The 72,089-nt window shown below is 34.1% G+C and overlaps 5 protein-coding genes and 1 non-coding gene across 6 annotated transcripts; 4 read left to right on the top strand and 2 right to left on the bottom strand.

Annotated features, from left to right (window-relative positions):
* Positions 1 to 7,161: 7,161 nt before the first annotated feature.
* Positions 7,162 to 7,294, bottom strand: LOC126019390 (small nucleolar RNA SNORA51). Its single transcript, XR_007499112.1, has one exon. It is a non-coding gene; the product is annotated as a small nucleolar RNA SNORA51 (small nucleolar RNA).
* A 17,847-nt stretch (positions 7,295 to 25,141) lies between these two features.
* LOC126018672 (olfactory receptor 10AG1-like) lies at positions 25,142 to 26,116 on the top strand. Its single transcript, XM_049780770.1, has one exon. The coding sequence runs from the start codon at positions 25,142 to 25,144 to the stop codon at positions 26,114 to 26,116; it is 975 nt and encodes a 324-aa protein (XP_049636727.1).
* Positions 26,117 to 31,671: 5,555 nt separating this feature from the next.
* Positions 31,672 to 32,625, top strand: LOC126017876 (olfactory receptor 10AG1-like). The gene has a single exon (XM_049779939.1). It carries the CDS (start codon positions 31,687 to 31,689, stop codon positions 32,623 to 32,625), a length of 939 nt encoding a protein of 312 aa, XP_049635896.1. The 5' UTR covers positions 31,672 to 31,686.
* Positions 32,626 to 37,147: 4,522 nt separating this feature from the next.
* On the top strand, positions 37,148 to 45,185 carry LOC126018671 (olfactory receptor 10AG1-like). Its single transcript, XM_049780769.1, is given in 3 exon segments — positions 37,148 to 37,175; positions 44,235 to 44,248; positions 44,250 to 45,185. Coding segments are annotated over 3 exon segments (978 nt in total).
* Positions 45,186 to 51,706: 6,521 nt separating this feature from the next.
* On the top strand, positions 51,707 to 52,657 carry LOC126017877 (olfactory receptor 10AG1-like). Its single transcript, XM_049779941.1, has one exon. It carries the CDS (start codon positions 51,716 to 51,718, stop codon positions 52,655 to 52,657), a length of 942 nt encoding a protein of 313 aa, XP_049635898.1. The 5' UTR covers positions 51,707 to 51,715.
* A 6,770-nt stretch (positions 52,658 to 59,427) lies between these two features.
* LOC126018669 (olfactory receptor 10AG1-like) lies at positions 59,428 to 63,537 on the bottom strand. The gene is given in 3 exon segments (XM_049780768.1): positions 59,428 to 59,492; positions 61,015 to 61,999; positions 63,487 to 63,537. Coding segments are annotated over 3 exon segments (1,101 nt in total).
* Between the last annotated feature and the right edge of the window lie 8,552 nt (positions 63,538 to 72,089).

The raw sequence follows: 72,089 nt of genomic DNA, 5'->3' as shown, positions 1-72,089 counted from the left end.
CCAAAGTTTGATCTTTGACATACGTTTTTTGTTTGTTTGTTTTTGTTTTTGTTTTTGGGCCACACCTGGCGGTGCTCAGGGGTTACTCCTGGCTGTCTGCTCAGAAATAGCTCCTGGCAGGCATGGGGGACCATATGGGACACCGGGATTCGAACCAATCACCTTTGGTCCTGGATCGGCTGCTTGCAAGGCAAACACCGCTGCGCTATCTCTTCAGGCCCTGATCTTTGACATACTTTTAAGTATTTGTGAGCCTTTGAGAGCAAGTAGCATGAAATAAGCACAAAACACTGATTGTGGTAGAAAAAATAAAAGTAAAATGTTAACATTACATCTGTTTCTTTGGTCATTGTTCAGCTTACTTTCCAAATATAATTTTGCATATAGGAAAGCTAATATGTTATAGTGACAGAAATAAGGCTTATCTATGTTACTATCTATTTCCTCCTTTTTAGTGCATTCATAAAACTGGATTGCAATTTTGATTAATTTGTGTTAAGAATATTAAAAAAGTTGGGGCCGGGAGGTGGCGCTGGAGGTAAGGTGCCTGCCTTGCCTGCGCTAGCCTAGGACGGACAGCGGTTCGATCCCCCGGCGTCCCATATGGTCCCCCAAGAAGCCAGGAGCAACTTCTGAGCGCATAGCCAGGAGTAACCCCTGAGCGTCACAGGGTGTGGCCCAAAAACCAAAAAAAAAAAAAAAAGAATATTAAAAAAGAATATAAATATAAAAGATCCAGGTGATTATGTAATGTTTAAAAGTGTTATACAAAGTATGAAAATATTGAAGAAATCAGAACGATGGGACAGGAAAATTAAAGATGAGACTTAAGTACATAATTAGGATCTCAAAAATGAGAAATGCTAGAGATACTATCTAGATAGGGTTATAAATACCTAAGTAGATGATAGATAGTGTTGAAGTACTGATATAGATGTTGATATAGATGTTTGAAGTATTAATGTAGATACTTAAAAGCATAGACATACTCAAAGCTACTGACCACCTTAGAGAAATTTCTTCACTGTAGAAAAAATTAACAAAAACAAAGCAAATTTTTACTATTTAGTTTTAGACTTTATGAGATTCTTTATTTTCATGTTTATTACTTTTACTTGTCTTTTGTTTTAATTCCCTCTGATTCCCTTCCAAGAGTAAAATCAATAGCATACATTTCTTCTTAATAAAAATTTATATAATCTTAATGACAGAATAAAAGCTAGGCCTTAAGACTGAAGAAGTAAATTTGAATGTTAACGTGGCAATTTGTGTCATCACCATTTCTACACCTGTCTTTCCTCCATAAGATCTGTATTTTGTAAAATCCTTGCCATCAACATTCCCTGGATTGTGCTTTTCTCACTGGGCTTCCATGGTTTTTGTTTTCCAATACAAAACTTTATTTCTTACATCATCTTCTTTATCACTTCCTCATCCCCCTCCTGATTATTTTTGGTAAGAGTTTATAGAAGAAAAATGAATAAGTGATTACAGCTCAACTTCTTAACAAATTATTTCTAATGTAAATTAAAAATAATATCTGAAAAAGATGGGTGCTTCTTTTTAGTGTAACTATTATATTTTGCATAAGCATAGTTTGTATATAATAATTTGAATATTGATATTTTGCATATGACTCCTTAACTCAATATGTCCTTGCATTTCACAAGTCTATGTCAATTTTGGAAAATGCAATAATGTTATATTCCTATAAGATTAGAACCCATTGAATGATGGTTGATAAATACAAACTTATATGAATAATGCCAATATAAGTCACTGTGAAATATTTTTAAAATGTCAATCATTGTCAAGGAATATAGAATATTTGATTAGTAAGTGAAATACATTTACTCACACATAATTTTTAAATTTATTGTTATGAAATATTGCCAGCTGGCACTTGGCTCTATGCAACCCTGATGGTTCAAGTTCAGGCTAGCTGGTACTTAGATGTCAACAAGGTTAAATATTTCCTGAATATTTGTCTAGTAAGTGAATATAAAATAAATGATCTGAGAGTGAGGTAAACAATTTAGGGTTTGTTTCATTATTAAAATAACAAATCCTTTGGGAAGAGAATGAGAAAATGGAAAACAAGGCAATCTAAAACATGAATGCAAATTAAATGCCAAGCTGAATTGGAGGATGAAAATGGTTTCTTTATGTTTTAGCCACCAAATTCAAAACCAAATTGGGAAGTGTGTAGTCTGTGTATGTGTCTGTGTTCACATATGTCAAAAAGTACAGGAGGTGGAGTTTAATAGGATAAAGTAGATTGAAAATTAACCAATGACTTGATATTAAAAACTAAGAATGTTTTGATGTTTTTTGTATTTCCACATAGAATTGGTAATGCTTATGAGAAACCATCACTATTTTATTATGATAAAGACTATTTGTATGTACCTACATGTTAACCTTTTTCATTTTCTGACAAGGAATATGACTAAACTGATAAGATTCAGAAATATATATTATATGTAAAAGCAGCCATCTGTACACTGGGAATCAGGTATAAGCTGTTTTGGAAAAAATTATTTTCGGAACCAGATGTTCTAAAAGTCCTATCCATAGGTATGTATATTTTAACTGAATTCAATTTTTTTATGATTTAATTTTTTTGCATTTGTTCTTTATTTAAACATCTTGATTACAAATATGATTTTGATTAGGTTTCAGTCATGTAAAGAACACCAATGCAATATTCCCACCACCAATGTCCCAAATCTTCCTCCATCCCACCCCACCCCCACCTGTACTCTAGACAGGCTTTCCAGTTCCCTCATTCATTCACATGATTATGGTAGTTCTCAGTGTAGTTATTTCTCTAACTGCACTCACCACTCTTTGTGGTGGGCTTCATGAAGTGAGCTGGAAGTTCCAGCCCTCCTCTCGTTGTTTCTGAGGATTGTTGCAAAGATGACTTTTATTTTTCTTAAAACACATAGATGAGTAAGTCTATTCTGCATCTCTCTCTGTCCCTCTGACTTATTTCACTCAGCATGATAGACTCCATGTACATCCATGTATAGGAAAATTTCATGACTTCATCTCTTCTGATGGCTGCATAATATTCCATTGTGTATGTGTACCACTGTTTCTTTAGACATTTGTCTGTTGAAGGGCATCTTGGTTGTTTCCAGAGCCAGGCTATTGTGAATAGTGCTGCAATAAATATAGGTGTGGGGAAGGGGTTTTTGTACTGTATTCTTGTGTTCCTAGGGTTTATCCTTAGGAGTAGAATAGCTGGATCGAATGGGAGCTCAATTTCCAGTTTTTGGAGGAATCTCCATATCGCTTTTCCATAGAGGTTGGACTAGACAACATTCCCACCAGCAGTGGATAAGAGTTCCTTTCTCTCCACATCCCTGCAGACACGGATTGTTCTCTTTCTTTGTGATGTGTGCCACTCTCTGTGGTGTGAGATGGTATCTCATAGTTATTTCGATTTGCATCTCCCTGATGATCAGTGATGAGGAGCATTTTTTCATGTACCTTTTGTATTTTGTATTTTTTATCAAAGTGTCTGTTCATTTCTTCTCCCCTTTTTTGATGTGATTAGATGATTTTTTCTTGTAAAGTTCTGTCAATGCCCTCTATATTTTGGATATTAGCCCTTTATCTGATGGGAATTGGGTGAATAGTTTCTCCCACATGGTGGGTGGCTCTTGTATCCTGGGCACTATTTCTTTTAAGGTGCAGAAGCTTCTCAGATTAATGTATTCCCATCTTTATCTCTGCTTCCACTTGTTTGGAAAGTTCAGTTTCCCCCTTGAAGATGCCTTTAGTCTCAATGTCATGGAGTGTTTTACCTACATGTTGTTCTATCTACCTTATGGTATCAGGTCTGATATCGAGGTCTTTAATTCATTTGGATTTTACCTTCATACATGATGTTAACTGAGGGTCTATGTTCGCTTTTTTGCAAGTGGCTAACCAGTTCTGCCAGCACCGCTTGTTGAAGAGGTTTTCCCTGCTCCACTAAGGATTTCTTGCTTCCATTGGGCCTGGGCTTTTCTTTTTGGGCAGATGTTTGATTACAGTTTCAATTTCCTTCATAGTGATGGGGGTTTTTAGGTATGCTATATCCTTCTTACTTAACTGTGGAAGGTTATAAGTGTTCAACAATTTACTATCGCTGCTGGACCATATCTCCAGCCCTTTTTAATTGAATTCAACTGAGGAAAAATAGCGGAATTTTAAAAAGGCAGAGATCAAGAATCCAAGGAAACATATTAATGAATAGATGTAGGTAATTTTGAGAACAGAATATAAAAAATAAGTTACTTAGTAGATTTTTATTGAATACAACATTTAGTGAATAAGAGCACCAACTTCTGAAGTGATAGGAAACAACCTGATTCCAAATAGTTTATGCTCTATGGGAGTTCTGTTTAGTTATTAGGTATTAGAAAATACTTAGTAGTAATGGGACTAGAGAGTTATGGAGCCTTCACTTTGGTTAGGACCATTAATATAGGTAAGGCAGTAATAACATAGAATTTGCACTGAGCAGCTTGTCTTATATTGTATGTCTATTGAAAAACAGTGTATACAAACTCTGTGAATTAGGCTTGAGGCTTCACCTTTTTGGCATTAGCCTTTTCAGATCCACAGCAGAAATAAAATAGCTGTTTCTTCTTACATTTGGAGTACCGTGGCATCTTTTCCATTGTTAAGAATTCGGAACAGGGGCCGAAGAGGTAGCATGGAGGTAAGAGGTTTGCCTTTCATGCAGAAGGATGGTGGTTCAAATCCCAGCATCCCATATGGTACCCTGTGCCACCTGAGCATGGAGCTAGTTGTAATCTCTGAGTGCAAATCAGTGTTCCATTGCAGTCAGAGGCCCCTGCGAATAGAGTGCCCTTCAAATGACTGCAAAGAGATACCCACCCTGGAGATAGATATCATAGCTCATTTATGCTGGGATGTTACCTTGGGGATAGGGGTGCCAGCACTAAAAAGGTGGAAGGCATTCAGATTGTGGTGTGTCAGCCTTTGGGATTCTCTGTGACTGTTGACAAGGGCAATAGGACAACTGGCTGGGTGAGAATCATAACATGCAGGGTTGCAATGATTTTGTGTGCAACTAATAGTCCTAGGATTATTGAAGCTGGGTCTAAGTCTAGAGGTTACATTTGGAGAACCTAGGGGACCTTCCTCATTCCATTTCCCTCTTACTGAGAACTCAGCAGGAAGATTCACCTGGGCTCTGAACCCAGTCAGCAACTGCTGACATATGTCGATTTTCTTCTCATGGTTTAGCACCTGGATGACTGGAAGCAGGTATGTTCCTTTTCCAGCAGATCATCATATCTTTGGCTCCTTCAATAATCATAGTCCATTCAAGAAAACATGATGTCACCCCTAAACATACCCTGCGCTGGAATCTCTGTCTTCATGATTTCCATTCTCCTACCATTGGGTTCAGAGCAGAAGAAAGTCTGGGAGAGCTGTGTGTACAGTTTCTAGCACTGGTTTTAGGAAACTCTCCTGCCCCCTGACCCTAGAAGATCTCAGCCTTTGGTCTCCTTTTTTTGAGGGGTACCAGGAAAAACAGATCTAGAAACCTGGAGCATCCATGCTAGGAGTTTGTAATGTAATTTGACATCTTAAGGTGCCTGGAAGAGCACACATAATACCCTAAGTATGGCAGAACCCAGTCTCTGAATCTGTGGAAACTGTTCTTAAAGAAATATTATAAAATGAGAGCACGAATGGAATAGCCACCTTAAGAAATACTTCTCCGCAACTTTTTTCTTAGTACTGGATTATTTATCACTACAAAGTTTCTGACTACAATATAAGCCACCTCCAGGGCCCCACTCATGACAATAATGATGCATACCATATTCACAATATGCAGGATGTTTCTGCTCAGACAAGTTTCCTCAAGCAAGAGTAGGAAGTAAAGGGCAGATTTCAGTTCTGAAATTTGGGTTTCAGTTATAATAAAAGAGTAAACCTCTTCACCAATGCAACATTCCCACCACCAGTTCCCCATCTCTCTCCTCTTCAACCCCCTGCCTATATTTGAGACAGAGAAGAGAGGAAGTTAACTGAGAAAGATGATATAAGAAGGAAACTAACATGTAGAATAGTATATAGTGAAGAAAATTTAAAGAGCAGTATGAAGTGGAGAAGTAGTATATTTCCTCTACTAAGTTCCCTCTGGTCTAACCAGAGCTCTCTAAAATAATTCTCCATTTTTCTTAATCAACATATCCATATAAGGTTCCTTTTGATCCAAATTTATCATTTCAGGTATCCTCCTTCCTCTGTCTCATCTTGCTCCTCGTTGTCCATCCTCCCACTCTCCATCTGTTTCCCCTCACTGTCTTCAAACCAACACTTGTCATCTAATTCTCCATGCTCCTTTATTTCAATTCTTTTCCACCATTATTTCTGTTGGGGGCTGCTTGAACCCTGAGCATAACCGGAACCACTGAAATTTTAGACTCTACATACAACCAGTGGCACCCATGCCCTGAGGACAAAGGAAATAGCTAAACTCTAAAGTAAATTCAAAGCAGCCATCCACCCAGCCAGAGAGAAGGTTACACAAATAGAACAACTTGCCTTTGTGTTAGCAAAAGATTAATGTGTTTACAGCTGATGTTTTATTTATGCTTGCTGAGTAAAGTTTGTAGATCCTGTTTGGTTTTACATGTTTGTTTTACATGACTCGTGCCTTCAGTACAAACAAGATGTTTTACATGTGCTCAGGTCTACCTCTTTACCCTTCCTTATTTCCTGCCCCCAGCTTATGCTAATAAGTGCTTGCAAACTGTAATTGGTGGAAAGTTGTAACACCCCCCCCATGATGTATTTTGCCTTTAAATACCAGTCTCCCCAAGCAATAAATCCTTTTGAACAGCATGAGTTGTCTTAAGCTCTCTCTTTACTAACCTCTCAAGTTTACTTCACAGATCGGCTCTGCTCTGGAGAACCCACAAATTACTAGCGACCTTCATTCCCACACCCCCGCGGGTTGGGGGTCACCCATAGGGGGTCGCATATTTCCTATCTTTTTTTTCTATTTCATTTTTCTCTATATTTTAATACCACTTTCTATTCTCCTCCACTAAAATATTATCTTTTAAAATTAACATCCTCTATAATTTATTTTATGCTAAGAAAATTCAATTTAACTTTTTTTTTTGTGCCTCCATTCACAGTACAGACCAGTCAAAGCGCCTGGGTTGAGGTGTATATGGGGAGCATTTACTGTACCTCCTCTTTCTATACAGTCAGTGTAAAGAACACAGCCTGTGATAAGCTTTGGGAGGCCTTTATCTTTTCTTTTCTTTTCTTTTCTTTCTTCTTGATTTTATATACATAAAATATACATATGTATGTACATATACATTTGATATACATAAAAAGTGTTATATATACATAAAAAAATCTCTTCACCAGTGCAACATAACCATCACCAATATCCCAAGTGTCCTTCCTCCCCACCCCATACCAGCCTGTACTGTAGAATGCCTGTCTAGAGGAATTTAATTTATAAAATCAAATTTTGATCTGATTTATTCATTTTTCTTATAATCACTCTTCAAAGATTATAAGAAAGGCTATCCCCTTTCCATATATTAAAAATTATCACAGCAAATTACACAATTACAAAGCTATTTATTATTAAGATTCAGACATACATTGTTCCAATACCAACTCATTCACCAGTGCTCACTTACTTTTAGCAACATTTTCCTCCTATGCCCCAGCTTCCCTTGAGAGCAGGCACTTTTACCCTGGAACATTGTCCTAGTGTTTTTTCCTCTCATAAATCCCCTGCCCCTGAATTGTAAATTTTTCTACAGGAAAGGCTATATTTTATAAATTTAATTTTGAAATTGTTTTCTCTCACATCTTATTCTCCAGTAAAATGTTATCTAGAATTAATAGCACATTCTATTTGACTTTAAAGTAAATGTTATTAGAATTCTGTTTATTGTATTTTATATAAGAAGTCAATTCAACCTTAAATAATAACGGAAATTCTCAGAATTCCTGAGTGCAATTGATCTTGCTTGCACAGATATAAAAGACTCAATATAGCAAAGAAGGAAATGCAAATGATATCTGTAGTAATCACCTGTAAGAAAAGGTTGGACAATTTCACTATTAAATTAAACAAACCATATGATATTACCAAGTTTTCACTATTTTTTGTTTTGAAAGTGTCTATTTTTATATTTAAAATATTTTAAATGTTTTAATATTTAAAAAAGTAAAGTATTGTTAGGGCCCACGTGTGAGAGCCCAAACCCTGAGGTGCTGCACGACAAAGAGGCTGAGGCAGTGGTCCAAGACAGCAAGGCTTTAACCCAGACTACCTGGGTTTGAGCAAAAAAAGAGCCATCTCGAACCCAGAGTTCAGGGCAGAGCCGGCCTTTATACTTTCCAGATCATTCCATTACATCTTACCAGTTACACAAAACTTGATAAATTTTAATTTACTTTATACAGTCCCTTTTCCTGGCATCCAGTGAAGTTTTGCCAGAGATTGATAGATAGCCCAGTTGTTAGGGCCTCAAGACGGGTAGAGGTTGAGGACCCTGCAAACTGCAAGGGTCCTCAGGCCTAGAGGTGCCTGGGGTGGAAAATACTAGAAAGCAGATAGGGATGGAAAATTTCTCTTAACCCTTTCAGTATCATTTCATTTTATTTTTGGTAACTCAATGCATTTTTTAATTTTCCATTTTTAATATCTTCATTTAAACATCATGGTTACAAATATGCTTGTATTGGGTTTTAGTCATAAAAATGTACAGGCCCCTTCACCAGCACTGTCTTCCTGAACCATGCCCCCTATCTTCTTCCTCCCACACCTCCTCCTATCTTCAGATAGGCATTTGTTTACTTATCAACAAATCTGTCCTGATAATGCTGCCACATCTTGAGACAAACTAAGCATATGAATTGAGTGACCAAGATCCCATTTTAATAAACTTTAATGCAAATTTTGCTTCATTTCCTAGATCATTTAAATCAGTTTTACTAATGTGATATATACCTTAAGTAATAATGATGATAAGCTAAAATTAGGGAATACTTAGGAAATAAAAGAGAACTCCTTGATACTATTTTTATTTAGTGTAATGAATCTCAAAGAAAATTATGAGTTAGTACCTTTTGCTTTGAGGGAAATTTTTAACTTTATTACTCTGTATTAGAATATACCCTAATTATTTCTTATTTGTATCTCTGGAGAAATAAACAGTGATTGCTACTACTAAATAAACCATTGTATTTTTCATTGTCTATATAAAAATGCACTCATACATTTCAGAAAATTAAAAAAATACAATTGTTTTTTTCAAACAAAGGTTTGATGTATCATGATTTACCATAGTACTTATATTGATGTTTTAATCTTTTTTTTTTTTAATGCATAATTTTTTTTTTATTTAAACACCTTGATTACATACATGATTGTGTTTGGGTTTCAGTCATAAAAGGAACACCACCCATCACCAGTGCAACATTCCCATCACCCAAGTCACAAATCTCCCTCCTCCCCACCCAACCCCCGCCTGTACCCTAAACAGGCTCTACATTTCCCTCATACATTCTCAATATTAGGACAGTTCAAAATGTAGTTATTTCTCTAACTAAACTCATCACTCTTTGTGGTGAGCTTCCTGAGGTGAGCTGGAACTTCCAGCTCTTTTCTCTTTTGTGTCTGAAAATTATTATTACCAGGGTGTCTTTCATTTTTCTTAAAACCCATAGATGAGTGAGACCATTCTGCGTTTTTCTCTCTCTCTCTGACTTATTTCACTCAGCATAATAGATTCCATGTACATCCATGTATAGGAAAATTTCATGACTTCATCTCTCCTGACAGCTGCATAATATTCCATTGTGTATATGTACCACAGTTTCTTTAGCCATTCGTCTGTTGAAGGGCATCTTGGTTGTTTCCAGAGTCTTGCTATGGTAAATAGAGCTGCAATGAATATAGGTGTAAGGAAGGGGTTTTTGTATTGCATTTTTGTGTTCCTAGGGTATATTCCTAGGAGTGGTATAGCTGGATCGTATGGGAGCTCGATTTCCAGTTTTTGGAGGAATCTCCATATCGCTTTCCATAAAGGTTGAACTAGACAGCATTCCCACCAGCAGTGGATAAGAGTTCCTTTCTCTCCACATCCCCGCCAACACTGTTTATTCTCATTCTTTGTGATGTGTGCCATTCTCTGGGGTGTGAGGTGGTATCTCATCGTTGTTTTGATTTGCATCTCCCTGATGATTAGTGATGTGGAACATTTTTTCATGTGTCTTTTGGCCATGCGTATTTCTTCTTTGTCAAAGTGTCTGTTCATTTCTTCTCCCCATTTTTTGATGGGGTTAGATGTTTTTTTCTTGTAAAGTTCTGTCAGTGCCTTGTATATTTTGGAGATTAGCCCCTTATCTGATGGGTATTGGGTGAATAGTTTCTCCCACTCAGTGGGTGGCTCTTGTATCCTGGGCACTATTTCCTTTGAGGTGCAGAAGCTTCTCAGCTTAATATATTCCCATCTGTTAATCTCTGCTTTCACTTGCTTGGAGAGTGCAGTTTCCTCCTTGAAGATGCCTGTAATGTCCTGTAGTGTTTTGCCTATGTGCTGTTCTATATATCTTATGGTTTTGGGGCTGATATCGAGGTCTTTAATCCATTTGGATTTTACCTTTGTACATGATGTTAGCTGGGGGTCTAAGTTTAATTTTTTGCAAGTGGCTATCCAATTGTGCCAACACCACTTGTTGAAGAGGCTTTCCCTGCTCCATTTAGGATTTCCTGCTCCTTTATCAAAAATTAGATGGTTGTATCTCTGGGGAACATTTTCTGAGTATTCAAGCCTATTCCACTGATCTGAGGACCTATCTTTATTCCAATACCATGCTGTTTTGATAACTGTTGCTTTGTAGTACAATTTAAAGTTGGGAAAAGTAATTCCTCCCATATTCTTTTTCCCAATGATTGCTTTAGCTATTCGAGGGTGTTTATTGTTCCAAATGAATTTCAAAAGTGTCTGATCCACTTCTTTGAAGAATGTCATGGGTATCTTTAGAGGGATGGCATTAAATCTGTATAATGCCTTGGGGAGTATTGACATTTTGATGATGTTAATCCTGCCAATCCATGAGCAGGGTATGTGTTTCCATTTCCGTGTGTCCTCTCTTATTTCTTGGAGCAGAGTTTTATAGTTTTCTTTGTATAGGTCCTTCACATATTTAGTCAAGTTGATTCCAAGATATTTGAGTTTGTGTGGTACTATTGTGAATGGGGTTGTTTTCTTAATGTCCATTTCATCCTTATTACTATTGGTATATAGAAAGGCCATTGATTTTTGTGTGTTAATTTTGTAGCCTGCCACCTTGCTATATGATTCTATTGTTTCTAGAAGCTTTTTGATAGAGTCTTTAGGGTTTTCTAAGTAGAGTATCATGTCATCTGCAAACAGTGAGAGCTTGACTTCTTCCTTTCCTATCTGGATTCCCTTGATATCCTTTTCTTGCCTAATCGCTATAGCAAGTACTTCCAGTGCTATGTTGAATAGGAGTGGTGAGAGAGGACAGCCTTGTCTTGTGCCAGAATTTAGAGGGAAGGCTTTCAGTTTTTCTCCATTGAGGATAATATTTGCCACTGGCTTGTGGTAGATGGCCTTCACTATATTGAGAAAGGTTCCCTCCATTCCCATCTTGCTGAGAGTTTTGATCAAGAATGGGTGTTGGACCTTATCAAATGCTTTCTCTGCATCTATTGATATGATCATGTGGTTTTTATTTTTCTTGTTATTGATGTTGTGTATTATGTTGATAGATTTACGGATGTTAAACCAGCCTTGCATTCCTGGGATGAAACCTACTTGATCGTAGTGGATGATCTTCTTAACGAGGCATTGAATCCTATTTGCCAGGATTTTGTTGAGGATCTTTGCATCTGCATTCATCAGTGATATTGGTCTGTAATTTTCTTTTTTGGTAGCGTCTCTGTCTGGTTTAGGTATCAAGGTGATGTTGGCTTCATAAAAGCTATTTGGAAGTGTTTCTGTTTGTTCAATTTCATGAAAGAGTCTTGCCAAGATTGGCAGTAGTTCCTCTTGGAAAGTTTGATAGAATTCATTAGTGAATCCATCTGGACCTGGGCTTTTGTTTTTCGGCAGACATTTGATTACTGTTTTAATTTCATCAATGGTGATGGGGGTGTTTAGATATGCTACATCCTCTTCCTTCAACCGTGGAAGATTATAAGAGTCCAAGAATTTATCCATTTCTTCCAGGTTCTCATTTTTAGTGGCGTAGAGTTTTTCAAAGTAGTTTCTGATTACCCTTTGAATCTCTGTCATATCAGTAGTGATCTCTCCTTTTTCATTCCTGATACGAGTTATCAAGTTTCTCTCTCTCTCTTTCTTTGTTAGGTTTGCCAGTGGTCTATCAATCTTGTTTATTTTTTCAAAGAACCAACTTCTGCTTTCGTTGATCTTTCGAATTGTTTTTTGAGTTTCCACTTCGTTGATTTCTGCTCTCAACTTTGTTATTTCCTTCTGTCTTCCTATTCTTGGGTCCTTTTGTTGAGCATTTTCTAGTTCTATTAGCTGTGTCATTAAGCTACTCAGGTAAGCTCCTTCTTCCTTCCTGATGTGTGCTTGCAAAGCTATAAATTTTCCTCTCAGTACTGCTTTTGCTGTGTCCCATAAGTTCTGAGAGTTTGTGTCTTTATTGTCATTTGTTTCCAGGAACCTTTTTATTTCCTCCTTGATTTCATCTCGGACCCACTGGTTATTGAGCATGAGGCTGTTTAACTTCCAGGTGTTAAAGTGTTTCTTCTGAGTCCCTTTGGAGTTCACAAATAATTTCAGAGCCTTGTGGTCAGCGAAGGTAGTCTGCAAAATTTCTATCCTCTTGATCTTATGGAGGTATGTTTTATGTGCCAGCATGTAGTCTATCCTGGAGAATGTCCCATGTACATTGGAGAAGAATGTGTATCCAGGTTTCTGGGGATGGAGTGTCCTATATATATCCACTAGGCCTCTTTCTTCCATTTCTCTCCTCAGGTCTAGTATATTCTTGTTGGGTTTCAGTCTGGTTGACCTGTCCAGTGTTGACAAAGCCGTGTTAAGGTCCCCCACAATTATTGTGTTGTTGTTGATATTTTTTTTCAGATTTGTCAACAGTTGTATTAAATATTTTGCTGGCCCCTCATTCGGTGCATATATGTTTAGGAGAGTGAATTCTTCCTGCTCTACGTACCCCTTGATTAATATAAAATGTCCGTCTTTGTCCCTTACAACCTTCCTGAGTATAAAGTTTGCATTATCTGATATTAGTATGGCCACTCCAGCTTTTTTATGGGTGTTGTTTGCTTGGATAACTTTTCTCCAGCCTTTTATTTTGAGTCTATGTTTGTTCTGACTATTCAGGTGCGTTTCTTGTAGGCAGCAGAAGGTTGGATTGAGTTTTTTGATCCATTTAGCCACTCTGTGTCTCTTAACTGGTGCATTTAGTCCATTGACGTTGAGAGAAAGAATTGTCCTGGGATTTAACGCCATCTTTATTTCAAAATTTGGTGTGTCTTTTGGGTAGTCTTGTCTTAGATTAGGTCTTTCAGTTTTTCTCTTAAGACTGGTTTTGTGTCTGTGAAGTTTCTGAGCTGTTTTTTGTCTGTGAAACCATGTATTCTTCCATCAAACCGGAAAGTGAGTTTTGCTGGGTATAGTATTCTGGGTGAAGCATTCATTTCATTCAGTCTTGTCACAATATCCCACCACTGCTTTCTGGCATTGAGTGTTTCTGGTGACAGGTCTGCTGTAAATCTCAGGGAAGCTTGCTTGTACGTGATTTCCCCTTTTGATCTTGCTGTTTTCAGAATTCTGTCTCTATCTGTGGGATTTGTCATTGTGACTAGGATGTGTCTTGGGGTAGTTTTTCTGGGGTCTCTTTTGGTTGGTACTCTTCGGGCATGCAGGATTTGATCACATATATTCTTTAGCTCTGGAAGTTTCTCTTTAATGATGTTCTTGACCATTGATTCTTCCTGGAAATTTTCTTCCTGGGTCTCTGGGACTCCAATGATTCTTAAGTTGTTTCTGTTGATCTTATCATAGACTTCTATTTTCGTCTGTTCCCATTCTTTGACTAATTTTTCCATTGTCTGCTCATTTGCTTTAAGTTTTTTGTCCAATCTCTCCTGCTGTATGGAATTGTTATGTATCTCATCTTCCACAGCACCAAGTCTATTCTCAGCTTCTGATACCCTGTCCCAGAGCTTATCCATTTTGTCATTCACTTCGTTTACTGACTTTTTCAGTCCTGTTAGTTGACATGTTATTTCAGTTTGGAGTTTTGTCATTTCTGCCTTCATATTTTCTTGGTTCTTATTAGTGTTCTGTTCAACTCGATCCATGGTTTCTTGGAGTCTGTTGAGCACCTTCCATATTGCTAGTCTAAAGTCCTTATCGGAGAGGTTGATTAGTTGTTCAGTCATTATCTGGTCCTCAGAATTGTCATCTTCATTCTCTATGTCTGATGCTGGCCTGCGTTGTTTCCCCATTGTCACACTTGTATTGTGGGTTTTTCTACGTGTTGTGGTGGTATTCATTGTCTATATGATGTAGGCAGCACACTCCTCTGGCTCCTCCCTTTCTGGATGGGCTGACTTGCCTCTAAGGGAGGGGAGTCCTCCGTGGATGAAGCCTCACACTGGGTCAAATCTTAGGCCCGAGCATGCAGCAGAGAAGACAGTCCAGAGAGAAATGTTTGCTTCTGTGATATAGCGCCGTTCTTAGTGTGATTTTTCCTTCTTGTTGCAATGGAGTTCTTTCCTTAGAAAGAGTGCACGGCCGCGTAGCGAAGCGAAGCGGAGCGGCCGTGCTCCTCTGAGCCTCTTTTTGCCCCACTCGCAAGAGTTTCACGCAAGAGGACAGTAGACAGACATAGACAGGTCACACTCACAGTCTTTCACAGCTGAGCCCCACTGGGCCGGTGTACTTTCGCGGATTTTCCCCGCCTGGTGTCACACACAGGGAGCCAGCTTTTGCAAAGGATAGCCGGTTTTTATGCTCTGAAGTCCCTCCCTGAAAATGGCGTCTGGGCGAGCGAGGTTTCTGGAGGCTCTTTTTGCCCCACTCGCAAGAGTTTCACGCAAGAGGACAGTAGACAGACATAGACAGGTCACACTCACAGTCTTTCACAGCTGAGCCCCACTGGGCCGGTGTACTTTCGCGGATTTTCCCCGCCTGGTGTCACACACAGGGAGCCAGCTTTTGCAAAGGATAGCCGGTTTTTATGCTCTGAAGTCCCTCCCTGAAAATGGCGTCTGGGCGAGCGAGGTTTCTGGAGGCTCTTTTTGCCCCACTCGCAAGAGTTTCACGCAAGAGGACAGTAGACAGACATAGACAGGTCACACTCACAGTCTTTCACAGCTGAGCCCCACTGGGCCGGTGTACTTTCGCAGATTTTCCCCGCCTGGTGTCACACACAGGGAGCCAGCTTTTGCCGATGTTTTAATCTTTTTAGGCAATCAGTGTTATTGCATCACATCTACCTCATAAGTGGCATTATCCCTCCCTCCATCACTGTCCCTCGCTGCTTTCTCACCACACCATTGGTCTTCAGATGTGAAATTAAATATTCCCTGAACTTCTAAATACACAGTAAAGTCTTGGGGAAAATGGTGATATGCGGTGATTATGCATTCCAGAAGAGAGTCCTCTCTCATTGCATACACATTAAAGGTCCCATATGTTTGTATTGTACATGGTGAACTCAGGATGAGAGAAGTTGCCACATCCCACTCAGGAGAGGCACACACCACAAGGTAGAGTGCCCTCCTGAAAGGGAATTATTTGCCAAAAAGGCCCGCTTAGAGCAGTCAAAATCACTTGACCTTTTTCGTGGATTGTTTGGACATAATTCCAATAGTGGCTGTAACTATTTCTCTCTTTATTTTTAACCAATTAGAAATCAGGCCTTAGTAAACTCTTTCCTATAAAGGACAGTACAATCCAGCCAAAAGTCTCCCACTTAACAGCTCCCTGTAATTTTTGCTACCTTGGCGCCAAGATCAGGTTTTTCCATATACTTAGCTCAAAACAAAGTAATTTTCAGTTTCCCCTCCCCCCCCGAAACTCTGAAACCTTCCTCACTCTTCCCACTTCCCTGATAATTACCTGGTTTCTTCTGTTTTACCCAAAAAAAGCGAACCCAAAACAAACTGCCTTTTCACCTTCAGTATCAGCTCTTTAATATGCTAATCTAAGCCAGAGTCCTTCTTTCTTTCCCAGTTTCTTTGATGTCTAGAATTTGCACCCTGCTTTTCCCTGCCTCAGCCTTTTAAAAGCAGCCAGCTCAAAAAATAAAATTGTCTTCGTTCTTTGAAACATAAGTCCCCATGCAATCTGCGTGGTTTCATTCATTTCTACAATATATTTCCGTCATTTGCCATTCCGTGTGCCCACCTTCTCCCTGTGGAATTTTTCCCGAACTCCAAGAAGGACCTGTTTGCAGGTGCTGAAGACTGCAAACAAAATTTGGCTCACAGCAAGAAGTTACTGGTAGTTTAGTTGTCACTTTTGGCAGTGCAGAAGGAACCACATGTGGTGCTGAAAAATCACAGTTTTGTTCAAAATGGAAAGAGTTAAACAGACACTTAATCAAAAGAAAATTAGAAAGGAAACAAGGAAATAAAATGGAAGTTCATTGCCACTTATTAACAGGGAAATCAATAATTGACAACAGAGTCACCAAATATACAGTACAATGATTACAGTGCATGCTTCCAACCCTAATTCTAGCTTATAAGTCACCCCTACCCCCACTGAATACATTATTATCAGCACCTCTGGGGTAATCTCTGTACCTTCTGGTAACACAGGGCCAGTCTCGGACTTTATATTGATTATCATCACATATTAGAGAAGAATAGTTGGATGAGCCCATTGTGCATCAGAGCATTCCTTGGAAGTTCAGTCCCCTTCCTTCGATGAGCATGAAATAGTCATAATCTTTTCTGAATATGAATAAAGACTAGGAACAACAACAAGCAATGTTAGTGAGCACACAGAGAAAGAGAACTTTCATATATTGTGAAAATATAAAGTGTTTCAGCTTCTATGAAAAACAAAATAGATATTTATCAAAATATTATAAATATGCTTAGCAGATTTTGGGGTTGTCACATCAGTGGTACTGAGCTCTGTGCACAAGAGAAAACTCCTGCCTCAATTGGAGGAGCATATAGGCTGCTAAGGTTTGAAACTAGATCAGCTATGATCAATGCAAACATTGTCTTCTGGTCCAAATACGATCCAACAGTTTTTCTTAGTTTTCTGCTATAAGCAGCTTCTGTATTGCAGTGCCAGTGGGATTGCAATAAATCCACTTCAGGGTGAGTGGCTTGCCCGGGCTGGCATATAGAAAAATATTGAAAAAATGAAGAGCATACACAGAGTATAGGGACCCACGTGTTTAATAGACATAAGACAGTTTAATCTCCCTGCTGGGAGTATATAAAGGGTAAAAGGAGAGTCATATCATGAAAGGGATGCCCACATTTGTTTCTTTTCAAAGTACAGAAACTATCAATGTACATTGTTTGATTTTACAACAAATACTCATGGCTTTAGGTGATTTGTAATTTTGGAATAGAATAGAGTTCAGTTAAGAACCATAGGATAGGGGCCAGTAAAGTGGCACTAGAGGTGAGGTGTCTGCCTTGCAAGCCTAGCCAAGGGTGTCCCATATGGTCCCCCCAACCCAGGGGCAATTTCTGAGCTCTTAGCCAGGAGTAACCCCTGAGCATCAAATGGGTGTGGCCCCCACCCCCAAAAAAAACAGAGGATAAAAGTAAGGCTAATTTCTTACATATCAAAGTAATTTCTGGCCCTAAGTGCCATTACTGATGTAAATTAAGGACTGCAAGAATTTTGGTTTCCATCTTAATAACAAATATTCTTAACCTAAGGAAATAGTTTTCTAGCTATGGGCTAATACCAACTTCCTATGTTTTGGTTATAGAAAGAGATAAAACAAATGAAAAGGGTATTCTAGTTTAGAAAGGAGAATCTTAGGACAAAAGATGAAACACTTGTTTTGGTACAGTTTGGGAAGCTGGCCAGATAGCAACTAGCAAGATAGATAAAAGCTGATATCAGAAAAGCAGGTTACAAGTAGCTGGCTCCACTTGCCTTTGAGTTGCAAATTATTTTGCCAGCGGGGAACTTCAGCAGCTTTTTGGTACTGAAAATTTCCCTGAGCATTCATTGACTGAGGCCAAATTTTGGCCTGTAGTTTTGCAAGGGAGACAAAACCAAATGATATGAAAAGAGATTTTAATGTCACTACCATGTCATGGATTTCAGAACTATTGCCAGTAATCCACATAGGGGATAAAATTAACATCCATCAATGGGCCTCCTGGCTAAAATATTTCTTGGGGAAAAATAGCGGCTCACTGCTCCAGAAAAGTCAATGGACACATCTGGTGGGCCTGATTCCCCTAAAATGGAGACATGTTGGCTGCATGGCATTGCAGCTTTCTATCCAAAATACACAAAAACACTAATTTGAAAACTTTTCCTGTCTTTTAAAAAATATTTTAAAATATTTACATATTTAAATATATACATATTTAAAGATCTGGAGGCAGCTTATTTGTCCACAGAGACAAATTATAAAGTAACTGTTGCATATATATTCAATAGAACATTATTTTAGCATCAAAAGAGAAATGCTCCACAACATATATGAAAGTGGTTGAGATAATGTTAAATAAAATAAATCAGAAAAAGAAGAACAAATATTGGGGCTGGAGTGTTAATTAAACAGTCTAAATGAAAACTTTGTTTACAGGAGGTCCAAGTTTGATTCCTGTTACTTCACGACTCCCTAATCTCCAAAGAGAATAACCTCGCCAGAACAATACCTGATGTATTCAGCCATTATCTAAATTGCATTTCCCAAACAAAATCTCAAATCATATACCATATAATTTTTCTAAAAAAAATCTATATGGATATAGAAAAATAGATATAATTATTTTATTTTTTATAAAAATATCTCAGTAGTTTTGGAAGTATGGAACCTGATAAAAGGAAGAGGCTAGAACTTCTATAGTTAGTATAACACTATCTGAAAACAATAAATTTATTTCAATAATATAGGAAAAAGGCAAGGAATCTGTTCTCAATAATTCAATCACTCCTACTTCGTATTATATTGGTGATTGTTAAAAATGTAAGAATGAGGGAATGGAGCAGTGGTGCTAGTGGTATGGCTAGTATGCTAGTGCCTTGCATGCACTAACCTAGGACCGACCACACTTCTATCCCTTGGCATCCCATATGGTCTCCCAAGCCAGGAGCAATTTCTGAGTGCATAGCCAGAAGTGGTCCCTGAGTGTCACCGGGTATGGCCCCCCAAAAATCAAACAAACAAAAAAATAAGGATAAAAAATATTTGGTAAAATAATAACTTTCTCTAAGATTTTACTTGTAAAATTTACCATTTCAGAAGTATGCAATGCTGAGGGTTATAGATAATAAAATGTGTGCAAAACCTTTATGCTTAACATTGAAAGTTTATAATATTTTAGAATTATATAAAGGTAAAGATAAAACAGAGCTATGGCACATATATAATATATAAATTTTAATATTTATAACTTTATACTATTTATATATGCATATTTAGTACATATGTATATATAAAATAATATCTGTTAAAAGATATCATGTTTTCAAACTGGTCTGAAAGTAAGAATACCACCCTTATTCTTCTAAAGAAACCTGCAATATGAAATACAGTAAAAATAAGTAAAAAAATTCACAATATCCTGAAAATAAATTTTCTGGGGAAGTACACAAAGAAAATTAATAAAGAAAATCAGAAGTAACAGAAATAAAGTTACAGAAACTGAGAGTCAATCTAGGAGGGAGGAGTTATAAATCTTTTACCAAACAATACAGATCATGGAAAAAATTTAAAATTAATATAAAATATCAAATTACACAAAAAGACATTTTCCCAAAGAAATAATACAATGGCTAATAGTAATATTAAATTATGTTCAACTATTTTTTAGAAAAATTCAAAACACAATGAGATATCACCTCATACTGATATTCTTAGTTCTCAAATGGGCAAGAAATATAAAATATCAAAAATTTGAGAAAAGTTCATAAAATTGGCACTTTGATGATGCACATGGTATAACAAAGGACTCTAAAGCATTAAGAGGTAAACTTTTAAGTCAGTATTATCTTAACATATACTAGTCTAACATTTTTAAATTTTAGCCATTGAACTATCTTAAATATTTAAATTAATATCTAAACAGTATTATATTATTCTATTATATAGTTGATCTAATTAATTCTGTAATTAATTGTTAATATAACATATTATATCATATGATTATATTAATTAAATATTTATTAACCTCAAGTTTCAAACATAAATGTAGCCGAACTGAAAATCCCTAAATGTCACAGATAGCCTTTCACAATGAAAACTTGTTTAATTCTCCAGAGACAGGCTTGAGAAGCAGGAAAATAAATAGGTCTAGCCAGGCAGCTAGTATCCCTCAGACAATCTTCCATAGAAGGAGAAATTTCAAAGCAAACCTAATATAACCATTTGACATTTTTGATAGTATTTGATATTGAGATTTCATATTTAAAATGCAGCACATTTGGAAAAATGTCTCCTCATTCAATGTGGTGTGAGTTTTTCCTCCAGAATTTAATCTTTATTCAAATGAAGTATGAGTTTAAGAATAAATAGCTAAACTTGTTACATGATAATTGTAAATTTTTCAGTAGAGAATATTATGCTCTTTAAAGAAACTACACTGTTTTCTTCAGAATATAAAAGGGTAAGCAATATTTATTTATCCCAGTTATCTTTATTTTAGTATGTCAATATTTGTAAGTGTTTAATAATTTTGATTTTTAGTCAATACCCAGTGATGCTCAGGAACTACAAATGGTAGGTTTAGTGCTTGGAGTAACAATGCTAGGAATTCCTCCCTGTGCTTTTTGGAGGAACATGCAGTTTCCAAGAATCAAACATGATGACTGAATACAAATCATGTACTCACCATATTGATTTTTTTCTCCAGTTCTTGGAGTGTACTTTTAAATAAATAAAATATATTAAGACTAGTTTTATTTAAATAAGCTTTAGTTAAATACATTTAAATTTTTAATTTAAGTAAATTTTAGTTTAGAGACCATTTGCATCAATTTGCAATACTGTTAATAATAAAGTCAGTCATGCCATGTCCCAACAATAAACTCACCATCAGCGTGCCAGTATTTCTTACCATTATCTCAATGTTTCTTCTTTTTCTTTCCTCAGTACCCTTGAAAATCTTAGTCCTTGTAGACTAACATTTAGGAATTACTTTCTCTCTATATAATTTACTATACTTAGCATTCTTGTGATATTTTAACTTATTTATTTAAATAATATTTTAAATGAATCACAGTGAGATACACAGTTACAAAGTTGTTCAGGGTTGAGTATCAGTCATACAGTCTCCAAAATCTATCCCTTCACCAGTGCACTCCCCTCTCTTTGAATTAATAAATTTTACCTAGTAGAATCTTTATTTTTTTGACCATACCAGGCAGTTCTGAAGAATTACTCTTGGCTCTACACTCAGAAATCACTCCTGGTAGGCTGGGGAGACCATACGGAGATGCTGGAGATTGAACCTGAGTAGGTTACATGCATACATACATCTGCTCAGGCTCCAAATATGTATATAATTCTTTTACCACATTCAGCAGTTATCAGGGGTTTTTACCTAGTAAATTATTTTATAGATTTTAAAATTATCTACTCCAGGGTTAGATAAGAGCTGAGCACAGTTCAAGATTAAAAAGTAAAGTATGTACAATGAAAAAGAACTTCTAAGTATAGTATACAACTGTCAATGATAAGGGCAGATATTAATATATATTATGCTATTTACTTCTGAGTACTAATTGAATTACATAGTTATTACTGTGCATGTTTTACAACAAGAAATTAAGCTCCTAATTAAGAAATTAAGAGGCTTTATATTACCAGAATTTGTATTAGTTTGGTTTTAAGTCTATTTATGACTAATTCGTTTGTCAGACAGTACTTTAATCAGATAATGACTATTTAGATTGGGGGAAAATTATTTGTAATTATTCATCATCAACTATTTATAAGCATGCCCACAAAAGATGGGCTTGCCTATTGGTATAGGAGAAGTTTTATACCTAGAAATATATTCCTATAGTCTTTAATTTATTTATCTATATTTATTTTTTGGGGAGCCACACACATTGTTCAGGGCTTCCAACTGGCTCTGTGGTTAGGGATGATTGCTGGTGACCTCAAAAAACCATACAAGGTGCTGAGAATCAAATCCAGGTGTCCATGTGCAATAAAAATACCCTTTGCAATGTACCGTCTTTCTGACTCCTAATGTTTTTCCTCAAAATTAAAACTAACCTAGTAAACACCTTGTCTTTTCTCAAAAGTAAAAATAATTGTCATTAGCACCACAGTGTGAATCAGCAGCATTGCAGATTTAGGCCATGGCACTGACCACCAGCCTTGAGGGTTGCATATTATCATTGGGGGTCCCTTGGCCTCCTAACTACCACTTGGGAAACAACTCCACATACAAAGAAGTAAAAATAATCTAATAGAGTTTTAGTGCTTAAAAATGTCAGAGAAGATGTCAAAATGACATGAAATTTCCTTGACATAGAATGCCCCTTTGAGGTTATCTTATCTGAATTCACCCCATGTTTGTAGGCTCTTAAAAAGAACTCTTACTTAACTATTTGAGTAATTTCATATTACATACCACTGGCATCCTTGGCATTTAGTACACTTTGCATTTAGCAAGGTCTTAATATTGATGCATAATACACTGGGATGAACACTACAAAAATACAGACTAGAAGGCTGCATAATGCAATCATCACACATAAGTGTTACTGAAAATTTAATTCTTTTGCTTCCACTGATTTTCCTTTAAAAATAAAAAGCAGGTAGTATATTTATAAAAAATGGGCAGTATAAATTCTGAAAATTCTGAGAAGATATAAAATGTGAGAATAGCTACCAAACTGTAAAATGAGAAAAATAAGTAAATAGTGGTGACTTAAAAGTAATGATGGTAAGAAGAGAAGAGAGGGTGAGGCACTCTGTTTCAATGTGTACAGCATGTTATTTAACCTAAAATCTTCCAGGTCTTTATCTATTTTCTTTAATTTTAAATATCATATAGTTACAATGGGAGGTTCTCTTAACTCTTTTTACTGAGTGTGATTCTGTAGGAAACTAAGATATTTATGTATTCTGAAGTGCAGGTAAATTCTCCAAATTCCTGGCGGTGTTTATTTTACCAATTGTGGAAACCATGAAAAACATGTCAGTTTAATATTTGGGAATGTTTAATGGGCTGGTTACATACCATACAAATGAAGTATCTTATTTAGTAGAGCTAAAAAGAGACCAAATATATTTGATTTACAATTACTAATTTTTGAAGAAATTGTCAGCTTAATTTCTAATATAATTACAATCTGAATATTTATTTATTAGAAAGACTAGTATTTAGAATGTATATAATGTTTATGATGTGTGCTTAAACCATGTTTTATTGTACAATTGCTCCATTCAGTACATTTACAAAATTTAATGTACATTATATATATATTCAGAATTTCCAAACTGAGATAGAAAAGAAGACACAGTCATATGTTAATTTTTGGAAACTGCGAGTTATCAGAAAATATTCTTTCATTACTTTTATTTTTCCTATCCTTATCTGATTACTTTATAACATATGTAAATAATTATTTATAAATGTCTAAACATATTACTATAAGAAGAGATGTTAACAGTAGGATGCAAAACATAGTATAGTTAAAAAATATAAAAACAAAAACATGTAATAATTTCAACACCTCCAGTGAACATAGGACTTGCTTATGGAAAAGGGAAAACGAAGAAGAGTCTTTTCTTTTCAAGTTCACTGTCATTATTTTTTCCCTCTAGTTAGTAGTCCAGGTTAAACTAGGTCTCCAGTGGAGTCTTACTACTCACCAGCTCTTGTTCATCTGTGATAGAACAACAGAACATAAAACACAAAAGAATAAAATAAACATTTTCATTTAAAGCTACAAGTCAGAAATATATATAAATAGAAACCATTAGTTAAGTTAATGAGAAAGAAGTGATATTTTCCTCTATGAGTCTGGAAGAGTTTGATAATTAGTTAAAAGACATATTAAATTTTTTATAAATTTTACTTATTTATTTAGTAGTTATTTATTTATTTATTTATTTATTTATTTATTAGTTTTACTATTTGGGGCTTTACACCTACTTGTACTCAGGACCAACTTTCTTCTCCGAAGTTCTTGGATGTGCTTGAATGCCATATGATGAAAGAAAACGATGTATGCAAAGAATATTTTCCATTTATTGAGATGTTTCCTAGCATCCTATGCTCTTATCGTTAATGTCTTTGGTATTTTATTTTTATATACATATCATTACTTTGTTCTTCATTTGGAGGCCCCCCTGGAAGTGCTCACTCTTTATTCCTGGATCTGCACTCAGGGGAAGCTCCAGGGGGGCTAAAATTGAACATATGTGGTACCAGGGATTAAATCCAAGTCAGCTGCTTGTAAGGAAAGAGCCTTGCCTGTATACTAACTATATCATTCTGAGCTTATATACATACATTTTAAATGGGCAGGAAAAAGAGAACTTAAGATAGCTTTCTTGTTTACATTCTGGTATTATAGAATTTTAGATTTAAAATAATACAACCCAGCACAAAACAAACAAAGCAGGATATCTATACCATGCCAGTGAATAGTGATATTCTATCTATCTATCTATCTATTTATTTATCTATCTATCTATCTATCTATCTATCTATCTATCTATCTATCTATCTATCTATCTATCTATCTATCTATCTATCTATCTATCTATCTATCTATCTATCTATCTATCATCTACCTATCTATCTATACCATGCCAGTGAATAGTGAATAAACAGTGATAGTTTAACTTAAATTTGTCCTGTTCTTCAACAAGGAGAGTTAAGATATATTTCAAAGCATTAAAGTATTTTTGTTTGTAGATGGAATCCTCAGAACAAAATCCCTCAAGGGAAAACTATACTACAGTGGTGGAATTCATTCTAATCAGTTTCTCTGACGTTCCTGAACTTCAAGGATTTCTTTTTGGAGTATTTTTGACAATCTATGCAACAATTTTGATGGGAAATAGCCTGATTCTTATAATAACCAAAACTGATGCTTCCCTCCAGACCCCCATGTATTTTTTCCTTGGGAATTTTTCTTTCTTGGAAATATGCTTTGTGTCAGTCACTGCCCCCAGATTACTAGCAGATCTTTGTAGACAAAACAGAAATATTTCCTTTGTGGCCTGTGCTATTCAAATGTATTTTTTTCTAATCTTGGGTGCTACTGAGTGCTTTTCTCTCACTGTAATGGCTTATGATAGGTACGTCGCCATTTGTAACCCATTACTGTACCATCTTATCATGAACAATAGATTTTGCATTCAATTGGCAATGGTCTGTTGGGTCAGTGCAATTCCATTATACACTGGGTTCACCTACCATGTCTTCTCTCTATCCTTCTGTGGTCCTAATGAGATGAATCATTTCTTCTGTGACATACCACCAGTAGTTAAGCTTGCTTGTGGGGACATATTCATGACTGAGATGTTTGTTTATGCAATTGCTGTTTTTGTTGCTGCCACTCCTTTTATACTGATACTGGGATCATATGTGAACATCATCTCTACTATTCTGAAGCTGCCATCAGCAACTGGAAGAGCCAAGGCTTTCTCTACTTGCTCTTCTCATCTCACTGTTGTGATTTTATTTTTTGGATCTGGCATCATTGTATACTTTAAACCAATATCCAGTCCTTCCACTGGCATGGAGAAAATATTATCCCTAATATATACCATTGTCATACCCATGTTTAACCCAATGATATACTGTTTGAAAAACAAAGATGTTATGGTGGCACTGAGAAGATTTCTACTAAAATTCAAAAGCATAGCATTTTACTCTAAAGCATAACTATTTATGTACATTAAATTTGATTCTTTTGGGTAGGGGTTTTAACTGAGTGATTTCATACTTTTATCTTGTTTACGTGAATTGCTTATTTCTAACTACACAGTTAATTAACCCCAAATCCAATACAAACTATATGGAATTTTCTAGTATAAATTGAAATAATTAATGGTTCTTGTTATTGTTAAGCTTAATGTCTATGTTTTTTTTTATCACAACATGGTTATCTACCTTCTATCTGTTCTAGCTAATATATTTGACTTTAATAAGTTTTGTTCAGAATAAATGTGTTGCCAAATAAAATGTATAAACACTTATCACTAATATGGCTGTAATTTTCTTTTTTTGTTAGACATGCCAAGCCCATTGGTGTTCAAAAAGCTCAGGGACATTTCTACTCCTGAAATGAATAGCCAACTGTGTTGCATTAATTTAGAATTCTGAGACCACTAGACTGACACCCAGTGGTAATCAGAAAAACTTCAAAATCAGTTATCAAACTCAAATATTTTTCCTTTGAATTTGGAACCACACTAATTATCTTAATCAGAAATAACTTCTGACCCTTTGTATTCAGGGAACATTTATGTTTATATGGAGGTATTTATTGAACTGTTTCTGATACTAGGGATTGAACAAGATTTAGCCACATATCAAACAAGTCCCACACTTCAGTGCTTTATCTCAGGCTCTCAAACTCAGATGATTATATATATATATATATATATATGGTTTTTGGTTCTTGGGTCACACCCGGTGACACTCAGGGGTTACTCCTGGCATTGCACTACCCTACAAAAATAATCACACAGCTTTACCAAACAAATGCCCAAGTCCACCTGATCACAACAAATTAGTTCTTTATCTATTTGTTCTTTTTAGATATTTATTTTTAATTCTCCACCAAAGGTTCACATTGATGTTTATTTCTTTATTCTTTTTTATTTATCCAATGTGTATTTATCCAATGCAATCAAACTTGAAATAGCTATGCTATTAAGTGCATTTTTCTTTCTTTATTGTGATTGAGTAATATTTGATTATGTGTGTCTATATATATTTGTTGTGGTGGTTGTTTTTGTGCCACACCCAGTGACACTCAGGGGTTACTTCTGGCTATGCACTCAGAAATTGCTTCTTACTAGAGGGACCATATGGGATGCTGAGGATTGAACCAAGGTCTGTCCTGGGTCAGCTGCATGCAAGACAAAAGCCCTACCACTGCACTATGGCTCAGCCCCTGATTATGTGTATATTTTTACTACATAATATTTATCCATTTCAGCAACACTTAGCTTTTATAATATCTGGTTATTTCACATAAAACCGCAATAAATATAGTTATGTAAATAATTTGCGAGTATTTTTTTCTTTAAATAAGAGCTACCAAGTAAAATTTCTTAAATATTAATTACATGTATTTTTTAAAACTACATATTGTTATCTATGGTATTATACCAATGAATATTTTTTCAACAATGTACTAATTAATTTTTAGAGTGAGCGAAAAATAAAGGTTATAGATGAAAAATATATAAAATAAAATTGGACAGTACTAGATTATATATGATCAAAGTCAGTGAACATAGATTCAAATTATTGAATAATGTAAAAATAAAAGTCTTTCAGAAATTATTGAAGAAAAATATTCAGGACCTCAAGTTCAATCAGAACAAAATTATATGTCCAAGAAAATATAAATAACAGTAAATTGTAATGGTTTCAGTTTTCAATGGAAAGTATTAAAATATATTTCTTTGCATGTTAGTAAGATAGAAAAATTAAAATCTATCTGAATATCTCAAAGTGATACAAATGACAAATTTACAGCAAAAAAGAGCATAATATTTGAGTTTGTTTTATATATGTGTGTGAAATTATTGATATTAATATAAATGAAATTCATGAAATTTGAATAAAAGGAGTATAATATTATAAAATATGCTGTCATCAATTTATTACACTTGGCTATTAAGAGTTTATTTGGATGGAAGTAAATATTTTTGATGAGAGGCTCCGGGTTTATTTCTTATACAACATGGTGCCCAAACACAACCTAGATTGACCACTGAGCTCATTTAGGACTATCATGGGCTATGGTGGTTGAGGTCTTAAAACACCAACATCACTGAAATATTACTTAGAGGAAAGTTGGATGTGAAGTTACTACTCGAAAACCTGAAGGGTTAATGAAACATAAATGTCCCAGTAGTAAATGGTGAATACCAACCACTATAAATTTTAACTCTATGCTAAAGCTTAAACTTAGAGATGCATATTTTAATTCATAAAACCTTAAGATACATAATATAACTTGTAAAAATCTGAAATTTAGTAACAATAAAACATTAGTGACAATAAAATATGACAGATATAAAGATGGAGTAAGAAACAATATTTAAAACGTATGAAGTGATTTAGTTTATCTTAAAATTGGTTGAGAAAAAAATTTTTAAAAATGTGACATCATTGTCCTAGTTACGTTTCCATAGTTGATTTGAGCTAGTGGTTATAAAGAAAGTTATTTTATTATTATGTAAATTACAACTGGTGATTTTTTTTCCAGACGCCATGGGCTTAAATAAAATTAATCTATCCTTAGAAAATACTGAAATAAATGGATCATAATGTAAACAACAGATACTTAGGGGATACTTTCCCTTTTTCCCTCTCTGCTAAGACAAGCACTGTACCATCATGAAATTATAGGCATGTTGCCAGAGGACATATGTGAGGCCAAGTGGATAATTGGACACATGGGAGAGGCTGACAACATGAAAATGGATGGGATTCCCTTCTTAAAATAGAGACTTTTGCTGGTAAGAGTTAGGAATTACCAATGATCACCAGACAGGATCCAAGAAACGTTAACATACAATCCATTGCCAAGGAGAAAGAGACTCACATCCAAAAAAGAGGAAAGTACCTAAAACTGTAAGGTGTCATTTATATATATATATATATATATATATATATATATATATATATATATATATATATATATATATATATATATATATTTTGTTATTTTTCTTTTGGGACCACACTCAGCAATGTTCAAAGCTCACTACTGTATCTGAGCTCAGAGATAAATTCTGGCAGTGTGGGGAGACTGTAAGTAGTACCAGGAAAAAAACTGACTAGGCTACCAGCAATACAACCATGGTCCCTGCTATACTAACAACCTGAGGTTGGGTATTATGTTTAAAATAAATAAATGGATTAAAGGCCTATAAACCTAAGAGTAGTGTGACATGCCCTGTTTTTGAATTCATTTTAGCTCTGTATTTTATTCACTCATTAGCATTTTCTTGCAAGGAAAATTCTTATTGATTTTCATGCACTGAATTTGATGTCAATTATTTTCCCACGGTTGGATACACACAAAACAACACACACACAAACACACACACACATACACAGAGTCACAAACTAAAATCTTCCTTTGGATTTTGTCTAATCAACCCTTTTTTGAGGGGGAAGTTTTGAAAAGTTATACCCAACAGTGCTCAAGAGCTATTCTCAAAATGGTGATTGTTGGAGAGTATGTGGAGCCAGGAATTAAATCTGAGTTGACAAAAGAGACTTAATACCAGGTGTCTGTTCAATCTCAGACTTGATCTGATTGATATACAAATTCATTATTACAGGGGTTAAGTCCAAGAAATCATATGTAAACTAAGATAATGCACAACCTAGTGTCTTTGCAAGCACCCTATTGTATTAAAAAACTTTTTTTATGCCTCTTACTCTTTCACTGATTTTTTTTTCACAATCCCATATCACTAATCCTAACCCTAAACCTAGATGCTCTGAATTCCTCCCATCACACCAGGTGCGTGTGATGACACAACATCATACCTGCTTAGTTTACACACTTTTTTCTCATGTTTCAAACTTTTAGAGTCCTTTATATTTTTCTTTTAACAAAATAAAGCACAGGAGGGCCCGGAGAGATAGCACAGCGGTGTTTGCCTTGAAAACAGCCGATCCAGGACCAGAGGTGGTTGGTTTGAATCCTGTCCCAGATGGGCCCCCATGCCTGCCAGGAGCTATTTCTGAGCAGACAGCCAGGAGGTAACCCCTGAGCACCACCGGGTGTGGCCCAAAAACCAAATAAATAAATAAATAATAAATAATAAATAAATAAATAAATAAATAAATAAATAAAATAAAGCACAGGATATTTGATTAGAAACCCATGTGTTTGAGTTCAGTCTGGTCTAAACTCATTATGGAGAGAGAGAGTATGCTATTTAGTGATTACCTTGTATGTTGTCAAACTTGGCTCAATCCCCAGCACCATGTTTTTCAGAACACTATCAGGAATAACATCTGAACACAAAGCTTGGAATAGTCTTTTAAAACTATCTCTTGTAGCTTCAAATGAGCCTCTTGTTCAATCAAATGAATATGTTGTGTTGCCATTAACTTTTTATTCTTGTTGTTTTTGTATCACACCTGACAACGCTCAGGGGTCACTTCTGGCTCTGCATACAGAAGTTGCTCGTGACAGGCTCAGAGAAACATATGGAATGCTGGGATTTGAATCAGGTTCCATCCTGTGATGGCCTTGTGCAAGGCAAATGCTTTACCACTGTGCTATCACTCCAGTCTGGCCAATAATTTTCTTACACCATTTTTCTTTATGCATTAACTTTTGGAGTTTGAATGTTCATCATTCACTTATAGAGACCTAGTGGACTTGTGCAATGGCTATAAGGTGGTACTTTGTGAACCTTATGAGAAATAGCATTAAATTTGAAAACTAACATTACACTTTTTCACAGGGGAATGATATAATAATTGTAGCAAGAATTAAAGAATTGTAGCAAGAATTAAAGAACCAAAGTAGTAAGAATTAAAGAATTTGACTTAATTGATGCCTTCCTTAAAAGTAATAGATTAGATTTGAGTTTATTTGTCCTGGCACATAGTAATCTTTTTTTTTTTTTTATCTTTTAAGAATGAGGACTGCCTTTGAATAGCATTTGCCACTTTAGTTCTTTGCAGAATCAAGTATATGCACCATAGTGGATATAACAATTTTACTGAGTCGAGTTTGATCCCAATAGTTAAATAACTGAAACCCAGAAATTTCGAGTACTTTAATGTTAGTGAAAAATCAGGCAGAAAAAAATGTATGAAGTGGAGGTAGTAGAGAGAGTTAAAAAAAATGCCTTATTTATCTTTACTGATTATGCAGTAAGCATTTGGTAAATTTCTTTAAAGGATGGATTCCTTAATTAATAATATTGCTAAAGTAATTGCATAGATTATATAGTCTCTAGAGCCATAATAGTAAAATATAATCTCAAGCATCTTCACTAGCAAGCATTGTTCTAAAATCATAATTTTATTGCCGCTTAAGAAAAGTCAGAAATAAATGTAAACACTTCGGAAATCAAACTAAATTTCCGTTAGGTCTCATTTGAATTCTTTGAAAATAGAATACGAAATGAGGAAAATAAATGGAAGGCAAAGATATAAATGTGAATAAAATCAGGTCTCTTTGATCTATAAACTTGGAAAACCAATTAAAATAGATATAGCTAATTTCTTTATTTTCACAGATGGAAGAGCAGAAAAAACAGGCAAAAGTAAATCTCACTGCCATGACAGAATTTGTTCTTTTGGGGTTTTCTGATATTCCCAACTCTCAAATGTTACTTTTTGTCATATTTTTCTTTGTGTACTTGGCTATTGTGTTCGGGAATGGCATCATTGTTCTCATAATCATCTTGGACCAGTCTCTTCAAACTCCCATGTATTTTTTCCTTGGTAATTTCTCCTTTTTGGAAATCTGCTATGTCTCTGTCACTCTTCCAAGAATGCTCAAAAATCTTTGGACCCAGAGAAGAAGCATTTCTTTATTTGCCTGTGCAACACAGATGAGTTTTGTCCTTACGCTAGGAAACGTGGAGTGCCTCCTTTTGACGGCAATGGCGTATGACCGCTATGTTGCCATCTGCAACCCTCTGCACTATCCAATGGTCATGAACCAGAAGTTCTGTGTCCAGCTGGTGGCTGCCTGCTGGTTTACTGGTATTACCACAGAGATAGGTCAAACCAGCCAGATTTTCTCTTTATCATTTTGTAAATCCAACCAAATCAATCACTTCTTCTGTGACATCCCTCCAATGCTCAAGTTGGCCTGTGGGAACACATTTATGAACGAGATGTTGGTCTTCACAGTTGCCGTGGTATTTGTGATGGTTCCTTTCCTGCTAATCCTTGGATCCTATAGTAAAATCATCTCCACCATCTTGAAGGTACCATCTGCAACAGGACGTTCCAAAGCCTTCTCGACTTGCTTCTCTCATATCATAGTTGTGGTTTTATTTTTTGGATCGGCAGCAATCACTTATTTAAGACCCAAATCCAAAAAGTCCTCCAGAGCAGACAAGTTTTTTTCACTTTTCTATACAATAGTCACCCCAATGTTTAATCCCATAATATATACTCTAAGAAATAAGGATGTTACCATGGCGTTGAAGAAATTGCTGCCTTAATTTTGCATTGGCAACTGAAGTTACTGTCATTTTCCATTTAATTCTGCTATTGCATAATTATAAAATATTGGTAAATAACATTTCTACTTCATTATAGATTTATTATCTTTATTTATTGGTGGAATTACACTTTTGAATAATTAATTGGAAGTATATCCACTGTTTATCTTGCCATAAGAAAGTAAGTATTCAACTAGTTTGTAAACACATTTGTCTATTTTATATCTCTTACCCCCTTACATTGGTTGTGATATGTAAAAGTAAAAGACGGTATCTCTTACCTATTAATGTATATGTCAAGTATATCCTTCCCAAAATCTAAAGTGACTATTTTGGATATTTATTTAATTTTATTAACATTTGACATTATTATTACACTTTAAGAGTACAAATATCTATATAATCATTTAGAAAATATATATTAAATTTATATTATAATTTGATATGCTTTGCCTAACACAGTCTGAATATGTCTTTTTATATTCTTGGCAATTTCTTGCATCCAAGGAAAGTATGGCATAGTGGGTAGGGCATGTGTCTTGCAAGTGGCCAACCTGGATTCAGTTTCTTGCATCCTATATGATCCAACACCGTTTAGCCTGCTAGCAATAACTGTTGAGTGCAGAGCCAAGACGACCCTTGAGTGACACCAAATGCAGCTCCCAAAAACAAAAACAAACAAACAAAATCAACTGAATAAAACAAAACTAAAAGTGTGCAAACCTTATTGCTATAGCCAGAGTGATAATACAGCAGGTAGGGCATTTATCTTGTATATGACTGAACCAGGTTTGATCACTAGGATCCCACATATTCTTCCAAGCACTGCCAGGAGTAATTCCTGAGGAAAGAGCCAAGAGCTAGCCTTGAGCATCAACAGGTGTGCCCATCCAATAAAACAAACAAACAGACAAATAAACAAAAAACTGCCCAAACATCAAAACAAATGAATAAACTTTAGGTACAATTTTAGTACATAGATATTTATGCTACTATATTTTTTGCCTTCTTCCTTACTTTGCATATATTTTAATTTCTCCTTTTCTTTTTTATCTTTGTTTCTATATGTGGCCTCAATGTTTAGGAAAAAATCTCGAGCTTTATCTTAAGTTATTCTTTATCAGTTTATAAAATTGAATTGAAAATGAAATAATTGCCCTTTTGCAGATAAATTATATATGACTTTAATCCACATTGACTTAATATAATTGTTCTTTGTGATATTTTGCATTGATTCATCATGTTTAATCAAACATTAAAAATTATGTGAAACTACATGAGTTATTCTCAGCAATATTTATTAAGTTGCCTTTATTCTAAAAGATACTACTTGATGGATCCAGAATAATAGTACAAATGGTAGGGCATTTGGCTCGTATGTGGCTGATCCAAGTTCAATTCCCAGCATTCTATATGTCCCTTCAAACCCACCAGGAGGAACTGTTGAGGTCAAAGTCAGAAGAAACCTAGAACACTGCTGTGTGTGACAAAAACTGAAACCAAACAAAAATAATAATCTACTTGATTATTCTAATAAACCATTTATTCTAGCAAAATAGCAGAATCATTCCAGTAAACAAAATAAATGTACCATTAGGAAACAAGTCTTGCATTTCTCTAGATGTATCTCATTAAAATATACATGATAGGATTTTGGACCTCTTCTCTACCAAATCAGAGCAGAAAAAATGACAATCTGTGTGCAAAGTATTCATCTTTAACTTTTATACTGGAGCTAAACCCCAGAATGGTATGTTCTGTTGGTTTATTGTCTGATCTGCTGATGCAGTGGGAGACAACATGTGAAACCCAATCCCTCTGTCTCCCCAAACTCTGTTTTGATTTTTTTAAGTCTGCATATTTTTTATTGTATTTTATTAAAGCTATGTGTAGCTGAAACTCCTCAAATAACAAGGGCTCTTAGTTCACCTGCTATTTCTGGAGATATCATGGCTTCATGAAACAAAAAATAAGACACGTTCTGATAAGGCATATTAAATGATAATCTTGAAGAAAGGAATGTGGGGAACCAGGAAGTGACTGCTTGTGTTAATACACCCAATTTATCTACCAGGACCCATGAGTCTCTAGGGAGGTCCAGACTGGCAAAATTTGTAGGAATTCCTACAGCATGTAAACACTATTTTCCTGGTCTCCATCTAGGATTTCCAGTTTTGTCTTTTTCCTACTCTCACAGACAAGAATCCAGGAGAAGATGACAGCAGAGCTAAGAAATGTTAATACAAGTGGCGGAAGAAAGTAGAAACCAGTAAAATCCACAAGACTTGATCTTCTTCAAAGGAAGAAAGCAGCCCCCTAAAATAAAAAGGCAAATTAAATATTAGAATAAAGAAGATCCCAGAAATGGAATATGAGACTTTTGTGTTTGTAAAACTGCCTTTCTGAGATTTACACAAATTACTGGGCCTGCTTTATAGTGCATAATTCATTCTTAAGAACTTGTCAAGAGGAAAAAGACTTTGATATGTTTTCTATTTTATTTTATGCTTGTTTGTTTAATTTTTTTTAAATCAATATATTGTTGTTCCTACTGAAAATTTGTTCCGGAGTGGGATCATTCTTTACTCTTTCCCTTGGGATTATTTAGAATTGTCAGAAATCTAAAGGTGCCCAATCTGAAATCTTTGGGATAGCAAAAAGACTGGGGACAAATTGATTTAGTTTTGATTATATTGTGGTTCTTTATATTCCAAAATTTGGCTCCCTGTCTAATTAGATATTTCAAAAGTAAGAGTTAATAATGTGGCTAGTATTTTAGTTTCAGGAAAAATGGAGAACACTTAATAAAGCTGGAATGTGTTATCTTGACATATTTTTTAATTTCTTCATCTGCATACCCATTTATACAGCTTTTTATTTGAAACATTACTTCTTGTATATCATCATGAATCATTCAGGAATTGAGGCTTATATTATTCTGTTCCATGTACACTGTCTATGATCACTAAAGACTGTTCATTTGTTAACTGGTCTAATTAGATATTTCCAAATCAGTTTAAATGTTAAATGCTGTCCCTTCTTTCTTTCTACCCTCTCTCCCTTCTACATTCCCTCTCTCCTTTCCTCCCTATCTTCTTCCTCCCCACCTCCATCCTTCCCTTCTTCCTTCCTCCTTTCTTCTCTTCTTTCTTTTTCTCCTTTTCTACCTCCTTCCCTTTCTCCTTTCCTCATTTCTTTTTCCTTTTTACTTCCTCCCTCCTTCCTTTCTTCTTCCTTCTTGTCCTACCTCCTTCCCTCCCAATAAAAAAAGAATGTTAAATGCTATTATAATAATAATGTATTGTAAATTTAAAAATGCCCGGGACTTATATAACATACTCAAATAAAGAAGAAATACATATTTCATTAAGTAATACATTAGATAAGTGATACAATAATAACATATGAATAAAATAATTTAATGTAAAATGTTAAAGAAATTATATGAATAAAATGATGAAACTAAATTTGTAGCATTAGAAAAATTTAAAGAATTAATTAAAGAATGTAATTAAATGTAATTAAAGAACAAAAATATTTCTGCCTAATACTTTTACAAATTGAAGTGTTGCAGTGTACACTTACATGTAAACTATATTCTTTGCATAAATTATACTAAGTTTATCAGAAAATCATTAATAGAAAACTTGGTTTATATTTCTTTTTATTTGTTTGTTTTTTTGTTTTGTTTTATTTTATTTTGTTATTTGTTTTTGGGATACCCTAAGTGCTCAGGTATTATTCCTGACTCTGCACTCCTGGCAATATGCAGGCAACATCTAGGATTTGAGAACTTGAAGCAAGGTTGGCTGAATACAAGACAATCAATCACTCAACCCTCTGTGCTATTCCTCCTGCTCCTTATGTTCCATTTTAAAGTGACAAAAAAATAATTCCAGATAGTTGTAATTTACAAAAATAACATTAAAACATAAGCATAATAGCTTATTTTTTTTCTCATTTGAATCTACAAACAAATGTCAGTAAACTATGAGCTAGTGAGAAACATTAATTAACATGCTGAATTATATCAATTAACAAGTGCTCATCATCAAAGCAGTCATTCATAGTCATATCTCAGCAGTAGGGCAGAACACCTCATTTTTTGCCCCCACCATGAATAAACAAACAAAAGCAACCTTTATTGTTTGCAGGAGTGAAGGAGAAAAGGGCCAAAGGAGTTGCAAGAAAAAGCCATGCCACAGTTCCCATGTGAACGTCACTGCCAGTCTACTATTTATAACAAGGGATTTAACAAACCAAACAAATACCAGTTTTAGGGAGGTTCAATCTTATTCCTCTGTTTCTGCTGTAAGTGTATCTCTTTGTGTAACTCCTTGATGGTTCACTCTTTTTGTGTTTTCTCTGGTTCTCACAAATCATTATTGAGACCAATCCCAGCAAAAAAATTCTGGATTCTAATAGGTAGTCCACACAGTTTCTTGTTGGCTATCTATGCCACAAGTTCAATTTCCTATTCAGCCTGGTCCAGGCTTTCTGACAAAGTGGCCACAGTTGCATGATGGAGCTGGTATTGCAGTGTCAGGGAGGTAAAGAAAATTGGGGGTAAATTCTTTGATAAATTTTGTTTACATTCTAATATATATATTTCTATCATTTCTAGGCATAGAAAATACTGATTTAAGTACATTAAACAATTAATTGTCACTTATCTTTTTGTTGTTGTTGTTGTTGTTGTTTTTGGGTCACACCTGGCAGCAAGCAGGAGTTACTCCTGGCTATATGCTCAGAAATAGGTCCTGGCAGTCTCAGGGGACCATATGGGATGCTGGAATTCCAACCACTATCCTTCTGCATGTAAGGCAAATGCCCTACCTCTATGCTATGTCTCCGGCCCCTAATTGTCATTTACTTGAAATAAAAACAATTATACTTATCACCACTAGTTCAAGTCAGCTATGAAAAAACATGGAGGGCTTATATCCTGTCATTGTTCCCCCTCTTCCAATTAAGGTCATCAAAGACATCTTTCTATAGATGGGGATGGATATTATCTTGAAAAACAAATACAGCGTGTATTATGCTCATTTTGTTTAGTGGCACATTTTAAAAATTGTAGTTTGTTCTTTTGCTCACTCTTGACTTTTTCTTTTTATGAAATTTTAATACAGAATAAAGGAGTATATTCCTGTAATACAGGAGTTGTGGTGATGCATCTCTGCATTTGTCCATGGTTTCTAAGATCCTCAATATTTTCAGAAATGAAGTACTGAAGGAGAGACAATATGAAATTTCTTACTCATGAACAAATTTAAATTGCAATGATGGTTAATAAAATGGGTGATATTTCATCCTCTCATGTGAACTATTTCTTCATCTGTTAACAACTTTCTGTTTTAATTTGGTGTATCTATATCATTAAGAAAAGTTATGTAAGTGAAAAATATATAAAATATGCTTGTGTTTTCTAACTTTTTCAATACAAGTGTTGACTTTACATTCCAGTGAATTTGAACCCTTTAGATTTACTTATTACTGTAGTTTATTTTAGTTTTGTATTTAGTTCTAGCTTTTAAAAAATATTCATCTATTTTTGCTTGTTTGCTTGTTTGGGAGCCTACACAGTGATGCTTGAGGGTTACTTTCGGCTCTGCACTCCAAACTTAATCCTGGCATTATTGGGAGGATAATACCAGGTGTCTGGAATGTCAGTCCCATAAAAGGCAAGTGCCCAGACCACTGTAACATCTTTTCAGCCCCAATAATTAAATTTTCTTTACTCAAAAATTATTTCTAAAATGTAGTAATATGTTTGTACTTTGAAAAATATTTCTACTTATAAATCCTTTGAAAGATCCCTAATTAGTGTAAATAAATTATAATAAATTCTCTTTTTCCATCAAATATTACAATTTGTCCAAATATTCTTTTAAATATTTTGCCCAAATTGATGTTTTTATAGCTTGTGTTAAATTGATAAATCTTCATGTATGAGTGTTATTATTTGATTTCTATCTCTCTCTCCTTATTTTGTTGGCCTTAGTACTTTTCTCTATTCATACTTGCTGATTCTCAGTGCTATAATTCTTAGACTGCTTTTAGCTTTCTCCACTTTAAGCTGTTTAATCAAAGATGCACATGTTTGATCACTGTATATGTATACTAAATGTTTACTTGAATATAATTTTAGATAACAGGTCTTGCATATAAAAAGTGGGGCCAGAGAAAGTACAGAGCTTGCCTATTATGTGGCCAACATCAGTTCAATACCCGGTACCATATATGATTCCCTGAGTATTGTCAGGAGTCATCCTTCATAACAGATCTGGAGTTATCTTTAAGAACCACTGGGTATGAGCAATATATAGTGAAATAAAAATAAAAAGGGAAAACCCATATACATATACACAAACATGAACATACTGATAATAGTGAATAAAAATCTGATCATTGATGTTATTGTTTACATCTCTGAGCATATTTTTCTGTTAGTTCTTCCTTTGTATTTTGATTATTTAATAAACTCCTGTTATCAATGTAATCAAAATAATGTGTTGTAGTGGTAGTAGTGTGGGTAGACACACAATTCTGGGTGACCTAGGGACGTTGGGTACTGAAAATAGTTGTCCAGGCATTTCCAGGAGTAATCCTTTATAATAGATTCAGGAAATAGTCCCAAGTGCCACAGGTTTAGCTATTGTGGTACTCAAGTAAAAATTATTACATATATTGAATATTACATATAGTTATATAATAAATATACTTATATGTATTCTGTAATGCATAATATATCATATACTTTTATAATATTCTCTGTGGATGTGGATAAATAAAATGAAAATTGATCATTTTTACTCTGTTGCATTCAGCCCTTAGCATGGGCTTGGATGGAGATGAAGGTCTTTGTCCTTAGGCTCCCACCACGAGGTTTCATCCCTCATTAACCAGCAGGTCATCATCTTCAGGTGGTCCCAGAGGGAATCAGACTCGCTCAGACAGACTTCAGGGAGTATCAGCTTTATTCATACACTATCCACCATATGTGTGTTCAATCTCAACCATTTAGCTTGCCCTGCATCTTAACTTCTTTCAGCCATGTCTCCTCCTCTTACCTCTCCATCCTGGCCAAGACCCTAATCCCTTGGGTCAAAGGCCTTATCTAACCTTCCCAAGACCCCTCCCAGGAATGGGCCTGGTCTTGCAGGTAAAGATACATGTAATATCCAGGGTGGAGTCACATTACTCTTCTGTAAAGAGTGATGTGAGTTATTTACTAACTTTTTATTTTATGTCTTTTTAATTTAAACTGTGCATATGCAAATAAAACCATCTCTACAGGCAATGACTTGTTACCAAGATTTATTGTTAGGAATCGGTATCTGAAAGAACACACAAAGCAAATGGCTTTGTATCAAAGAGTTTTATTAAGCACAAGTTATGCAAGCATTGTGTTCCAATCTTGACCGAGCAGGGATTTGGAAGGAGAGTGACCCCAACTTTGTGTAAGGGCTCCCTATTATGCTCTAAAACTGCAACTCATGATTTCCTTATGTTATTTAAAATGATTGGTTAGATCAACCTGGAAGATATATCGTTTACATATTCTTGAGAACTATCAGACCACCAGTTTACTCAGTCTATTTGATGGCTTGGCCCTTTGTCCAGGACTTTTTGGAAGATTTAGTACATGATTAGTATATGTCTTAGATTAGTTCACTTTCACCATGCCTCATTACAGAAAGGGCTTGTTGGGGAGGTAACTGAGAGGCTAGCCAGTATGTATAAAATGGTTGACATATTAAGATGGAGGATCTTATGCTAAGTCAAAATAGGGTGGCCCTACCACATGTGAAGAATCACCTATTTTTATGTCTTTTTCCAAGAATAAGTAGTTCTGTACATGTTTATATAAAGATCAGAAATTGCATTGCTACTTTCTATGTTTAAAAATAATAAAGGGAACAGAATGAAAATATAGCAAGTAGACTACTTGCCTTGCCTATGGTTGGCCTGACATAACCTATGACCTTTATGGACAATCCTGAGTACAGAGTAAAAGTAAACTCTGAGTACTGACATTTGTATCCCAAAAGTTCCCCAAAATAGATAAGATTATGTGCCTATAATGCAACAGTCATAAATCTAGGTAGAAAAAGTAAACACTGCTCAAGAATAAAATAAAAATTAAATGATTCACCAAGAATTTAAGAAAATACATAAATCACAAATACTAAATATAGAATACAAAAGTTAAATATAAAATAATATGGGGTTGGAGTGGTGGCACAAGGGGTAAGGCACCTGCCTTGCCCACACTACCCTAGGACAGACCATGGTTCGATTCCCTAGTGTCCCATATGGTCCCCCAAGCCAGTGATTTCTGAGACCATAGCCAGGATTAAACCCTGAGAGTCACCGGGTGTGGCCCAATAAACAAAACAAAAAATAATATAAAATAATCAAATAATGAAAACATATCATTAAAAGCAGTTCAAAAATTTGGCAGAAATATTGACATCTATCAGGAAAATAAGTTGGATGTAAAGGAATTACTAAAGTTCAGAATCATAAGAAAACATTTTGATAATTTTAAGACATTACTCTTGAATAATTTTAAATAGCTATAGCTATCTGATAGAGGTGAGTTCAATGTAAAGCAGTGCTGTTTAAACAAAAATAGAGTATCTTCCCCATTATGTGATGTCATGCAGATAGGAGAGACTTCAACCAAAAAGGCGGGACTACATACATCACAAACAATCAGTAACTGATGGGAGATATTTGGTGACAAATTGTTAAGGGAATTATATTATAGACAACCCATTTTTATATAACTAGCTACAAGTAAATATTAATGAACAAAGTTGATACATTTGTAACTTAGAAGAGACTAATGGTATCTAATTACATGGTTAAGGTGATTTCCAGAAGAAATTTTGCTTTTATTTGCTTGTTTAGGGGCCACAGTAAAAAGTGCTAAGGAATTTTCCTGACTCTGCTTAGGGATTACTCCTGGTAGACTCAAGGGACCTTGTATAGAACTGCAAATAAAACCCAGATCAGCAGAATGTAGGGCAGATGCCTTATCAGCTTCAGCCCTTCCAAAAGAAATTTTAGTGTGACTTTATTTTATATGTCTATAATAAAGATACAAAATATAAGTAAGCTACAGAACTATTCAATTTGTCTGCAAAAGTAGAGTAAATACAGAAAACTGAGAACCGGAGGATCAATAAATACAGTGTCATATATCCAGACATTTAAGATAAGGTTTAAGACAAATGAGCTGTTATATGAATTTTAAGATCTGAAGTGTATTATATTCAGGTTTCAGATTAAAAATGGTTTCTAGGGGCCAAGGTGGTGGTGCAGTGGTAGGCCGTTTGCCTCTCCTGGCTGACCTAGGACAAACTGCAGTTCTATCCCCTGGTGGACAAACTGCAGTTCTATCCCCTGGTGTCCCATATGGTCCCCCAACCCAGGAGTGATTTCTGAGTGCATAGCCAAGAATAACTCCTGAGCATCACTGCGTGTGGCCCAAAAACCAAAAAAACAAACAAACAAACAAAAAAAGGTTTCTAACAAGTTATTTTACTTTCAGAATATACTGTCAAGCAAAGTATACATAAAATACAATTATTTTGTTGTATAAATATGGATTTAAGATGTGAGGTAAGATGGCTGCCATTTTTTCTCAATATTTTCCTGGATATGAAAAATGGCAAACAATTTTGAAAATAACGGTTTGATTCTCTTCTGTGTTTAATAATGTTTCTTACACTGTATATTTTGCGGTACAATAAAATTTTAATATGTTACTTTCCAGGGTGCCTAAATAAGCCTCCAATTTTGCGTATAACCATCTAGATGTTTGTTAAAAGAGGCACCTAATGCTCACATCAATAGAAAATATTCAGTGTTCCACTTTTGAAACAAGGTATTACTACTTAATATAGCAAAGTGATCTAATATACCAAGTTCATTCAACATATTATATGATTATGGTTTCTAAGTGTGGATGTTCTAAAATCTGGACTCTAGTTATAAATACATTATGACTCTAAAATTAAGGAAGATACACTACATAATTTAGCTGGTGTCTAAAATATAGTACATATTTTGATTTCCCTAAAAATCAGTAGTGTTTTCTCACCAGTAATGCTTTCCTATTATGAGAAAAATTATGTCAAGAATGGGCTGAGGTGAGATTAGGTCATCTACAGAAAAAGTAGCTTTGAAAATTATACCCAGATGCCTGCCAAACAGAAGTAGTCATTTGTGGCATAAACAATGTTCCTCAGGGAGAGTAGGACTACTTGCTATTTAAGAGTAGCTAAAGTTTCAAGTTAGCCAAAAATATTGCAGTGTGGCAATGATTTCTTCTCTTGAAAGAAAAGTTTAAAATTAATACAGGTTTGACATGATAGACTGCTTCTTTCTAGTTCATAAAGGTAAGCTAGAATTTTGTTGCTATAGCATTTTATCTAAGGAGATCTAAATGTGAAGTTGAAATGAAAAGAGAAAATCAAAGAGCAAGAAAGTCTAAGCTACCTAATGATGTGTTAACTACTCAAGATAGCTCAAACCACTGATAGGTGGCGATAAAATAGGATAGTCGACAAATAGGATAAGTATATATATGTTTGTTTGTGTATATATAGATATATATTTCAAAGAATAAAGCAAGAATATCATTATAATGTAATTTGAATGTGTAGGCAGTATTGGATATTATAAGATAGTGGTATGAAGTGAAACTAAATTGCATGTTAATTTTTTGGTTTGCTTGTCTCATCATGAGTCTGTTCATTTAAACATCTAGAATAAATAGCCTTGGGTTTAATCAACATTAGGTTTTATTTTCTAATATTAAAAAAGATAAAAATTAGTTGAATTTTATTTGATTGCTAGGTAATTGTATGATAATTAACTTTGAATTCAAAGGATTTAGAAAAGTAAGATATTTAACCCCAGGACTATATTTCATGACTGAATTAAAATATATTTAAAATTAACTGTATATAAGATTAATAAAGATGATAAGTTAAAAGTATGAGATTGAAGTAATGGATTCTATAATTTTTCATTCAAGATGAGAGAGGTAATTAAGTATAATAATATTTTATGTATGTATTTTTTTCAGGAAAAGGGGACTTGTATAATAAAATTTTCTCATTGGATTAAAAGGGTTTATAAACAATAATGAAAAACTTTAATATAAAATTCTTGGAATTATAAGATGGAGTGTCACCCAACATGAAAAGAAAATTATGAGACCAGGTAATACAAGAGAAAAATTATCAAAGTATACTAATAATGGTAAGCAATTAGATTTTATCTCTGTACAATAAACTAAATAGCAATGTATACTCTTTTCTCAAATATCACTATAGTACATTCAGTGTATTAAAATTTATTATTACATATAAAAATACCCTAATATTTTATTTTTAGGTTAATTTTATCTGCATGTCAGTTGATTTTTGCAGTGTCAAATGTCATTTCTCAAAAACAGAGCAGGCTAAGAGTAAAAATAATCTGGAATATTATATTGCTATATCCCCAATCTCATTCAGGTCACAGAATATGGATAGTTAAACCTTACAGTTTTAAATGAATTGATGATCTTCAATTTACCATATCTACAGATGGAGAACAAATGAAAGATGGAAAAGGCAAATATCACTACAATGGTAGGATTTGTTCTGTTGGGGTTTTCTGATATTCCCAATTTCCGCTGGACTCTATTTGCAATATTCTTAGTCATTTATCTTACTATCCTAATGTGTAATAGCATCATAATTCTGTTAACAAGCATTGACCCCATTCTCCAGACCCCTATGTACTTCTTTCTCAGCAATTTTTCCTTTTTAGAAATCTGTTATGTAACTGTCACCATTCCAAGAATGCTCACAGACCTTTTGACCCAGAAGGGAAACATTTCTTTCTTGGCTTGTGCAACCCAAATGTGTTTTGTCCTTATGCTGGGTGGCTCAGAGTGTGTCCTCCTAACTGTGATGGCTTATGACCGTTACGTGGCCATCTGTAACCCTCTGCACTATCCTCTCGTCATGAACCACAAAGTTTGTGTCCAGCTGGTGATTTCTTCCTGGATGTGTAGCATTCCAGCTGTCATTGGACAAACATGCCAGATTTTCTCTCTGCCCTTCTGTGGTTCTCACACAATAAATCATTTCTTCTGTGACATTCCCCCGATTCTTAAGCTAGCGTGTGGGGACACTTTTGTGAATGAGATTGCCGTCTATGTCGTTGCTGTTGTATTTATTATGGTTCCCTTTCTTTTGATTGTCGTTTCCTATGGCAAAATTATCTCCAACATTCTGAAGTTATCATCAGCCAAAGGGAGGTCTAAAGCCTTCTCGACCTGTTCTTCTCACCTGATAGTTGTTGTCCTGTTCTATGGAACAGCCACCATTACTTATTTACAACCCAAACCCAATCAATCGGAAGGAGTCGGGAAACTTATCTCTCTTTTTTATACTGTTTTGATTCCAACATTAAATCCCATTATATACACCCTGAGGAACAAGGACATCATGGCATCACTTAGAAAACTGCTAACTAAGCTAATAATCTGACTTGAAATCACAGAAAGAATTTGTTTAAACCTGTGAAAAGCAACAGAAATATATCTTTTAGCTTTATTTAAACGTAACATTTATTTCCAGCATTATCATAATTATCCCATTGTGCCAAGGAAGCTTCATATCATAAGGTTAAAAGGACCCTGTATGGTCAAAAGTCAGATCTTACTATATACCTAAAATATTACTATGAAAGACATGTAATCCACCTTGGTCAAAATAAAAAATTATTATAAAAACTTCAGAGAAACACAGCTTTAAAAAAAAAGTAAGATCATCTGAATTGCATGATCTAATTGGAAATAAATATGCCTTTATTTTGACTGTGAGATACTGAGTTAAGAAATTGGCTGAACAACCGTGAATTATCCAGGAAGTGGGGTTATGTTCTGTGTTGCAATTTTTGTTTTCTTGTTTTTGAGCCACACACAGAGGTTCTCAGGTCTTACATATGATAAGGTTTACCTGCCTCTGATCAGGAATTACTCCTGGGAATTTCAAGGGATCATTTGTAATATTGATGATGGAGCTAGAGTTCTCAGCATACAAGGCAAACTTTACCTTAACTACTGCACTATCTTTTCTGGTGCATAAATTTTCTTTAATCTTCCCAATTAAAGTTTGTTCTCCTCTCTGTCTATGGTTTCTTTAGCCAACAAGAAAAAAAATAGCTTTGATAATATAGGAAGAAGAAAAAATACTAATGCTTTTTTATTTGATTATTTTTGTATTTTTTTCTTATTTATACCACTTGGTCTGGCTTTCTTGTTCTTTTCACTGTGGTCCTTTTAAGACTCCAAACCCCCAAAATGCTCTCTGTTCTTCCAGAACTTACTGTTTCATGGTAGCATTGTTCCCTTTTTTTTTGTAACTTTAAATTTATTTCTGTCTGTATCTAATGAGTAGTAGATGTTTCTGACATTTCCACTTTCGGATATCCATATCAATTCATAGAGGGCTGGAAATGTTACCGATGTAATTAAGCTAGTTTACTTTTTCAATTCAATGATAGAGGAATAAAGAGGACACTAAATACAATGGTGCACTTTTAAAAGAAGAAAGGTTGGGAGTGATACTATAATCGGACAGGCATTTGCCTTTGATGTGTCTGACTCAGGTTTGATTCCCAAAAGTCCTTATGGTCCCCCCAAAACCCACTGAAAATAATTCCTAAGCACAGAGTCAAGAGTAGTTATAAACTTTGCTAGTGTGATCAAAATAAAACACACACACACAAACACACACATACTACACGCAGGGTGAGGGGCAATACTGAGTGGTCTCAATCATCTGTGGTATACACAGAATAACACACAGTATAAATCTGTGAAAAATTCTCAGTCTTGGTTTACAAAAGCTAAGGTTTGAAATACACCTAACAACTTTTGGTGAAAATATTTTCCTTGTGATTTTTTCCAAACAAGATGAAAACAACTTCATATTATACAAATAATAGTTTACCAGTAAATGTTATTTTACATGGTTGTTAAAGAATACTTGGTAAAGGGGCTTGAGAGATAGCACAGTGGTAAGGCATTTGCCTTGCATGTGGCTGACCTTGGATAAACCAGGTTCAATTCCTGGCATCCCTTATGGTTCCCGAGCTTGCTAGGAGCAATTTCTTTCTTTCTTTCTTTTTTTTTTTTGGTTTTTGGGCCACACCCGGCAGTGCTCAGGGGTCACTCCTGGCTGTCTGCTCAGAAATAGCTCCTGGCAGGCACGGGGGACCATATGGGACACCGGGATTCGAACCAACCACCTTAGGTCCTGGATCGGCTGCTTGCAAGGCAAACACCTCTGTGCTATCTCTCCGGTCCCGCCAGAAGCAATTTCTAAGCACAGAGCCAGAGTAACGTCTGAGTATCACTGGGTGTATCCCCAAAACAAATCAATCAATCAATCAATCACTCAATCAATAACTAACATGCTTTAAAAAAAGAATGCTTGGTAAAAATTCTTAATAAATAATACTGAAAGCAAAGAGAATGCTCTCATTCATAGGCAGGCATCTTTATAGTCTGATATTACAGATGACCAGGATCAATTTTGTGGAAATAGAGTAGAATAAATAACCTTGGCAGAAAAAGACCTATTTAAGAAAAATAAAATATACCAAACAAGCAAATAGCAAAGAGATGTACATCAATAGAAAATGTAAGTGTCAGATAGATTCCTGAGATAGAAATAACTATTTTAAGAAGCACTTAAAAACATGTGAAAAAAGAACATTCATCTGCTCATAAGAATAGAGAATATGAACCAGAAATAGTCACCTACCTCCAAAGCACAAAAACATTAATTTGAAAAAATATATGCATGCCTGTGTTCACTAAAGCACTTAATACAACAGCCAGATTATGTCAACAACCCAAATATTCAGTTGCAGGTGATCAGATTAAGCTGTAAATGAATTAAGTTTGGAGAAATAAAATAGTTTAGCAGGAAAGATGCTACTCTAATTCCCTGCACAATATATATGTACATATCAAAATTTTAGCAGGGTAACTAGTTTGGATCATGACACTCTAGCTAGTAGTGGATTCTGGTACTTAATAAAAACTTGTTTTGGCTGCATATCTCTCACTTCACTGTGGAATATTGAAGCACCAGGAAACTATGGTAGTCTATGGGTAGGTTATAGTATCTATTCTTAAGAAGATGTCATATTCAATAATTTCTGCTCATATGTGTAATAACAACACTGTTCCTTAGGAAATACATAGAAATGTATATATCCCCCTATTCTCTGCTAAACAAGTCCAAAGGAGCAATACTGTCCCCCAATAAAGAAATGCACATAAAGAAATGCATAACTAACTGACTATGATTTTTTTAATGAATCTTACAAATGCAGCTTTACTCAAGGATATTGATGCACTTAAATTATTCACCTACTTGTGTTGTCTGCTATCAAATTTTTGGTGTGTGTCACTATTTGTTTTTTTTTAATAGTGGAAGTTACAAAATCATATTCTCAATGTTAACTGCTCTACCCAAAGGTCACCACAATAAACTTGAAGTCACACAAGGTTTTTTATGTTACACAAGATGCTTAGAGTTTTAGGTTTTTGTATGTGAGGTAAATCGATGACAAAAATTGAGAAAATTAAGTGCCATAGAGGCAATGGGTATGTGTGTGCATGGTTCTATGGGAAGGTCACTAGGAAGTTGGTGCCAGGAAAGGAGCACTGAAGAAGGTGTTGGTGGCTAAATACTGTATGATTGAATTAAACTATCAGCAACTATTCTTTTTGGAGTCACACCCGGCAGCACTCAGGGGTTATTCCTGGCTCCATGCTCAGAAATTGCTCCTGGCATGCTAGGGTTGGGGGGGACTATGTGGGATGCTGAGATTAGAACCAATGACCTTCTTCATGAAAGGCAAACGTCTTACCTCCATGCTATCTCTCCAGCCTAGCAACTGTTTTTTAACTCAATCTCATGGTGTTATAATTAAAAATAAATAAATAATGGTGGATTGTTTTTCTTGAAACATGGTGTCATATCATCAATGTATTTAAAATTAAGGATTGATCCTGGAAGTGATACATCTGTTTATAATTATCTAACTAGAACAGAGTGAGATAACAGTCCCTTCCCAATAATTTTTTGCCATTTTTATAAAAAGGGGGATTCAAATGTACCTGACTAATGTGTAAAGACAGAAAATTCAGACTGATTACAATTGACACCTTTAGCTATTCAGACAAAATGTTTCTGGAATTTAAAGGAAAATAAAACTCTCATTAGGCATCTTTTGCAAGTAGTTTTAAAATAATCAATATAGCAGAAGTTTTTAACTTTTAGTGTTTAGACTTAATAATGAGTGCATAAAATATAAATAACATGAAAATTTTAAGTAGAGGTATGGTCAAGCATGTTTCTAATTAGAGTCGACAACTGTATGAAGCCAGGATGACTCAATTAATTAAAGTGAGACCAGGGAAAGAAGTTGATCCCTGTGGCAAATTTCAAATACTTTTTAAGGAGGAAGAAATTGTTAAAAATAACAATGGACTCTGAAGTAGAAGGTTCCAAATCTCTGGTTCAAGTAAATTATATACATATATATTAAAACAATTTTATTTGAATTTAAAATATTTAACTAATAAAGAAAAATATAATTAATTTCAATGCAATCAGGTAAGTAGGATTTTTGTCCATTGAATTAATATACATGTATCTTGCAGAATCAGCAAAGATAAATTACATAAACATTTTTCAAATTCCCATTTTCATTTGATAAAATGTTCTTTTATAGAAAATAAAATTTCTAATTTATCTAAAAGAAAAATAGCAACTATTTTAGAAGAGTTGAAGAAGATTATTTTTAGTAATTTATTAAAATGATAAATGCATGCTTGGCTAGTAATTATTTACTATTAATATTCATGTTTGTAGTCTGTTTTCATAACTTAATTTTATATTCTAATGATCCTGAACCTGTTTTATTTGTAATAAATAAATGATGAGGTGGCAAAAAGATTTCAGGATTTTATGTTTACTCCACATAATTGAACATGCAGAGAGTATAATAATGTATAAACAGAATGGGAGAATCAGAGATTAGTTTACATAGAGAATGCAATCAATAAAATGTACTAATTTATGTAATAAAAATCAATTATTAATCAAGTTTTAGATTCTTATTGAATTCAAATGTAGATTAAAATTCAAAAATATGGTGATGGTGTAGTAAAAATGAAGATAGATTAATTTAGTTATACATGCTAAAATATTTTATTATCAAATCTCAATGACTATCTGACCTGCTACAATATTTTCACCTCCCCTATTAGGACACTTATAAGAAGAAATGCTTAATTGGGTATATAACCAAAAAAAAAAATTCTTCAATCATTAGATAGACTAGGGTACTCTACATGGTAAAATAATTGTATCATAAAATCTTTCTTTATATCATCATGAAAAATCCACTGAATGGCAATGTTTTGCAGAGATCATTGTTCCTGTCTCACATACACTTATATATTTGTTAGTAAAATAATATAGTTTAATTTATTACTCTTTGCAGTGAGTATTTTTCAATTACTTAGCAATCAATATGGGAGCAATGTGGCACATACTGAATGAAATTATGTAATATGTTACTTTTGATAGTGTACTAAACAATCATGCTTAACATAGATAGATGTGAAATAGAAAAGGACCAAGACAGCGTGAGAAGAATTTTTGTTTATATTAGGATAGAGGTGAGAAGAGTGCTCAATATATGCATTTAAGTTAGCACATTACCTGTATTTACATATTTAAGGCAATACCAAATTTAGGAGCCTAGATGATTAATTTTCAATTTCTTCATCAAAGATGGTCAATGGCATAGCAACACATTCATCTGCATGAATCCAAGCACATGTGTGTATGCTAGGGAAAGATTGAAATTACTGACAAGTCAGCTCTATAAGATAGCACTAATAAAGTGAGGACTGTTTAACAGGAGATATAAATTTGTCTTATTCACATGATATGTTTAGATAGATACATATGTGAAAGGTTCCATTATGGTTAGAATTGTATTCTTAAAAATAAATTGTGTGGACTACATAATACAACTCAAATGGGTTCAATCCTGGCATTACTTGCTTCTCCAAGCAAATGATCTAGCCTTGAAGGCCCCCAGTACTACACGGGCATTGGATGGTTGTTAACAACTCAGAGACCAAATATCTGTGCATCCTCAGGTCCTGTCATTGAAGTGCCTGATAATGGACCATTCAAAGAATTAAATCAAAAAAAAAATAGTGTATGATAGTGGATGGTTCTCTCTTATTGTTGAGAACTGTTTTACAGGAAGATCATCAGAGAGCTTTTTTCCTTTCTACTACAATCTGAGAAAAACATCAATACTTTATATATTATAATTTTAAATAACATTGAGCATTAAATATTTATTTTGGATAACATAGATTAAATATACATATTCAAAGATCTGGAAATATTTTGAACACTACATAAAAGTTATTATTTCTAACATTAACTAAATGCAGAGATATTTTAATGATATTTAAAATTAAGAGAAGTTCTATATTTTAATTGTCATTTTATAAATTGATAAGACAAAACAAAATTTCCAGTACAAAGTGGTAACATATAAGCAAACATAAATTTATGTTTTTAGAATGTTTTGATAAAAATACATTAATTTGGGGGCTGGAGCGATAGCACAGCAGTAGGGCATTTGCCTTTCAAGTGGCCAACCTGGGATGGAGCTGGGTTCGATTCCATATGGTACCTCAAGCCTGCCAGGAGTGATTTCTGATAATACAGCTGTGAATAATCCCTGAGCCCTGAGCCTACCAGGTATGGCTCCAAACCAAATATATATATATACATTTATTATCATTTAAAATAATAACTTATTTAACAATACTTTAATGTTTAATGGTAAAATTAAGCTGCATCACACATTTAGAGGATATATAAATTATAAGTTTGAGTTTATATGAGGAATTGGAAAACTTTGTACTATCAAATTCACTAATCTGAATAAGTCACTCCTAGATATGAAATATGAGATGAAAGCAATGACCAACATTTCCTCAGTGGTACAATTTGTCCTTCAGGGATTTTCTGACCTTCCAAACCTCCAAGGGTTACTTTTTGGAGTCTTCTTCATCATTTACATGACTGTCTTAATTGGAAATGGACTCATAGTGACAATAACTAGGTTTGACCCTGCATTACAGAAACCCATGTATTTTTTCCTGGCAAATTTCTCTTCATTGGAAATCTGTTACGTGTCAGTCACACTCCCCAGGATGTTAAAGAACTTGTGGACCCAAGATAGAAGCATTTCTAAGGTGGAATGTGCCACCCAAATGTTCTTCTTCATTACACTGGGAGCCAGTGAGTGTTTATTCCTTACAGTGATGTCCTATGACCGCTATGTGGCCATTTGTAATCCTCTTCACTACCCTCTAGTTATGAACCACAAGACTTGTGTTCAGCTGGCTGCTGGCTCCTGGCTTGGTGGCATCCCACTACAGTTATGGCAAACATGTCAGATCTTCTCTCTGCACTTCTGTAATTTCAATGAAATTAAGCATTTCTTCTGTGACATCCTCCCCGTTCTCAAACTAGCCTGTGGAAGCACTTTTCTTAATGAGATATCTCTCTATGTAGCAGCTCTGCTCTTTGTTGTAGTTCCTTTCATGCTGATACTTGCTTCTTATAGCAAAATAATTTGCACCATTCTGAGGTTGCCAACAGCTACAGGACGGGCCAAAGCCTTCTCTACATGTTCTTCCCACTTGATGGTCGTGGTTTTATTCTTTGGATCTGGTTCCATCACCTACTTAAAGCCAAAATCCACCCAGTCTGCGGGCACTGATAAACTTCTGTCTCTCTTTTATACCACAGTGACTCCAATGTTTAATCCTATGATATATAGCCTCAGAAACAAGGATGTGATTGCAGCATTGAGAAAAATATTTTTAAACAAATAGCATCCTAAAGTCATTGTAACCTTTCAGCCTCCCACATAGTTATCAGAGAAGCAACACAAGGCTGGACATACAAAGCAGTAGCATTCTACATTTTCCCTCTTATGGAAGCTAAGAACTTCATCCTGTGATTTGCATTTAGATATTTCTATTACTAATCTCATTTACTGTAATAATTATATATACAATTTGATTCATCTTTGATGTTTTATGCCAACTGTAACTTTGTTCATTAATTTAAAAGTAACATGGATTTCATATTTTATGGAAAGTAAAACCGTTCACTTTAGTCTGTTTGAATTTGGTATTTTTGTTGTTAGTTTTCATTCTATAGCTGAATACCAATAACAATTTAATATTTAATGTCTTTGAAGTGGTGTTTAAAGATTTCAATTTATAAATGAATACTTTTATTCAACATACAACTGCAACATTTAGACATTATGTAATATCAGTCTACATTCTGTTGGACATAATTACTTTACTTAACCTACTATCTGTGTGCAGTATGCCTTGTCTTGAAAACCAAAAGTAAGACATATGTGTGTTTATTGTTGAAATAAGTGACAGTAAGCAGAACTCTAAACTCTCTCAAACATTTGGCTTAGCATATTGTTTGTGTAATATTTTGGAACTGTAACACCAACTCTTTTTTTCTTCTACTTCTTTTTTTTGGGGGGTCTGGGGTCACACCTGGTGGCACTCAGAATTTGCTCCTGGATCTGTGCTCAGAAATTATTCCTGGTGGGCTCGAGGTACTCTATAGATTGTGAACAGAACCTAGTTTGACACTTGCAAAGCAAATGCCCTCACTGCTGTGCTCTCACTGTTACCCCTATCCAACTAATTTCTATGTGATTGCTTTTATCTTCATAATCTTTATGAGAAAGATTATTTTATGGATGTCATGTGTTTGGGATTTTATTCATTAGAAATTTTACTGAATACTATTAACTAAAGGTGGTGCCTGCATTTGTAGGCTCATGTCTAGTATTTTATCACTTTCACCTCATGAAACGGAACACTGCCTCCAACTTATTTTGTCTTTCTCAGAACAGAAGGGCTGTGTTTATTCAAATTTATCTGTGCATTTATATTATTCTTTCCAATTCAGTTAGTAAATAGTGCAATGATTCTATTGCCTAAAATTTGAGAATTCATTTTTACATGGGTCTAATATTTATATGGTATGGAAAAATAGGGAAATATTTAAAACATAATTAAAATCATAATATTTTATACAATAATCTTAATGAATATTGAATTTTCTGTCTAAATTAAAATATAAAGTGTTACTAAATATATATTTGAAAGAATTAATTATATGATGGATAAAATGTACTTCTTATATATTAATCTTATTTTCTTTCACTATTGTGGTTTATATTTTTATAAATATGTGTGTTTATATTTCTTTAATTGCTATTAAAATCTTTGTTGTTATTATTCAGGACTATGTATTAGACCATACCTATTATTAATATTTAAAAAGAATAAATATTAAGCCATTATCAGCTCATATCAATTAAATGTTGAATTAGGCATGACTATTTATTTTCAAAGTAATTTAAAAACATTTTATTTTCTCCATTCATTTCTCAACCCTTTTTCTCCAATTCTTTTAATCAATACAGAGACATTTATAAGATCATAACATGGCCCAAATACCGTTCCTCAGATACTGCAAGCATGATTCTTGAGTGCAGAGCAGAGAATATTTTCAGAGAACTGCTGAGTGTGGCCACAAAACCAAATAAATAAAGATAAAATAAATTGTCTTATAGAACTAATGATATATTCATGTATCATAGAAAATGATCCAAGTTTTTGATTATTTATTAGAACATCCAGTTGAAGATAATACATTCACATAAACTGATTTGCCAGATGTAGGCCCAATTGAATTACCTATTTTCAATGTATATTTCATAATGAATTCTTTAGCAATTAAAAAATTCAGTGTTGTGTCTTTTCAGCTATCAAAGTATAAGGAGATAAATGGATTCCTGACGAGATAAGTGTAGAAGTCAATAGTGTTCTGTCTTTTCTTCTACAAACTTCTGTTGTTTTATTTTTGAAAGACTATAGAAATCATATGTGAATGAGAAAGAATGTAGGAAATAACAGATATATTGCCATTTTTTATTTTTATAGATGGTTACAAAATCTGTCAAAATATTATCATACAAAGTAAAAAGATATTGTATAAATGCTGAATGTAATCTCAAAGGAGAAGGAACATGCTATTGTTTCAGTGTATGGTGGTAAAGAGGTCCTTGTTAACGTATTTTCAGTTTGTGAAGAAATTCTTCTGAATTACAAATAAGAGTTAGAATATAATTATTCAAAATTTGAGTAATGTCATATTTTATACATGGGTTTTAGGGTTTTTGCTATGTACATTTTTTATACAGCTTTAACTGATGTTTAAGCTTTTATGGATATGGTCATTTATGAATACATACTTTTTTCTTTTATTTTTTGGACCACACACAGCTATGCTCAGTGTTCACTCCTGATGGTCTCTTGTTTGTTTTTGGGCCATACCCAGTGACTCTCAAGGGTTACTCCTGGCTATGAGCTCAGAAATCACTTCTGGCTTGGGGGATCATATGGGATGCCTGGGATTGAGCCAGGGTCCATCCTGGATAACTTCTGATGGTCTTATGGGGAGGATATGGTATTCTGGGGATCAAACTAGATGATTACATGCAAGAAAAGCATTCTACTTGCTTTACAAGTACAGGACACATGAATGCATACATCTTATTGTAGTTTTTAAACATTGAACATACTGTAATTGTATAGGGAGTTGAAGAAAATTTTTATAATTACTAATGTAAAGTTTAAAAAACAGGTGTATTTTCTGTGAGTGTGGATATCAGCATAATGAATTGTAAAATTGATCATTTGAGAAAAGTTTGTGATCCAAACTACATTAAATAATGTAGTTCACATTGTCATTAATTTTGCTGAACATTTATTGACACTATATTAAAATCTGTACATTTGGTGCTTTTATTTACAAATTGGCTTACCCAAAATGCAACCTATTCACCATTTTTAAAGCAGTTTCTAAAATGACAAATAAAAGTATTTGAAATGTTTATGATTGACAATAACTGTATGTATACTGATTTAAAGCTAAATTTAAAAATCCCTTTCCTTTGACTATGTAATTATAAATTCCTGAAAATCTAGTTGATAGTTAAAATATAACAAATAGTTATGACTGACCAAGAGACAAGATAAGGTAGTCTATTGTGTTGGCAGGTTTCAAGAGTTGTAACAGGTATCATCTAGGATTCATGTAAAACCTTGATCCACTTATTCATCTAATCTTACAGAGGCAATGGACCTTCTCTAGACCAGGTTATGAGGCCCTATGTTAGACTAAAGACCTGAGAATCAGCAGGAATTGGCCAAGTACTTTCTCTTTTTATATTGTGATTTCCTTGTTTAGTCTCATAATATGCAGTTCAATAAATATGGATGCCATAGTAACCTGAGAAAAAAAAATTCTATGGAAATAAATTCTTTAATGCAACAGGAGCTTTTGTTGTAGAGTGTGATATTTTTATTATTGAAAATAAGCAAACTATGGTACTTTATCTACCTGTAGAGTGCTAATCATATTCCGACAAAAGTTGTATATGTATGTATATAAAAGTAATACTTATATGTATAAGTCATTGACAATGAAAATATTTCATTGGTAGTTCTGTAATGGAATTTTCTATATTATTTCTCAGGAAGAACTGATAAAGACTGATTGTAGTTTCACTTTATGAAAAATGTATTGTATCTGGCAAATGTTACTTTGTGAGTAATCCAAATTAGTGATAATTTATTAGAACATCAAATTGAAGATAATATATTCACATAAACTGACTTGGGAGATGTAGGGCCAATTAAATTTAATATTTTCAATATATATATATCTTAGTGAATCCTTTAGAAATTAAAATATTCAGTATTGTGTCTTTCCTTCTATTAAAGTACAAAGAGATGACATTCATTTGACATTTTACATTTATTAAATTGACTTATATTCAATTATTTGCCATTTATTCAATTTTGTAAAAACCATTTATTTTCATAGCATTGTAAGAAACGTATTGACAAGGAACTTTGTATGTATGTTTGAAGACATATATGTATAGAGCTTCCTAGAACTCAACTGAATTGAGTTGAATTCAACTGAGAAGTAAGTTTTAAAAAACTCCTAGTTGGATGTATAATTTTAGAAGAACTTTTGTTAATACTTAAATTTAAGTATCATTTATAATTTATAAGATCAAATAATTAAATGCAATATACATATAACTTTAGTGTCAAAAAAGTATAATATATTTCTATGTTGTATTTTCTCCAGTATATTTTACAGTGAAAATAAAATTACCCATTTACAAAAATGCTTAGGCTTATGCATGTGTGTTCATATATGAAAGGAATTTTCTATGTGAATTAAATAAATTAATATGAAAGATAGATAGTTCAGTTGAACATATATAATCTTTACAAAACAATATTTAAGAAAAATGTTGATCTCTGGAATTCCATATCGTCTCCAGCATTCCGTATGGTCTCCCAAGCCGGCCAGGAGTGATTTCTGAGTGAAGAGCCAGGAGTAAACCCTGAGCACTACTGAGTGTGGCCCCAAAACAAAACAAAAAAAATTAATATATATTTGGTTTTTAACTTTTGTCAAATTAGATTGCTGACTATAGAAATAAATATAAGATATATTGGTAGGCAATTGATGTATTTTTTACTTATATGGACATTTAGCATATACATAAACTCATAAAGATGAATGCACATACACAATTAGATGTATGTAATAGGTGATACCCATAGAATGTTTATGTATATATAAGTGCAACTATTTAAGTACTGCTTATAATGGTAATGTGCTGTATTACCTCTTAAAAGGGATTTATCTGAAATGTTAAAATATTCAAAAATAAAATTGTTTCTAAATTAAATCATTAGTACTAAGAATGTAAGTGAAGGGGGCCTGATTACAGCAGCTCCATACACGTGTCTGACCCAGAACTAACCTGGGTTCAATCCCTGATATCCTATATGGTTCCCCGACCCAGGAGCAATTTCTGACAGCATAACCAGGAGAACCCCCTGATAATCACTGGGTGTTTCCCAAAAATCAAAGAAACAAAGGAAGGAAGAAAGGATGGAAGGAAGGAAGGAAGGAAGGAAGGAAGGAAGGAAGGAAGGAAGGAAGGAAGGGAGGGAGGGAGGGAGGGAGGGAGGGAGGGAGGGAGGGAGGGAGGGAGGGAGGGAGGGAGGAAGAAGAAAGAAAGAAAGAAAGAAAGAAAGAGAAAGAAAGAAAGAAGAAAGGAAGGAAGGAAGAAGAAAGAAAGAAAATAAAAAAGAAAGAAAAAGAAAGAAAGAGAAAGAAAGAAAAGAAGAAAGGAAGGAAGATAGAGAGAAAAAGAAAGAAAGAAGGAAGAAAGGAAGGAAGAAAGGAAGGAAGAAAGAAAGAAGGAAGAAAGGAAGGAAGAAAGAAAGAAAGAAAGGAAGGAAGGAAGGAAGGAAGGAAGTATGGAAGGAAGGAAGGAAGAAGAAATAAAGAAAGAAAAGAGAAGAAAGAAAGAAAACAAAAAAGAAAGAAAGAGAGAGAGAAAGAAAGAAAGAAAGAAAGAAGAAAGAAAAGCAGAAAGGAAGAGAGAGAAAAAGAAAGAAAGAAGGAAGGAAGAAGAAAGAAAGAAGAAAGAAAGAAAGAAAGAAAGAAGAAAGAAAGAAAGAAAGAAAGAAAGGAAAGAAAGACAGACAGAAAGAAAGAAAGACAGATGAAAGAAAGAAAGAAAGAAAGAAAGAAAGAAAGGAAGGAAGGAAGGAAGGAAGGAAGTATGGAAGGAAGGAAGGAAGAAGAAATAAAGAAAGAAAGAAAAGAAAGAAAGAAAGCAAAAAAGAAAGAGAGAAAGAAAGAAAGAAAGAAAGAAGAAAGAAAAGCAGAAAGGAAGAGAGAGAAAAAGAAAGAAAGAAGGAAGGAAGAAGAAAGAAAGAAAGAAAGAAAGAAAGAAAGAAAGAAGAAAGAAAGAAAGAAAGAAAGGAAAGAAAGACAGAAAGACAGAAAGAAAGAAAGAAAGAAAGAAAGAAAGAAAGAAAGAAAGAAAGAAAGAAAGAAAGAAAAGAAAGACAGAAAGAAAGAAAGAAAGACAGAAAGAAAGAAAGAAAGACAGATGAAAGAAAGAAAGAAAGAAAGAAAGAAAGAAAGAAAGAAAGAAAGAAAGAAAGAAAGAAAGAAAGAAAGAAAGAAAGAAAATGAAAGTATGAGTGAAAGTTTAAGAATACAATCAGTATATATGGGGCAGGGGTGATGGAGCAGAGGTAGGGCATTTTCCTTTCAAGCAGCTGATCCAGAATAGACCTGGCATCCCATATTGTTCCCCAAGCAGAATCGATTTCTGAGTGCATAGCCAGGAGAAATCACTGAGTGTGGCCCCAAAACAAAACAAACAAAAAGAATATAATACAATCATATTATACAAATAACAATTGAATTAGAACAAATAATTTAATTGTGCAACAAAATTTTGCGAAGAAATTTTCTGGTTGCTCAATGGAAGAAACTTATTCAATTTTTCCGTAATTGTCTTATATTCAAAAGGTAAATAAATGCATGTACTTAAGTTTACATTTGGGTGTAAGGCAGATAGTCTTCGTAGGTGCACAGATACATATAAACATACTTGTAAAATTGAATATCTTGATGGATTCATGCACAAATATATTTAAGATGATTAGGGTCATAAAACATTTCTAGTATGTATGAACTGTTTGTGAGTCATCATGCCAAGGATACTTCCAAAATCTGGCAAGCAAAGAGATTATTAATTATTCTATAAATAATATATGCCCCATATTTTAAATTTATAAGTTGAAAGAAACTAAGTACATTGAAAAATTAATTCTTAATCTAAATCAACGCATAACTAAGTAGTGAAATATAGACATCATATATATGTGACCCTGAGCTAGGTCCCTGGCACTGAAAAAAAATGAATAAAAGTGAGAGACTTGATTAAATAATTGACCTTTCCACTTAGAGGTGCAGTCTAATTTAGAATTATAGGTATTGTGTTTAATTTAATAATGTGCTTATTTTATTGTGATATGGAATAGTATCTGATGATTCTCAATATATTAAAAATTAAAATAAGTGAATTAATTAGCATTATATACTGAAACTGCAAAATCAGTTGACTACAATCAAGGAGGAATATATGTCAACACTGAAAATAAAGCATAATTATGTTTGGCTTAAATAAGGTATTGATTCCTAGAATTCCAAGAATCTAAGAACTGTTTTGCATGTTTTTCTGAAGATATAAAGTTTAATTCTACCTGAAATATTAAGGCAATTTGGAAGCAGTCAAAAACATTGTTTTTAATATTGTTTAAGTTTAAATTGTTTGCATGTTTAATCAAAATCAGGAAAAACATTATCTGTGGAAAATACAACTATTATGAACAGCCTTATAACCACATGTTTATACAAAAAGTAAAAAAAAATGAAGAAATCAAAATTAGATAAAATGCAATGAGATAGATACAAATATCTATTCCCATAGTACATATATGTACATACGTATATGTACATACATATATGTACATACATATATGTGCATCAGAGTAACTGGTGTAAGTTTAATATACAAGCCCTTGAAAATAAAACTACAAATTTACAAAGCAAACAATACATTGAAAGTGCAATCTATTATAAATGGGTCGGGTCTCTTTGTATTTAGGCCAAGGTTATTTCTTTCCATGTCCCTCATATTTTGGTGGGCCTATGCAAACAACAATTGCCACTCTAACACCATTTTTACTGTGCTCCTTTGACTCTAATCCTTAAAAAGAACCCACTTAAAATTTGAGGTTAACTTAAGCTAATATGCCTGTATATGGAAATGTAAAAAAATACTATGCCTGTAATGTTTAAGGAGTTACATAAGTTTTATGGCTTTAGATTGCCTTGTTTGCTGTTAAGAAATATTATAATGTGTTACACAATCTGGGGGCTTGAGGGACAAAGTAATTGTACATGGATTCTGTCTTATTTATCTTAAGGTTCTTTGGCTGAAATTTCAAAGTTAAGATATCAGCAAGGGGACTTTTGAGAATTATGTTATGGGTGATTGTCCTTCCACTGTAACTTTACCTTGTCCTCTTTCTTTGCATCCTTGTTCTCATAATTAAAAATAAAAAAATTAAAAAAATAAATGGTGGATGTGATTAGTTTCATTATCTATATACACAGATACGTTGAAATGACAGTCCATTTATTATGGTAATATAACCAACATAAAAAATACTTGACTTTTTAAGGGAACCTCATACTGCTTTTTTGAGAAATAATTTCTTCAGTGCTGCAATCACATCTTTATTTCTGAAGCTATAGATCATGGGGTTAAGCATCGGGGTCACAGTGCTATATAGAAGAGACAAAAGTTTATCAGTCCCTGCAGTATGAGTTGATTTTGGCCTTAAATAAGAGATAGAGACAGAGCCAAAGAACAAAAGCACAACTATGAGATGGGAAGAACAGGTGGAGAAAGCTTTGGACCTACCAGTGGCTGAGGGCAACTTGAGAATCATGGAAATTATTTTGACATATGAACCAAGGATCAGTAGAAAAGGGATCATGGCAAATAATACAGCAACTACATAGACACACATCTCATTAACGAAAGTGTCCCCACAGGCCAGCTTGAATAGCGGGGGGATGTCACAAAAGAAGTGGTTGATTTCATTGGAACCACAGAAAGGCAGTGAGAACACCTGACATATTTGCCCAATCTGAACTGGAATTCCAATAAGCCATGCAGCAGCAGCCATCTGCACACACATCTTGTGGTTCATAACTAGGGGATAGTGCAGTGGGTTACAGATGGCCACGTAGCGGTCATAGGCCATTACAGCCAAGAAGAAACATTCACTAGTTCCCAGCATATGCAAGAAGCATACTTGGGTAGCACATTCTATCTTAGAAATGCTTCTGTCCTGAGTCCATAAATTCTTCAGAATCCTAGGCATAGTCACAGACACAAAGAAGATTTCCAAAGAAGAGAAATTTGCCAGGAAAAAATACATGGGTTTTTGTAGTGCAGTGTCAAGCCTAGTTAGTATTATGATGAGGCTATTGCCAATTAAGATAATCATGTATGTGATGAAGAAGAACCCAAATAGTAACCCTTGTAGGTTTGGAAGATCAGAAAATCCCACGAGTACAAATTGAGTCACCATAGAAACATTATCTTCAGTTTTCATCTTTTTTTTTGTTTCATCTGTAGAAATTAAGCAGAAATATAGGTTACTCTACTTGCCTTGAAATTTTTTCTTCTGTATAAATTAAGTAAACACTTTTAGTTTTCCTCTTTTCTATAGGGTTGAAATTAGGTCTTGTACTTTCAAAGTGTGGTGAATTTTAGTGCTGTTATTAAATGTAACTACAGAGACAAATCTGATTTTTCCTATGTTCTAGTATATAATGCTTATCAAACTTAAGTATTCTGACAGTTTTTAAGACCTCAGAATATTCCGGGGGTGGGTGTCTTAGGTAAAAATATCATATATAAAGTTAATGTCATGAAACATAACATGAAACCAGGAATTTAAAACATTGAATAGTAGGGTAGTAGGTTTAAAACAAGATTGGAAGAGGGCCATGATTCAAAAATATTGACAAATACTTGATTACACTCTAGTTATGACATATGTAGTGTTAATTAATGTTAATACCTATTATCTGTTTATAAATATAAAATATTTATAAAATAGATAAAATAAATTAAAATATATTTATAAAATAAAATTATTGCTGGAGATATAGTACAGCATGTCAGGTACTTGCCATGTATATAGCTGACCCAGGTTAAAAAATTTATATGATTTCCAGAGCTCTGCCAAGACTGATATGTGAGCACAGAACAAGAAAAAAGAACCTGAACATAGGTACAAACAGCTTGGCTCAAAGACAAAACCAAACTCATGATGTATAAAAGAAATAGAAAACATTAATGGGTGAATGCAATTTGGAAAGCTTTTTCCTCCAGGAGATATGTCTAAAGATAAGTAGAAAAATCAGGTACTGCCTTATTTTATTGAATTAACACCGTTACCTTTGTATTAATATCTATATTTTACGCACACAAGCTTACAGAAACACCCAAATCCAATGCCAATGCTTCTCTACCGTTGTTTTTGATCACACAACCTTCCACTACAACTTAGATAACTCAGTATTGTCAACTGAGATCATGAGTTTGTTTATGTTAGCCATTGTCTATCACCTGCTTTGTTTTTTTATGTGCCATATATCAATAAATTTGTCCTGTATTTATTCTTTATCTGACTGATGTTTTTAACATGATAAATTTTACTTTTTTTTCAAATTTTGACAAAAATTCAAAATTTTACCTTTGCTCATATTCAGTTTTGGATTATTTTTTTGTTTCTTAAAATTATTTTCAGCAAGAAGGTCACACCCAACAGTACTCAGGACTTACTCCTGGTGGTTCTTAGGGGATACATGGGGTACCAGAGACTGAATCTAGGTTGACTGAAAGCAAGGAAAACATCTGATGTGCTATACTATTTCTCAATTTTCTGCTGTTGGACTTCTAAAAAATATTGAAATAAAGATGCCATTGACTTGGGTTTTTCAATTCTTGGCATATATTCCCCACCAAAATTTTATAATATTTTATGCATATCTATGCTCATTGCAGCACTGTTTACAATATTCAAAAATCTGGAAATTATCCAAATACTAGCATCTTATTAGTATTTTCGAATTAACGTACTATATACATAACATAAGGATTTCCTCGTCTATTACTAGTAACACAGATCATGTTACTATTTTATCAATATATTTCTCCTCATATAAACACATTGTAAAAAGATATATCACAATTAAAGTTAAGAAATATTCTTAACTGTATAATAACAGACTATCATACATTAAACTTAAACTTTCTTAATATTAAATTAAATTGCTTTAATTTTTCAATATTAAATTAATATTAAATGTTAGCAATGATGGTATAAGTTTTTATATATTCTCATTAAATTACATCATAATATATGTTTTCTTATTCAATAGTATAAGATTTAAAAAATGTGAAGCCTAAATTAATTTTTTACCAAAAACAAATAATATTTTCTAAATTTTATGTAAAATTTATTCTTTCTAATATCATATAATACAGATAAACATAAATTTAGCATTAAATGAAAAATATTCAGCTTACCTGTTTGAAGCTAATTTAAATATAATATTTGCTTCATGATTAAAAATAAAATCAGAGAAAATGAGAAAAATACATTTTATGAAGGTTTTATGAGTTGTTTTTATATGATACACAGGTGAATCCCATTCTAACCTTATCACAACAAATAATGCTCTTTAAGTCAGAGATGTTCTGTGCTCTGGGGACCATATCCTTTCCCATGTTATTTTCTAATTGAACTTTACCATTTTGCCTTTCAATGAGTGAGGAACAACAAAAAAAATATAACAATACATATTACTCTTTCCAAATACTTCTCCCACAAATTCTTATTATTAAAAAGTTGAATATTGATACATTAGACATTATAATTACAGACTATATTATAAAATATGATGTTTTCAAAAGATTCTAAGATCCATTACCTTAAAAATATTTTTATTTATTTCCCTGCCTTACAATATCAGTGCTCTAGGTAATGGTAGTTGATCCAACCTTTGAGGAAAACAATATAGACATCCTCAAAAAACAAGGATTTTAATTTCTATATGACCGGGAAATTTCACTCGTGGGAATATACCAAGAGGGTCAAAAGCACAATGCAGAAACATATATGCATTCAATGTTCATGACAGCATTATTCACAATGGTCAGAATTAGGAAAGAATGCGAATGCCCAAGAACTGTTGTGTGCTTAAATAAATTATAGTATGTTTATGCTATGAAATACTATGTAACATAAAAGAAAATGAAGTCATGACATTTGCTTAAAAATGCATAGACATGGAGAGTAGATGTTGAGTGAAATGAGTCAGAAGGAGAGAATAGACAAATAGAGAATAATGACCCTCATTTATGGGGCATATATATGTACATTTATAAAGTACGTTTTATATGTATGCATAACAAAATAATATATAAATAATGTGTCTTATATAATATATAACATGAAGATAAATTATAAAGACAATATAAATGAGGGACTAAAGGACTGGTCTATAGGAGGAAGCTTGACATAGTGTGTTTCTAGGGGAAATTGCAATTAGGACTATGAGAATGACAAAGGGAAATCATCATGTTGGTCAAAAACTGGGTGCTCTAACGAGGTAAAGTGATATGTATGATATATTTTAGTAACTGTATTACAAACCACAGTGTTAAAATGCAAAAACAAAAGTAAAATAAAATTGTATGCTAGAGAGGCAGTCTTGGGGTGGGAGTTGGGGTACAAGACATTGCTGGTAAAAGTGTACATTGGTAAAGTGATGAGTGCTGAAACATTGTATGACAGAAATTTAACTCTAGACAACTTTGTAATTATATATCATTATAATGTAATTAAAATTAAATACAATTTTAGGTGTGATATCAACTCTAGAAGACTTTGTAACTATATATCAGGATAATTTTATTTAAAAATTAAAAATATTCTTGGTTCTGATATCAAGGTCTTTAATCCATTTTGATTTGAACTTTGTGCATGATGTTACATAGAGGTCTGAGTTTGCTTTTTTGAATGTGGCTGACCAGCTGTCCCAATACCACTTGTTGAAGAAGCTTTCCTTGCTCCATTTTGCATTTCTTGCTCCTTTATTAAAGATTAATTGATTGAAAGTCCAAGGGTCATACTCTGAATATTCAAGTATATTCTATTGGTTTGAGAACATTTATTTTGTTGTTGTTGTTGTTTTGGCCACACCTGGTGATGCTCATGGGTTACTCCTGGCTATGTACTCAGAAATCACTCCTGGCTTGGGGGATTGAACCTCGGTCCATCCTAGGCTAGCAAGCACAAGGCTTATGGCTTGTGCTACTGCTATGGCCCCAAGGTCTGAGGACCGTTTATCTATTCTAATATCATGCTGTTTTTATGATTATTGCTTTGGGAAAAGTGATCCTTCCATTTTATTTTCCTTCAGGTTTTCTTTAGCTACTTTTGGCCATTTATTGTTCCAGATAAATTTCAGGAGTGTTTGATTCACTGCTTTGAAGAACGTATAAGGTATATAGAAGAAAAAGTAAGTGAAATACTCCATGACATTTTAACTAAAGGCATCTTCAAGGAAGAAATGCCACTTTCCAAACAAGTGGAAACAGAGATAAACATCTGGGATTTTATTAAAATGAGAAGAATTGATACTTCAAAGGAAACTTCAAAGGGTAAAAAGATCTCCCTTAGAATGAGAGAAATTATTCACACAACACCCATAAGAAAAGATAATGATATCTTACAATATACAAGGTAGAGTCATAACTTAACAAGAGGAAATAAAAACAACCTATCCCATCCAAAAATAGGCAGAAGAAATAAGCAGGAATTTCCTCAAAGAAAGAATACAGATGGTCAAAAGACACATGAAAAAATTGTCTACATCTCTAATCAACAAGGAGATACAAATCAAAATAACAATAAAATATTATCTCACACCACAGAGACTGGCACTCATCACAAAGAATATGAACAACCACTGCTGGTATAGATGTGGAGAGAAAGGAACTCTCATTCACTGCTTGTGGAAATGCCATCTAGTCCATCTGTTTTAGAAAACAATATGGATACTCCATAAAAAACTGGACATTGAGTTTCTATAATCAGGGGTCCTCAAACTTTTTAAACAGGGGGCCAGATCACTGTCACTCAGACCATTGGAGGGTCTGACTATAGTAAAAACAAAACTTATGAACGAATTATTATGCACACTGCATATATCTTATTTTGCAATGAAGAAACAAAACAGATACAAATACAATATGTGGCCCACAGGCCATAGTTTGAGGACCACTGTATGAACCAGGAATACCACTCCTAGGGATATAACCTAGGACTACAAAAACACAACATAAAAATATCTGTAAACTCCTACATTCATAGCAGTACTATTTACAATAGCCAGAATCTGGAAACAACCCAGATGTCCAAAAACCAATGAGAGGCTTATGACACTGTGGTACATCTATACAATGGAATTTTGTACAGCTGCTAGAAGAAATGAAGTTACACAATTTGCTTATAAATGGCTTGATTTGGAGTCGATTATGTTGAGAGAAATAAGTAAGAGAGATAAAAATAGGATAGTCTCACTCATATGTGGAATTTAAGAAAAAAAAAAGACAATATAAAAATACCCAGAGAAAATAGAGATGAGGACTGGAAGAACTAGCCTATGATAACAAGCTTATCACAAAGAGTAGTAAGGTTTAAGGTCAGAGTGGTGGCACAAGCTGTAGGATGTTTACCTTGCAGGCGCTAACCTAGGATAAACTGCTGTTTGATCCCAGTGTCTCATGTTTCCCCTAAGCCAGGAGCAATTTTTGAGCCCATAGCCAGGAGTAATCCCTGAGCATCACCGGGTGTGCCCCCTTCCCCAAACAAACAAAGAAAACAAACAAACAAAAGAAGAGTGGTAAGGTCAGTTAGAGAAAAATACTAATAGCTGTAATGACAACTATAGAGAGAAATACAATCCAGGTCTTGAAAACAGGCAGGGGTAGTGGGAGTTAGAAAATGGGGAACAATGTTGGCATAAATTTGTACTGGTGAAGGGGTATGTACATTTTATGGCTGAAACCGAATTACTAACATGTTTGTTACAATTGTAATTAAATAAAACATTATTTTAAAACTAACATAAGGGGCTGGAGAGATAGCACAGTGATAGAGGGCATTTGCCTTCCATGCAGTCAATCCAGGACTGACGATGGTTCAAATCCTGGCATTCCATATGGTCCCTGAGCCTGCCAAGGATGATTTCTGAGTGCATACCCAGGAGTACCCCCTGAGTGCCTCTGGGTATAACCCAGAACAACAACAACAACAACAACAACAACAACAACAACAAAAAATACAAAATAAAATAAAAAATAAGAAAAAAGAAAAATAAATACATAAAAAAGAATCGAGCACAAACTTATGAAATTGTATAGTTTAAATGCTTTCTGCCTTAGGTCTCAAACTCGTGGCTCATGGGCCACAAATGGCCCTCCATACAACATTTTGTGGCCCTGCCCTAGAGGAATATTTTTTGTTTTGTTTTGTTTTGTTTTAGTTGTTTGGGTCACACCCCCAATGTTCAAGGCTTACTACTGACTTTGCACTCAAGGATCACCCTGACTTTGCCTCCTGCGGCCCGCAGGTAAATTGAGTTTGAGACCCCTGAAAGCAAAGTACAGATTCTTTCCTAATTCAAAATATTTCTACACAACAATGTAGCCTGAAAAAGGATTTTGAAGGTCAACCTTAAAATAAAAAGACTTGAAAGAGCAGAAGTTGGACATGTCCCCTTTTTGTGGCTTGCTCACTGTGACAATGTGCTAATACCAACGAAGGTGCATGTGTGTCTTGGAATCAGTGTTTTAGTGTTTTTTGGATTAATACCAAGATGTGAAGTTCCTAAAAAACATAATATTTCTGTTTTTGAGGAAGATTTATTATGGGTTAAATAGTTGTTGAATATATTTACAGTATACAAACTGTTAAAAAGTTTCATTGCACATTCTTTTTAATAATTTTCTAGTTTTTTAAATATTATTACTTATTTTTTTATCCTTTGCTTTGTTGATTAAATGTTTGGGACTACATCTGGCAATTATCAGTAATATCAGATATTACTCCTGGAAGTGCTCGGAGGATGATATGAGATGCAAGGGATTAAACCTAGGTAGGCCACATGCAAGGCAAATACCCAAAGCTCTCCAGCCCCTTTAATTATGAGTTTTAAAACATACCCTTATTTCTTAATCTAATGAAGATCATCTTTGTATATGCATATTCATGATGGCTTCTAGGAAGTATTTGTTCATTTTTGATCTATTAAATGTGAAGGGTTATTGGGTTTCTGTTGGTGAGTTTGTGTTTTATATTTCCTTAATAATAGCCTTTTATCATATATTTTAATTTTATACCAGTCATAGTTTCTTTGTTTTTAGCAAGATACTACCCTATTTGTTTATTTTTTGCTTCTGTTTACTTTGCCCGTGAAGTCAACTCAATAGAGATTTCTAAGGTTGATAGGAAGCCTCTATTTTCCTTGACATCTTTTATGGATCTGGGTCTAAATTATTTGGTGTTTAATAAGTCATGTTGAAATGATCTTTGAGTATGATAGACTAAGAGTTCCAGTTTAATTTTATGCATGTGGTTAACCATTTTCCCTAGCAAGTTTTTTTAAAATAGTTTTTATTGTGACCAAAGTGAATTACGAATCTTTCACAATAATATTTAAGGTACATAGTGACAATGAATCAAAGCCATTTCCACCACCAGTGTTGTCCTCCTTCCACTTCTGTTCCCAGCATTCATCCCATATTTCCCTCAATTGCCCCTGAACTGCTAGTGTTACTGCTCCACTCTGTGTATAACTTGTTGGATTGGATATTGATTCTGTTGTCGTTAACTTTGGGTTTGGTGTTTAAGTTTGATCATTTTTTTTAATTTTCACTCAATGTTTATACAACTGTTTGTTTGGTCCTGGTACCCTTCATCCCCCCCTTAATTCATGAGGCAAAACAAGATGATTCAAGTTATGAGTGTACAGGGCCTGTAGTTGTTCCCATGGCAGTATGCTTCAAGGGTAAAGAAACTCTGTGTCTCTTAGGCCAACGAAATTCCCTGTCTAATTTCCAAAATACTTAGTATGCCTATGCAAAAAAAAAAAAATAGGAAGGAGAAGAAGAAACACAAAGCCTTGCACACCAGCTGTCCATTCTTCATTATTTTTTGTAGTTTTTTTCATTTTCTTGTTTTTTGTTTTTCTTCATTTTATTTAATTTTTTCTTATCTTCTTTTTATCTTTTTTATTTATTTTTTTTCTTGTGGTTATTATATGATGGTGGTTATTTTTAGTAGCTGGGTGCTTTTTTTAGTAGTTGATTTTTTTAATTTTGTTTTGTTTTTGTTTTGTTTTTCTTTTTTTCTTATCTACTTTTAAATTGATATTTATAACCTCGAGACAGAATCCTCCCAGTTCTTTTTTTTCCCAAAAGAATACTTTTTATCTCTTGATTAGTATCAATTCTTCAAATTCCTCTTTTAGAACACTATTTACATATTGATCATATCTTTGATCTGAAGTAGCCTTTTTAGTCCTGGTTCTTTACATTAAAAATTAAAATAATTATTATTTTTTATTTTTATAAGCCTAATGTTAAAATAAATGAGTTTAGATATTAAATGTAAACATATACATATTTATTAAGTATAGAATATAATAAAATAATTTATATATGCTTAATATCAGTAAAAATAATGTTTTGAGAATGTTACAGCATAACACTAATTTAAACATTAACAAATCCAGCATTAAAATATTACAAGTGCAGTATCTGTCACTGTAGTGAATTTACATAAAATAAACATTTTTAATTGTGCTTTTTAATGTTCTTAAAAATAGCAAAGTTGGGGCCAGAGAGATAGCACAGCAGTAGGGCATTTGCCTTGCAAGCGGCCGATCTAGGACCAATGGTGGTTGGAATCCAGGCATTCCATATGATCTCCCATGCCTGTCAGGAGCAATTTCTGAGCAGAAAGCCAAGAGTAATCCTGGGCACCGCTATGTGCGCCCACCCCCCCCCAAAAAAAAAAGCAAAGTCAGGTTTATTTTGACCTTCCAAAGAGAGGAGCATACATAGTTTAAAGATATTTTGTTCTTTTAAATATGCTTAGCTATAATTCAAATTTCACCACATTTTTAAAAAACATGTGTTTCAAAAACCAAAAAGACGGGGTAGTGAGTGATAGCACAGCGGTATAGTGTTTGCCTTGCATGCTGCCAATCCTGGACAGACTGGGTTTGATCCCTGCATCCCAGATGGTCCCCTGAGAGTGCCAGGAGCGATTTCTCAGTGCAGAGCCAGGAGTAAATACTGAGCACCACTGGGTGTGGTCCCAAAGTAAAACAAAACAAACAAACAAACAAAAAAGGACCATGTGATTAATTTAACAATGTAAAAAATAGAGAAGAGTATGATTCTTTAATTTATTATAAATCAAAGTTCAAGGAGTATGAAATAATGTCTTGTACAGTTTAAATCATTCCTACATATTAACTATGAATAAAAGAAAGGAGAAAACAATATATTTGGCCTCCTGGGAGTTTCTGGTCTTCCAAATCTCAAAAGGACATTATTTGCATTTTTCCATCATTTATATGATTAATTTAATTGGGGATAACCTTATAATTATCCTAACCAGATTTGACATAGACAAATGAAAAAACATTCTAGAACAAACTTTTCTTCTTTGAATGTCTCTATCTGTGACAATGATTAAGATTTGGAAGAAACTGAAGACTTGGAAAGGAAGTATTTCCACTTTAGAGTACTCTACTCATATGTTCTTCCTCCTTATTCTGAAAATACTGAAGGTTTTATCCTACCTGTGATGTCCTATGACTACTATGTAGCCATTTATAACTCTCCCTACCTTACCCTATGGTCATGGACCAAAAGATGTATATCATCTTCGGTCCTGTATTACTGGAATTCATAGTTGGTAAAGGTAACTATATCAAGGTTTCACATGCTTGTCTGTAACTCTAACCAAGCCAATTTTTGAGTGGCATCTAGGGTTCCATTTTATTTCAATCACAGCCTTCTTATTACTTCACTTAATGAGAAGTGCTCTATGAATTTGCTATATTGTTAATAACATATTTTTTCTCTCTCAGTTATTAGATGGAAATATTTTGACCCATTCTAATGCTGCCTTAAGCCACTGGTCAGTATGAACTCTACTTTATCTGCATTTCTCATCTCATAGTTGTGGTTTTATTCTTTGGATCTTCTCACACCATCTACTAAAGCCCCAACTCAATCTGCAGGAACTGAAAATTTGTGTCTTTTTAACTAAAAAATTCAAAATGATTTTAATATTATTTTTGTTGTTTTTATTTTGCTTTTGTTTGTTTGTCTGTTTTGGGCCCACACCTGGTGATGCTCAGGGGTTATTCCTGGCTATGCGCTCAGAAATAGCTCCAGACTTGGGGGACCATATGGTACATGGGGGATCAAAATGCAGTTTGTGCAGGCAAGGCAGACAACTTATCGCTTGTGCAACCACTCTGGTCTCAAAATCATTGTAATATTCTACAGGTTATTAGATTCTTGACTCATAGTCCTCTTAGTTTTTAAAGATTTTACAGACTCTTTATAATCTAGTTTTTAAAATATATTGCTCC

Source organism: Suncus etruscus, chromosome 9, assembly GCF_024139225.1.
Source record: "Suncus etruscus isolate mSunEtr1 chromosome 9, mSunEtr1.pri.cur, whole genome shotgun sequence".
NCBI classification, from domain to species: domain Eukaryota; kingdom Metazoa; phylum Chordata; class Mammalia; order Eulipotyphla; family Soricidae; genus Suncus; species Suncus etruscus.
This window is presented reverse-complemented; position numbering and strand designations above follow the sequence as displayed.

Excerpts from the sequence above, each read along its gene's own strand:
- LOC126018672 (XM_049780770.1), top strand. The coding sequence starts at position 25,142 with ATGGAATCCTCAGAACAAAATCCCTCAAGGGAAAACTATACTACAGTG.
- LOC126017877 (XM_049779941.1), top strand. The coding sequence starts at position 51,716 with ATGAAATATGAGATGAAAGCAATGACCAACATTTCCTCAGTGGTACAA.
- LOC126017876 (XM_049779939.1), top strand. The coding sequence starts at position 31,687 with ATGGAAGAGCAGAAAAAACAGGCAAAAGTAAATCTCACTGCCATGACA.